Below are 72,089 nucleotides of genomic sequence, written 5' to 3'. Positions count from 1 at the left end.
GCTTCAAATCCTGGAAAAGCATTGACTGTAGATGTTCCTGGTGTTGTAGAAGAAGAAGGAACTAAAGCGCCACAGTTACATACAAAGCAGCCCCTAGCAGAATCCACAATAGAACCTCGATTATCGTCAGTGACTATTGACAAAACTTGCGAGCAGTCCTCAATAGGAATATTTTCAAAAAATTCTGATGAGAATAGTAACACATCAATAACTCAGCACGATATTTCTGACACCTATGGGGAGCATGAAACAATAGCGGATGCTATCAAAACCTTCAAACACAGTCCCGAAGGCAAAAGTTATGACAGGATGACTACGGATGAAAGTTGTACAGAAGGCAAAGATAATATTGAAAGTCATCTGGATGTGTCAAAACCAGATACAAAGCTAGAATTGGGGGGGCAGGTTGCAGAAATAATACCTCAGTTACGTAGAGAGTCGCGCCTAGAAGAACCCTCAATAGAACCTCAATTGTCATCAGTAACTTGTGATGAATCTTGTGAGCGGTCTTCAGTAGGAATATCTTCAACGAATTCTGCTGAGAATAGTAATACTTCAAAAACCCAGAACGATATTTCTGACATTCACGGAGAGCATGGAACAACAATAGATGCTATCAAAAACCTTGAACAAAGTTCTAAAGACAAAAACAATGATAAGATAACTATGGATGAGAGTTGTGCAGAAGGCAAACACATAAATGATAGTCAACTGGACGAGTCAAAGCCAGGTATGAAATTAGATTTGGAAAAGCGAAATGAAAAAGTAACGCTTCAGTTCTGCGAAGAGCCATGTCTAGAAAAACCATCAAGAGAACCTCGATTTTCATCAGTTACTAGTAATAAATCATGCGAGCAGTCTTCAGTAGAAACATCTTTGAGATGTTCTGTGGGGAATAGCAATGCTTCAAATACTCATCACGATATGTCTGATATTTGTGGAGAGCATGAGACAACTGCAGGTGCTGTTAAAACCTCTGAACACAGTTCTGAAGTAAAAAATGATGATAAGATGACTACGGATGAAAATTGTACAGAAGAGAAACACTTAATTGATAATCAAATGGATGAGTCAACGCTATATACGGATTTAGAAGAGCGGAATGAAAAAGTACCGTCTCTGTTCCGTAGAGAGTCGCGCCTAGGAGAACCCGCAATAGAACCTCAATTGTCATCAATGACTATTGATGAATCTTCTGAGAAGTCTTCAGTAGGAGCATCTTCAAGAAATTCTGTTGAGAATAACAGTACTTCAACAACTCAGCACGATATTTCTGACATTCACGGGGAGCATGAAACAACAGTAGATACCAACAAAACCCTTGAACACAGTTCTGAAGACAAAAGTGATGATAAGATGACGGCTGATGAAAGTTGTGCAGAAGGCAATCACTCAATTGATAATCGAATGGATGAGTCAACGCCAGAGACGGAGCACGATTTGGGAGAGCGAGATGAAAAAGTAACACCTCGAGAAGAACCCGCAATAGAACCTCGATTGTCATCAGGTAATATTGATCAATCTCTAGCAGAAATATCTGTAGCAAATTCTGCTGAGTTTAGCAATACTTCAACTACGCAGAACGATGTATCTAAGATTCGCGGAGACCTCAAAATAACAGCAGATACTATCGAATCCTCTGAATACAGTTCGGAAAACGATGATATGACGGCTACGGATGGAAGTAGTACAAATGATAAACAAATGATTGATATTCTACTGGATAAATCAGAGTTGAATTTGGGAAATGATGATGAAAAGTTGATGCCACGTTGTGTTGAAACGGAAAATTTCAGCAATCGCAGTTCCTCGAATAGCAATACACCTGAAAAGCTGGAAGATAATTTCACGGAAATGGGCCCAGCAAAAGGCAACAATGAATCCTTTAAAGTGATAAAACCGGACTCTGAGGTTCAACCGTCAGTTCCGAATATATTGGTTGAAGCAACAATAGATGACAAAGGCACACCAACAAATAATACTAGAGTTGTTTGTACAACTCTGCCGACTTTATGTTACGAAAAGCAGTTAAGTAAGAATCAATCAAAGATGGAAATGAACTCACACCTTCCGGAAAGGGAAGAGCTTGTTCCATCTGAAACAGCAGCTACCCCAGAGCTACAGAATTTTACCGAAGAAAAACCTGTAGATGAAGATCCTGAGCCTAAACACGACATTGCACTTGAGAGTGATCGTGAGATGATGCTTGAACATATTGGTAATCATCATACAACCGAAGTGGACGATGTTTCATTCGAGCTGTCTTCGCAAATGGTGAGATATGAGAACATTTAAAGAGATATATTGTTTTATTTAATCAAAAATTATTTTTCAGTCACACAATACCACGACTACGGTTACTGAGAATTCAAACAGCTGTGCAGAAAAATGTTTGACTTCTGCTGTGTCCACAGAAGTAGCAGGTCTCGATCGTGTCATGGATGACTCTGAGATTGTTGATTTGAAAGCTGGGGAGTCATCAAATGCGACTGAAGCCATAGTTGTGATGGAATCAACTCCTGCTGAGACAACTAACGTCGGTCCTTGTAGTACCAATTTATATTCTGACGATAATAAATCAAATGAAACCAACACCACCGCGGCACAATGTGATGTACAGACCACGGAGGAACACAAGAACCACGAAAAATCCCTTTCGGAGAATATGACTTTTTTGGGCAGTGAACAAAAACCTACCATAGGCAGCACGGAAGTGGATACGATGGATTCGGGAAGCTCGGAAAAGAATGCAGAATCAACCACAGATGCTCGATGTGGGAAAATTTCTGTGGAAAGCTCAGTGGAAGCGGGAGAGCTTACTGATGATGTTAATATCGCTAATTCGAAAGGATCTACAGACAAAGTCATATGCGCTGACCCGTTAATGGGTACTAGCAATTCCGAGTTACCATGTTCGGAATTAGACCGTAAGGTGCCTACAAGATTACTTACTAGACGATCAGTGGCTCATGGGCTGATCAGAAACACAACCGTGAGTGCTTCTCAACAAAACAGGAGAAATACTATCAGCTCATTGCTTCGCAACGAAACACGGTCATCAGAAATCAATAAGAAACAAAAACAATGCAGACTATTTAGAAGTACACTCAACGAGGAAGCACGCACAGAGGAAGAAAACTGCGCAAGGTCTCAAAACGTTGATATTTTAGATGAAATATCAGCTTCAAATCCTGGAAAAGCATTGACTGTAGATGTTCCTGGTGTTGTAGAAGAAGAAGGAACTAAATCTGTTGACAACCGAGTCGAAAATCAAGATGCAGAACAACCGATGAATCTAGATGGAAACTACGACAAACAGATATCAATGTGTGAGGAGAGGGACATTAGCAACGTCCTCGAATCGAATAAACCATCGAGCAGCGGATTGACATTGAAAAAAACTTTTAACGAAGAAGTGATTGAATCGATCATTGAGACAACACATAGTGAAACAGCTTCTTTGTCAATAGCGTGTGACCAATCAATACCCTCTGAAACGATTTCAGATGAATCACCAACAGAAACCACTACTAGAAAATTACATATTCTCCCAGAAAATATTGAATCTAGTTCAAAGTCGGAAGAACTTGTTACCACGACCAACGAGACGGAATATGCTGAAGTGAAGGATATTGATGTACACGCGAAAGCAGGTGTTTCAGAAGAAATAAATGATTCCAAGAATGGTCATAATGATATGATACCAAAATTAACTCGTGACGAACTGAGCGAAAATAGAACCGCTGTTGAATTAGCATGCGATGTTGCCACTTTGACCGAGCAGGACACAATCCCTGTTTCTCCTCGAGACATGAAGCCTATCGGATCAGTAACTGATCACTCTGTTAGTCAGATGGCTGATTCAGTGGATAGTGATACCAAAACACCCAAACAATCGATGAAGAACGATGTTACCAACATTGACCAATTAAGAGAGACTGTGGAGAATGAAGCGAGCTATGCGCCATTGATAACAAAACCAAATGACTCGTTACTTAACTCTGCTGACACTAATTCAGAGAAGGACTGTAAAGCCACCACGAAAGAGGAACATAAACCAGCGGATACTGATAAAAGCACAACTGAACAAAAAGAGCCTCCAGAGAGCTTCTATATTTCGGAAAGTGCGAAAGCCATCACAGCCGAACCAATTGAAAATGCACAAACTGACAGTTCTCCGTCGTCTGAAACACCTCTCGAATCTCGTCAAATGAATGATGTCTCGATGTCGACTTTGAGTGAGTTCGATATACCGGAGAGCATCGAACAACCTCTTCAAAATACTCTGGAAGTGAATGAAATGCCTATTATGGATAAATCATCGCAAAATGCAGATGAGTCTACCACAGAGGGCAAATTTGTGACATCCGTCGATCACACGAATGGCAAAGAAGATAACGATCCGATAAGTATAAATGAAGAGAGCGCATCTGAATCTACTGATGTGAAGCTTGCATTGGGTACTTCTCTCGAAACGAATTACCTTCCTAACTCAGACTTGAACACATCTACTAAAAATGAAAATGATCCTGGAAATGAGGTTTCACCGTCTGAGAACATGTCCACTTCATTGTCAACAGAACAAGTTTCTATGTCAATATTGTGTGAGCATGAGATACCGAAGAACGCTCAAAACATCCGGGAAGAAAGTGAAAAGCCAGTTTCGAGAAAATCATTGCAAGATGCAAATGAATCAACAAATGTGGATTATTCTTCCCAAACGAATAATACGTTGAAAAATATCCAACAATCTGTTCAACCCGACCAGGAAGTAAGCGACGAGCAAACCATGAATGAGTCTACTATAGGAGATGCATCTGTACCATTTTTCGACCACACACATCAGGAGGAAGATTGCAATGAGCTGCACCCAAATGAGGATATCACATCTGCTACCATTGGAAAACATAAAAAAAATGACAGTGGTAATACACCTGAAAAAATGAAATCTTTGGATAGCTCCAATATCTTGGAAAGTGCGAGAAATGACAGAACTGAAAATGACAACTTTCCGTCACTAGAAGATACTTCCGCTTCATTGTCAGCTGGTCATGTTTCCATGCCAGCAATGAGTGAGCCTGTCATATCAAACAACACTCATGATACCCTGGGAGTTAGGAACAAGTCTGTTCCGAATAAGTCACTACAAAATGAGAATGAGTCTTCATGTATAAACAATTCATTAGCTGTAGAGGTTGCATTTAAAGCGTCCACTTATGACATGCATAGCGTGCAAGATAGTAAAGAGAAAAACACGACTGATAACATTGATGTGAGTCTCGAGAATACCGATGAAAGCTCCTCCCAAATAATGAAGCCACATGAAGTTCCACTTTCCTCCGAAACTTCGGAGACACCCAATCATACTCAATTAGATAAAATCGATCCGCCATCGGGAAGCATATCCGCGGCGGAGGACGTTAATGAGTCTCCGACTCTGATAAAAATAGAACAATCATTAAAAAGCCCAAAAAAAATCGGCAAAAAGACAGAAACAGCACATAATATAGATCAAACTTCTGAAATAACGACCCCAGTAAAAGAGTGCGAGAAATCTGACGAATCTTGTACACCTTCTTATGTTCGCAAAAGCCCGGAGCGTCCGATACAAACGAATTCGAACTGCACATCCGTTCAAAAAGAAATAGATTTACTGAACCACATTGCGGAGAGAGTAACTTCTTTGGAACACGAGATAGATGCGTTTAATGAAACAGTTGATATAACCAATAGTTCGCAACCAATTTTTGAAACATCAGCCTCATCATCCACGGACCATGAAGACAATAATACAAAATATGACATGGCTACCACGGAATCGACCGTCGAGTTCAAAACTCCCACTATGGTGCCTTCCAAGCGCAGACTTTACACAAAAACTGATCCTGAGGACATAACTCCTGAATCTCGCAAGTCAATTCCAATGCGTCCTATTAGCAATGACGAGTATATTCACATAATCGAGAACCCCACAAAATCAGCAGGCAGTGAAGATAAGAAGAATCGCTCCGATAGCTCAAAAGATGACAGTATTGAAACCGTACAAGAGAGAAAGGTTAATCCCACTCGGGCATCGAGAAGGAAGATCGTAACGTTGTCAGAGGAAGTTCTGGCAGGCCCTTCGCCAGAACTGAAATTTGTGAAACCAAAGCCCAAGCATGTATCGGAAATCAAGTCTGATGTTGTTTTGAAGATACAATCGGCTGAAAATTCCACCAAAACGGATGTACCCTTGGATCAAGATTTACAAAGTGTGATTGGACGAAGAAAAGTAATGTTCAATGAGCATATTCAGATCAAAGAAATAAACTCACCATCAATAGTTGGTGATATCATTCAGAATGTAGCACGAGGACGCGGTCGTAAAGCGAAACAAACAAAGCCTCTGGCAAGGATTCACAAAAAGGACGTCGAAGACGGGTCATTGGAAGAAGATATGAATAGTGAAGAAAACGCAGTTTCCACCACAACGAACGAACCGACATCGAAACAATCCTCTGATGGAAATCAGAATTCGGCCACAAATTCGGACTCCGGTGAGCAGGACAGTTCACACACGTCTGGTGATGCTAATGAAACTAGCGAACCACCCGCAAAGAGAGCCCGGCAAGGGACACGACGACAAAAGACTGAAAAAGTTGAAACGGTAGTTAGGCAAACACGTACAAGATCCACAAAAGCAAAACTACCGAGCGAAGATAATGCGTCCAATGGTACACCTACTACAGAACACGGCAAAACAGACGATCTACAAGAGGACGTACCAAACAACGACTCCTCGTCGAAGAAAGAAGACGACATCAAAAATTCCACAGTGTTGGATGAGGATGAACCGCTCCTGAAACGCCCACGACGTGGAGCCTCTAAGGTCGATCCAAAGCACAATCCATGTGCCAAGCCAAAAGAGAACTCGCTTGATATAGAAGACATAAAACGCTCTGACTCAGAAAATTCCAAACTTACGGAGCTTCCGACTGATGATTCAGACCAATCACAAAATATGAAGGCAAAATCAGTTCAGAAAAATAAATCCACACGTCGAGGTCGAGCATTGCCCTCGAAAATACAACCCACGAAATCTGATAAACCTCATGATGTTGCAGATGAGGCTCACAAACACACTCATGAGACAATTTGTAACCAAGATGAAGATACAATAGAAACAGCATCTTTCACCACCACAATCGTTAGAAAATGTGAAACTAATAAAATCGAAGATTCATTAAACGAGTCGCATATGGTCAGGCTGATGCTGCCTTCTTCGCACACATCAACACCACTACCCAAATCCCCAGAACCTGTGTTGCTCGCAGCAGCAGGAAAAGGTCGGACGCGTAAACCGCGTAAAATTGTGAACCCCACAATTGTCGCTCTAGTAGAAGAAGCAACGGTCAGAAGATCCCCCCGAGGCAATCGAACACCCGAAATTGTTGAACGGAATGAGAGTGCGAATGTTGGAAAATCGGAAACTCCAAAGACAAGACGTCAAGTAGATAAAAAAGATGAGAGCCTCCAAGTGGAAAATCCGCCAAATGAACTTCCTAATGTAGTTGAAGATTCAAGCGAAAAAGAAACTAAGGTCAAAGCCACGAGGACCCGTAAAAATCAATCCAAACAAACAGCTGAAAAACCAGCTCCCAAACGTGGGAGAGGTAAAGTCAAAACAGAAGAAGCAAGTCTTCCATCGTCAGAAACAATTACTGCGTCGATGGATGAAATAACGGATACTGACGTTTCCAACACAAAAGAGACAAAACCTAAACTGACAAGAACTCGAACAGTCCAAACGAAACCAGCGGATGATGTAGAGGTGCCAAAACGTACAAGGGGGAAAGTCAATACGTCTACAGAGAAAACAAAACATCCATCGTCAGAAGTAATAACTGAATCGATCAAAGAAATGAGTGAAAGTGATGTTTCCAGTACAACAAAAGTGAAATCTACGCGAACTCGAAGAAAACAAACAAAACCAACAGATGAAATACAAGCGCCCAAACGCAGAAGGGGAGAAGCCATTGCGAGTGCAGAAGAATCGAAACCTCCGCCGTCGGAAACAGCTACCGAATCGATCCAAGAAATAGATGAAACTGATGTTTCCAGTACAAAAGAAAAGAAAGGTAAATCTACACGAACTCGTAAGAACCAATTAAAACCAACAGCTGAAATACATGCACCTAAGCGCCGAAAGGGCAAAACTAATGTGAGTACAGAGGAGACAAATCTTGCCTCCACTGAAACAACTACCGAAACAAATAAAGTAAAGATATCTTCACTAACTAACGACAAGTTGGAAAAACCACAAGATTCCGATATCGACAAAGAAAGTAGCCATTCCGATAATCTACCTGCACGCGCCCATCGTGGGTTAAAGAATAAAGAAATTCCGGAGAAAACAACAACCGCTGCTAAGAGAAGTCGTAAAGTCAAGAACACCACCGACACTGAGGAAGAATCTGAAGAGCAGCAACCAGTCAAGAAGAAAAGAGCCACAAGGAAGACGCCAGCAACTAAGAAAGAACTTGCATACACTGAGGAATCACAACCAGTGAACGGGGAGGAGTCTAAAACAGAGGACACGATAGAAACGAAGCAAAGACGACCAACGCGATCGAGGAAATAAGCTAATCGCCATGACAAAAACACAATCAAATGAGGGACCACTTTTTTCGTATATATTAATTTCCTGTTAGTTTCACGAGATGAATAAATATTATTATTTCATTTGCTTATCCATATAATTGTTTTGGACAATATATTTTAGTTGTTTTTTTTTTGCATTTTTAACCCTTTCTCTACGGCAGTGTACTCCGTCGGAGTGCTACCGCTGTACGGAGCATTGTGCCGAAAAGTAGGCACATCACGCTGGTGTAATCGATGTGCAGTATCACTTTCATGTTGTCTAAAGACGACACTCGTACACACAGATCATCCCGCGAATGTCCTCTATAGACGACGCTCGTAGAGAAAGGGTTAAAACATGTAAATTGAATATCACACATTCATTCGAAATTATTTTCCACAAAATTAATTCGTGAATTCTAAAGCCGCAATTCAAATTTTCAATTGAGTTTTCATCTCAGTCAACTGTTCTATATCTCATATTTATATCTCGATTATATCTCTTCTGATGTTATTATCTTTGTGTTGAATAATTTTGTTGTTCCATAATTCCGGCGAATTATCAGGTTTTCAGATTTTCATGTAAATTGGTGGCTTTGATTTTTATCGCCAAATATAAGACCCGTATTTTGTCATTTTTTCATTAGCGACCCATTTCCTTTCCAGGGTGGTCCGAAAAATAATTTTCACCTTTTTTCCAACAATGACAGATTATCGACATGTCAAATTGAAGCCAATGAGCAAGTCTTCGGGCGGTCGCCATCGGATACTCACATTGTTCGAGTAAGCGTAATCAGAGTTCGTCGGGAGACTTGATAAAAACGCGAGGCGTAGAGCGATTGTACGCTACTCGTTACTCGGCCTTATTCTGCGTGGCGTGTGAGGTGAGATGACAATTGTCACTTATGTCACGCGATTCCACCAGGCGTATGCCGTGAGAAATCTCACTTTATTCCCGCTCTCAAATATACGTGACGATTGTCACATGAACTGGGATTTCTAGGTGACAATCGTCGACATGTCTTGAGGTGTCGACAGTGCATGAAAACAAATGAAAAATTGAAGAGGAATAATAAGTGTTTTTTGGGTCGTATAGAATCGATAGTAATGGTATTATATGTATCAATAAATTCAATTTATCTTCAATTTTCACAGTACGAGAGACAAATTGCAAGTAGTTTGGTTTTTTTTGTTGTGAAAGCGGTAGTGAGTCTGTTATTCCTCAATTGGACGAATAAGCACACCGAAATTATTTTCATTTCATGAAATCTATTTATTTTCTCTAAAATGTATTCTATCACATGGATCTTGTGTTTCATCTATCTATCCGCGAGTCATCGTCACCGAACTGCATATCCATTTCAGAAGCCGTGGTATATGCCCGAGCCGGAGCCAGAGCAACAATTTAACACTGAGAGTGCAGAGAGCAGCAGCAACTACGACCAAAACAAACAAAAATGCTAAACTTTACAGGATGCAGTCAACTGTTTCACCAAATCTAAATCAAATACCTGCAAATTCGGCAGAATGTCCTGATACACTAACAACAGGCCAGGTTAAATCAGATCTATAGATACGGTACTGACTGCAGCAAAACAAATATCTGACCTCTCTGAGCGAAACAAATAAAATTCTGGGATGCCAGATGTTTTTTCTCAAATATATGCGATAAAAATCTGAAATATTTGTAAATATGTGCTAATGTCTGACATACTGACCAGCTTCGTTTATCAATATGGAATCAATAATGTTTTGTCACTATTTTAAATAGCCTGCAGCAGGAATAAAAGGTTGTGATAAAAGTTAAATGTCTGCAAATTCGTGAACACATGTGCGAATGTGGCATCTCTGATCAGATTTGGCAACCAGCAGAATGAACGCCTTGTCACTTGCTGTTCATCCTCTCACATACATCAAATGAACCTCTCACGGCATCCGAAACGACTGTAGGAATAGAGTGAGGAGAGTTGCGTGATGGTGATGTGACAATTGTCATCTCACCTCACACGCCGCGTAGAATCAGGCCGACTGTTCCAAACGGATATTAATGGGTTCAAGTAGCAGGCGCAGGAGAACTAAACTCCAGGGCAACGAGCGAGCAGATGAACTTGCCAGGAACGGCTCAAACTCACCATTCTGTGGACTTTCTCGGCCTGATTCTACGCGGCGTGTGATGTGAGGTGACAATTGTCACGTATGTCACGCGATCCCACCAGGCGTATGCCGTGAGAAATCTCACTTGAATGAACTCTCACCGTATTCCCGCTCCCAAATCTACGTGACGATTGTCACATGAATTGGGATTTCTAGGTGACAATCATCGATATGATTTGAGGTGTCGACAGCGCATGAAAACTTATCAAAAATGGAAAGTAAGCATCATTTCTGGTCGTAAATAACCCAATAGTATTGGTATTGTATATATTCCATTTTTATTTAATTTTCACAATACGTGTGACGAATTGCGAGCAGTTTGTATTTCTTGTGAAAGCGGTAGTGAGTATCTCTCGATCGGGCGAATGAGCACTCCGGAAATCTTTCCATTATATGAAATGTATTTATTTTTTCTACAATATATTTATTACATGGGTGTTATGTTTAATCTATCTAGTAGCGAGCCATCAACACCGAACTACATATCCATTCCAGAAGCCGTGGTAAACATCGAAGCCGGAGCCGGAGCAACAATTAAACAGTGAGTACGCAGGAAGCAGCAGCAATTACGATCAAAACAAACGAAAGCGTTAAACTCTGTATGATGCTAACAACCGTTTCCGTCTGCTTGTTGGACGAACTAAATCCTAAACAAATGGTCTGATGATGGTCTGAAATAAAATTCTGGGATGCCAGGTGTTTTTTTCTCCAATTTATGCGATGAAAATCTGAAATATCTGTAAATATGTACTAGCGTCTGCAAAACTGGCCAGTTTCGTTTATCATTTGAAACCAATAATGTTTTGTTACTATTTTAAACAGCCTAAAGCAGGAATAAAAGGTTGTGACAAAAGTTAAATGTTTGCAAATTCTTAGACATATGTGCGAATGCAGCATCTCTGATCTGATTTGGCAACCAGCAGAATGAATACCTTGTCACTTGCTGTTCATCCTCTCACATACATAAAATGAACCTCTCACGGCATCCGATACGACTGTAGGAATAGAGTGAGGAAAGTTGCGTGATGGTGATGTGACAATTGTCATCTCACCTCACACGCCGCGTAGAATCAGGCCGTCTAACTGTGTGTTGAAAAGTGAGCTGCAGAATCGGGAAGACCGGGAAGTGACAGCCAATTGGATGGCTGCAAAACTTAAACAGGCAAAAAAATATATTACGCCGAGTATTGAAATTACTCAACAACTGCTGAGCCCTTAAGAAGGATTTCAGCACATTCACTAGTCTTGTAACAGGACACTGTCAGAGTAAATACCATCTTAATAACATAGGTTTAGCAGAAGATGATATTTGTCGCTTTTGTAATGCCGAAAGCGAAACCTCGGAACATTTGCTCTGTAACTGCGGAGCTCTAACAAGCTTCAACACCTTGATAAAACTATTCTGGAGCCCAAGGAAATTTGGTCTGCGTCGCCGATCACGATTATAAATTCTATCAAACAGATTATTCCTGATTGGCACCTACCTCGCTATAGCTTTCAGTCTACTCCTTCATCAATAAGCAGTAGATAAGCTTGAAGTGTAGTAGAAAAAGGGGTATACCACAATAGTTCAAAATAATGGACGCAGTGGTTCACACCCAACAGAGAAAAAAAAAGCTCCAGGAAAAACAGAGCAAGCGAGTTGTCGAGACGATGTTCTGTACGGCTGAGCAATTCATTCGCTAATGAGGCTCGCGAATCATTGGCACCAGTGGAGGCCACAGTACAAGATCCCCCCTGAGTCAGAAGATCCACAGGTAGATCAACAAATATAACGAATTTTTGTATTACATTTCGACGAGGCGATCATACAACTTCGCATCACAGATTCTTTGTCGCGCCCAAGGATCGCGAAGGGTGGCAAGTACAGAGAAGATCATTAACCCTTTGCGGTCGTTTGTCTGCTCTCAGCCACCATAGCAAGGAATCATACTAAGTGTCTGTCCACATACCACGTGGACAACTTTAGGGGGGGTAGGGGTTACGAAAATGTCCACGCTTGTCCACGGTGAGGGGGGACGGGGTATTGATATTGTCCACGTGGAAACGTTAAGTATTTTTTAAAGTAGAACATTCAAGTTAGAAGTCAAAATTGAATGAGATCTGTTTTGTATTTACACGATTTTTTGAACTTCACGCCCGCCCTGAGTACTCAGTATTCATCAATAAAAATACTGAACTGCCTGAGAGTGCTGCTCGGTCAAACATCCATATTTTTTCATATGACTGAACCTCTTTCCTGAAATGTATATTCTGAAGGTAACGCACATGAACTAGGATCCAATTTATTCCAATCGGTAATAGAGGCCATTAAATCCGCCAGGATAAAGACACCCAATAACACGAAGAATGTTGGATTTTGTGTAGTATTAAAAATCACGACTTAAGTGCGGGTTGAATTCAGCTTTTGCTCTTGATGACAAAACTGTTTGGTTTGTTTTCGAGAACTCCCAAGGATTTCTGAACATTGAAACGAAAAACAAATTCTTCCATGAGTGTACGGGCCGTATCTCTGGAGATCTTTTTCTTGCAATGATATTGTTCTTCATTGATGTCTGGTAATTTTTATAATACGCTTTTTTTTGAGTTGTCTGGAAAGTTCATGCTGCTACTGCTGATTAATTAAAAGAAAAGATTAATCTTTCATGCACATCAATTAGTAGATTCACTACAGATTTCACGGTTGCAATATTTGTACAATCCGATAGGACTTGACTCGATCAGATTAAGGGGGATAGAGACACGAATTTCGGACGTTTGTTCGAGCTCCGAAAAAGTAAAACAAAGAATATTTTTACCATCCATTATATAACTATTTGTTATATCAATAAAACAAAAATTGAACGGAAAATATATATCCATAATAAGAAGCTAATCGAGTGAGGGGGTTCAAAAAAAAATTGTGCCATGGCGTACAAGATTCCAGCACTTCTGGTTCTCTGAAACCAACAAATCGAACAGATTCTGAATCAGTAAAGATGCCACTATCGTATGAACGTCGGACAAGTCAAAAACGTGTTTTTTGATAAAATGGAGGAAATTTGAACAGATTCTGAATCAGTAAAGATGCCACTATCGTATGAACCTCGGACAAGTCAAAAATGTGTTTTTTGATAAAATGGCGGAAATTTGAAGGAAAAAAATGCTGTTAAAAACTTTTTTTTTTAAAGTTTCTTGATTTTTTTAAAATAGTAAAGTTACGAAATTATGATTTTTTATAGGTTCATGCGATGGAAAGATACATACGAATTGTATTCATATAAACATAGATCGGATAAGTAGAACTTGAGATATCGTGTAAACCAGTTTGAAAAACATATTTCGAGAAAAACGCGTTTGAAGTTAATTGTTTTAGCCGTACTAGATAAGATATCGCATCACTAAAATGGCTATAACTTGGTAAATAATGAGATTATCAAAAAGTCTCTTTTATGGTATATTCTTAAATGTCTGAATTAGAGAAATATGAAGAAAAAAAATTGATTTTTTTTTAAATTTTTAGACTAGAATACCCTCTTAAAGAACGCAACATTGTGCTAATTTCAAATCCGACCGGATTCAGGAATAATGGTTTATTTTACCGAAAAATACTTGAAGGGACTTATCTCAATCTGCGATTCGTTTCATAAACGCGACGAAAATTCATATTTGTAGCGAATTGTAAAGGGCAAATCATTTACAAGAATGTTGAGTTAAAAAAAATCTTAGCAAGTGAATGGAACCCCGAAGCAGGTTTTCGCTTGAAGAAAGTTATGGCTGGGTCTGGTAGGACTGGAAGAAAATCTGTATCATGAGCTTCTACCAAGCAACTAGTTTCGATGAATTCCAACAAGTACTGCTAGCAGCTGAACTTATGAAAATCAACGATCCAGAACCAGAGGATGGAATTCTCAAATTGCATGAAGGATGCTGAAATATTCAGGAAAAAACGGTGCATCTATGATCGAAAAGATGTATGCCTACAAAAATATGCTTTAGGTTTTTTCCTTAGAATCGGCATGAATTTTTCAGGACAATATTCAGCATGATTTAACAATTAAGGGTTGTAGGTCAACGGAATCATCGATCACGATGATACTGCAGATGTTTTGTTTTTACTAGGTTCATTATAGCCATCAGGCACTACCGAACCTGTAAAAGCGAAAGTCATTGATGTTAAGACGAGAAAATTCTGTTTTCAAACAAAGTGGTTGATTTCATTGTCCAATTTTTTGAAAACTCAAGCAGCCAGCCAGCTTTAATAAAAATACTCGAGAACAAGCTCACAAAGGGTATTTAAAATGGATATGGAGATAACGTGAATGGAATTCGGAAGAAAATATTGAGCTCCCGGAAAATGTTGAAAAACATCGAAGATTTCAAGACAAATTGTTACCATTGGTAAGGCTATAATTATTATCAATATATATATGGAATAGAAAATAGAAACAAACTTGAAATGAAATTTAAGCGAAAAAATAGAATTTCTTGATTTTTTCCTCAAAATCGGAGGAATGTCCACGTGGACAACAGGGGGAGGGGTATAAGAAATGTCCACGGAGGGGGGGGGGGGTGTCTAAAATCATGCTTTTTCTGTCCACGTGGTATGTGGACAGCCCCTAAGTACTATCAATGAAAAATTCAAAACGATCGGCTGAGCACATGTCAATAATTGGCAACCTTGCCTTTTCGGCTAAAAACCTGGAAAATTTGTGTTGGCATACTATTTATCAAATTCTGCTGCACGGATTTCTCGATATCTTTCCATGTTTCCAAAATTGCGACCTTGAGCTCCTCAATCGTGGTGTACCGTTTTCCCTCAGTGTAGATTCTGCGTACAAGGACCCCCTAAGATTTTCTACAGGATTCAAGTCTGGAGAACGAGCCGGCCAGTCCAAAAAATTACGTTTTTTGGTCCTTAATCCATTGTTTAATTTCCTTTTTATTATGATTAGTAGCATTCGGCCAGGTTCTACGCGACGTGTGATGCAATTCCACCAGGCGTATGCCGTGAGAATTCTCACTTGAATGAACTCTCACCGCATTCCCGCTCTCAAATCTACGTGACGATTGTCACATGAACTGGGATTTCGTCGATATGTCTTGAGGTGTCTGTTGGTATGGGATGAGCGCAATGAATCACCCCTTGTTGAATAGTTATCAAGTGTCACAATTATAATGAAACTAGCAACACTGTATTCTCGATGTATTCATTCTAAAAACTGAAACGGTATCGATTAAACGTGCTTTTTGTTTTTCTCTACGATTGCGTTGTTTCTTTCTCGAAGTGGTTCGAATTGTCTCTCTTCCGAACGCATTCCGCGTGATTCTGCTGTCGTTTCGACCCAACAGTGTCGACAGCGCATAAAAAACAAATGAAAAATGGAAGAGAAATAAGCGTCGTTTTTGGTCTTAAACAATCAATAGTAGAGATGGGCAAACCGTTCATGAACTGTTCAAAAGAACTAGTTCACCAAAAAGAGTGAACGAACGGTCGTTCTTTTTTATGGCATTTCTTGGGTATTTTAAACACAGAGAAGTTTATTTCTGCTACGCACGAAGTGTAGGATTTTATACACACGCTTAATCGTAAGCGTCACACGCCCCGCTGCAGTGAGAACAAGGCCTAAAGGAGCAGAAGAACACTGTCGAGTCCGAGACGAACGGATATCCAGATTAAGCAGACAGAATACTTACACCTGGCGACGAGGATCAATGGTATTTCTTATTTTATTTTCTGAAAATGACCATAATACGTAGGTCGAGTCCGATTGAAGAAGGAGAATTTCGTTTCTTAGGTTTTGTGAAAGTAAATGAAAGAGAATAGCAAAGAAATGCATTCGTAGGTTCATAATAATTTAATTGAGCGGCGACTAGTGACAACTCATTTATATATAGTAGAAGCCTGAATTTGAGTGACAGGTTATGCAGTAGAAACCCGAGATTGAGTGACAAGTCATCGGATAATCGGAGTTCTAATGTAAACGAATCAGGGTTCTGAAGAGAGCTTAAAATCTAGACTCTGGTCAATGTAATATTGTAAAAAAATTAAAATTCTAGTCTGAGAGGGCCTAGAATGATGACCGTGGCTAGGGGGCCCGGAGTATAATTGACATTCTAGTGTTTGAGGGCCTAGAATGATGACCGCGGCTAGGAGGCCCGGCGTATAATTGACATTATAGTTTATGAGAACCTACAATGATGACCGTGGCTAGGAGGCCCGGTGTGAAAAGAAAATAACTTGAATTCTAGTGCGTGAGGACCTAGAATGATAACTGTGGCTAGGGGACCTAGTGTGACGAAAATTTAGTGCGACAGAGCCTAAAATATGACCGTGGATAGGGAGCCCGGTGAATCTTTAAGTGTCTAGTGTGTGTGTGTGTGTGTGTGTGATAGGGCCTGTAATGAAGACTGAGTAGAAGGTCTATTACGAAATTAAGATTCTAAAGCGTGAGTACATAAAATATGATCAGTGGCTGGCATGTAACTATTAGGCCGTAATTATGGTTAATATACATGAAACATTTGACTGGCAGAATGAATGTGTTTTGTTTATAATTCTATTAGTGAACCAAAGAGCTGTCCGATTCCGATGTTCCGCTGTGAACAAATTGAGAGCAGGAAGTTAGCCAAAGAGTGGCAAGAATGCAAATGATCATTAGAATACTACTTCGAATCATACCAAATCATCGATCAGAAATTCATGCGACCCAAGATGCTACATTTTTATGTATTTCGGTTATGGCAACAGTTAATGGAGTGTGGACTTGAGAAATATGCTTCGGAGGTCAAGAGCGGTATTGAAGAGATGATGCTTATAGACGTCATTGTTGTAGAGTGTACATCACAAGAGCTGTAACGCAAAACTCTCGAGAATGACCAATCACTTTCTGACATCGAAACGCTGGGAGCATCCCTGGAAAGCATTCGTTTCCAGGAGAAGATTACTGAAGTAAAATATCGCAACCAGATCGAAGTGTATAAAGTCCAGAAAACGAGCTGAGCGAAAGCAGAATCGTGTCATCAGTGGGTTCTTCACCAAACCAAGCAGAGTTGAAGTGCCGCGTGTGGTTTTCATGGATGTGTCCATCACAAGAGAAAACTTGCCGCAGGTGCCAAGGTATCGGACATTTTGAATAAGTAAGGGGAAGAATTATCCCGATACCTGGCGAGATCCAGTAGCATAGAGATCGGAGATACAGTTTTAGCAAAGCGGATGAGAAATGAGAACAAGCTTAGTTCAGAGTATTCTCCAGAGGAGTTCATCGTTGTTAAGATGAAAGGAATTGATGTAAACATTCGCTCAAGTTTATCTGGAAAAGTATAAAACAGGAGTGCTGCGCATTTGAAGTTTTTATTCAAGGATATAGCTGATCCAGAGGAACTGGGTGAAAAAATCAAGTGAGAATGAACAAGTACCAGCGCCGGATTCAAGCATAAATAAGGAAGCGGTAAACGTGGTAGAGTCAGTGACAGATTGTAGTGAAGAGAATAATGTAACAACAAGATTGAAAAGAAATAGAGTTGAGCCAAGTCGTCTGAAGAACTTTGTTCCATATTGAAATTGAGCGTAGGGTTCAATGATCTTTTGTTGCTCTAAAGAAGGATGGGGGTTTTGGGTTCTATACTGAATAGAATTTACCTGGAATATGAAGAACCGGAATAACCTTCACTTTTGAATTAAATATACCTGATAAAGAAAGAACTTTTATTGGTGGAATGACATCTGGAGAGGGCAGAAGATTGAACCGATTGAACGTTCGTGATTGGGTACGGAGACAACGAGCGGATTAAAGGAGCGGAAGAACACTGCCATAGTAACCACAGTAACCAGTGCCATAGTAACAATGTGGACAAACCAACATCAGCGCATTGGGCAAACCATGATCAGAATTGAGGTCATCGAGATGCATTAATTACATGATTTAGAAGTTTAAATCTGATCCAAATGGTGTGCAAGTATTATGTTTGCAAAATTGGTAAGTGTTATAATCTAGAAATGGTCTGAATACGTACCAAATAATCATCTGGTTGTTGATTGAAAGATAGCTTAATTGAGGGGCGCGTTGACAACAATACATCCAAAATTGATTTTTAGCTCATGTTTTGTCATCCCGATTTATTACATTAAATGAGCGTAAAAATAACAGAAAATGTCATGACTCTCAAATACTGGTAAGCATTTGTATAATATGGGCCCTGTTACGGGGGTTTCGGAGGTTCTATTCAGCACGCGTTTTTATCAATGTATAGCGAGCTCAAAGCTGTATTTATTAAGAGAAACAATAGTTAAACAAGAACTTTACATTATTAGGTTTTACCTACATTTGATCTCCTCGTTTTAAATTCAAAAGCACGACAGGATGATTCAATTATTTAACAATTTGGGAATTCAACTTTATTTTGGGTTCTATCTCTACTCCTTTTTTGTGATTAGCAAAGAATGTGTGGTACGAGAAAAGTTTTCAGAATGACAGTGATGACAGCTAGCTGTCAACGATTGTCTGGGTGCGTCATGGAATGGCACCGTCCGGATGCGCAGGTTCAGATCAAGTCATCAGTGGCGTAGTTTGCTTCCCCTCAACATCCCCCGACCCGTAATGCTGGTCCAGGGTTTCCGAGGGTACAGCGTTACTTCTCAGCTCCACTGTCGACTGCTGGTTGTATGTCAAGAACGGCGACCTTCGTCACCGACCGGCGCAGTATTCCTCCCGTCGTCTTCACCAGAACTTGCCTGGCCCGTCCATCTCGCCCCTTCACTACTGATAGAACCCGTCCTCGCAGCCATCCGTTGCGGACCGATTCGTCGACGAAGATAACTGGATCTCCTTCCTTCGGTCCCTTGGTTTCTTCAAACCATTTGGTGCGTCTGCAGATAGTTGGAAGGTATTCCCGTACCCAGCGTCGCCAAAATTGGTTGACCAGGTTCGTCGTAAGCTTCCAATTAGCCCTGAGGCACTCTGGACGATCTGAAATGGCCTGTGGAGGCTGGGCGGTCCCTTGAGAGCTCAGAAGCAGAAAGTGGTTGGGCGTCAGAGCTTCTTGGGTTTCTAATTCGAGGGAGACGAACGTCAGGGGCCGCGAATTCACTATCCCTTCGGCCTCGATCATCAGGGTGAGGAGTGTCTCGTCGTCTGGGTTCCTGTTTGAGTTTAGTGTAGCGAAGGCGACCTTGACCGATCTAACAAGCCGCTCCCACGATCCTCCCATGTGCGGGGCAGACGGTGGGTTGAAGACCCACTTAGTAACCGCATTAGTAAAGGTTGACGACAGGTGCTGATTCATATCTGCGACTTGCTGCTGGAGTTCACGGCTTGCTCCGATGAAGTTCGTGCCGTTGTCGCTCCTTATCTTCAAGGGTGATCCACGACGCACCAGGAATCGACGGATAGCCATCTTACACGACTCCGTGGACAGGGAATACACGACCTCTAGGTGAACAGCTCTGATGGTGAGGCATGTAAAGAGTGCCACCCATCGTTTGGCAAGCGATCGTCCAACTTTTACGATGATGGGGCCGAAATAATCAAGCCCGACGAAGGTGAATGGTCGAATATAGGGACTGAGCCTTGCCTCCGGGAGCGGACCTTCACGTGGACACGATGGTTTAGCTTTCGTAATTCTACACTGCATACAACGCTTCACCAAACTCCGCACGAGTGCACGAAGACAGGGCACGTAGAATCGCTGGCGAACTTCATTTGTGACCGTTTCGTGGTTTGCATGAAGGTAACGTCGGTGGAACCAGTCGAGTATCAGGTCTGTTATGCGGTGTTTCTTCGGAAGGATCACAGGGTATTTGGTGTCATACGGCACGAAGATTGCCCCAACGATGCGCGTATCGATTCGAAGCACTCCGAATTCGTCGATGAATGGAGATAACTTGAAGATTCGGCTGGTTCGCGCCAGTCTTAACCGGTGTCCGTTCTTCACCTTTGTCAGCACCTCTACTTCTTCATGAAACACGGAGCGCTGAGCTAGTCGCCAGAGAGCATTCTCGGCCCGAGCAAGTTGCTCGTTGCTGAAATGCGAAGTCGTTCGCGGTTCCTTCCGCCGTACTCGACGGCAGTTATCGACGAAGCGAAAGAGGTAGGCGATCGTGTGCTGAAGCCTCTCATACTTGGAGAATCGGCTCGAATCGATGACTCCTTCCTGCGAATCTGTCACGTGAACGAGACAAGGTCTCAGTTCCTCTTCGGTGAGATCAGGATCTGCTTGTTTAGGCCACATCTCCTCCGAACGTTTCAGGAATTCCGGCCCTCTGAACCAGCGACCGTCGGGCTTCAAGTTAGGTTTACTTCTCCACTTTGTACCGTCGTCTGCACTGTTGAGCCCCGATGGTACGTATCTTCACTCCTCGGGATTGGATTTCGCCAGGATCTCACCAATTCTACAGGCAACAAACTGCCTATACCGGCGGTGGTCGGAATGGATCCAGGAAAGGACGGTCGTCGAATCCGTCCAGAATATTCTTCGCTTTATCTGGAGGCTGTGGCTGCTGCACAACGTCTTCATCAGCATGCAGCCGATCAGTACTGCTTGAAGCTCCAGCCTTGGGATGGACAGCGCTTTCAGTGGAGCCACCTTTGCCTTTGCGGATACGAGGGCACTGTGGTATTCACCGTTGATTGAGGCTCGAAGATAGGCAACACATGCATAGGCTGTTTCACTTCCATCTACGAAGATGTGTAGCTGCAGATCATCAATGTCGTCTGACGATATACCTGGGAAATAAGCACGTGGAACTTGAACATCTCCAAGTTCGTTGAACATCCCGGCCCACACACGCTAGCGGTTCAGGATAGGACCCTCCACAATATCGTCCCACCCTGCCTTCGTTCGCCATATGTCCTGGATGATTACCCTTCCGTGGATTAAGAAGTGAGAGAGAAGGCCTAACGGGTCGAACAACGACATCACGCAACGCAGGATATTTCGCTTCGTGGGAGTGATCGCTTCCACGTTGACATCGCTGGAGAACAGGAACATGTCGTTCTTTGCATTCCACTGCATTCCCAATACTCGCTTTACTAGCTCGTGCAGGTCGCTCTCCAAGTCACAGCCGCAGATGTGGAGATTGTAGCTGGGGTACGCAGTTCCCTTTGGTATCGCCCCGTAGATGGCCCAGCCGAGTCTTGTCTTAGCAGCAATCGGCTCACCCAGTTCACCCTCTCTTATTTGCTGCGTAGCGGTAAGGTTGGTGTGCTTTGCACCAATCAAAATACCTGGTGCTTCCGATTCGAAGTCCTGTATTGGCAACTTCTTCAAATGTCTGTAGCGTTCAGCGAGTTCCTTGTAGCGCAGCGTCTGCTTCGGTAGCGCAAGAGATTCGACGGTCCTAACGTCATCGAGTACGTAGTGCTTCTTCGCTCCAGTTCCCGCAATCTCGATTTCCACTTGCATGGAATCTTCTTCGTCGCGGGTAATGTTTCCCGTCCACGTTAGACAAAGGCGCTCCTTCGGTCCTATAGCCTGCAGCGAATCAGCGAGACTCCTGTCCATGAGCGTAACCGACGACCCTTCATCGATGAACGCCAGTGTATTGATGGTCCGTTCCTTGTTGAAGAGCTTAACCGGTAGAATCCGGAACAAGGTTGAGTTTGTAGTACGATGAGCGTTAACGCCTTCGTTCTGATTTTCCGGTGGCGTTGAACTAGCTTGTTGTGGCGTTTGCCTTGACGTTGGTGTAGAACTTGTCGCACTACCGTGCAAAAGTGGATGATGCCTCATTTGGCAACCCTGTACATCACAGCGAGCTTGAGAACGACATGGTTTCCTTCCGTGCTTCCCGAGACATGTTCGACACAGGAAATTGGTGTGGACGACTTTCCAGCGATCCTCCCGGTTCATCTTCTTGAAGGTTTCACATTCCCTCACTTTGTGATCCGGTTTCCCACAGGTTAAGCAGATAACGGACGCGACAGCTTTCGATGACTCCGATCTTGGTTTCGGCGATTCCGTCGAACTTGTCGGAGAGAGATGCGCATTAACGAAACTTTTCACCTTCTCCTCTTTCTTCAGCTTCGTCCCCTTGATATCCACGTTTAGAGACACCTCTGCCGCTGCCGATACCAGGTTCGACATGTACCTGCCGAATACGCGCAAGTCAACCACCAGGAACTGACGTTTGAATGTGACCCACTCCAGCTTCAGATGTACCGGCAGCTTGTCCACTAGCTCCTGCAGAAGCACTGGGTTTGACAGATGTGCAACTTGCGCTGCAGCCTCCAGATGGTCGCAGAAATTCTGTACTGCCATTCCGAAGGCAAAAAGTGACTGCAGGTTCTCCGCTTTCGGTGCAGGAACATCCCGAATCTTCGAAAGCAGCGCGTAGATTATCTGCTCCGGTCGCCCGTACAGAAGCTGCAACGTCTGGATCACCTGCGGTGCCGATGCGGGGAGCAGGAGTCGGCTGCGAACTGCTTCCAGTGCTGCACCTTTCAGGCACCGCTGAAGGCGGCCTAGGTTCTCCACATCGCTATATCCACAGGCCTCTGTGGATGTGTTGAAGGCACTAAAAAACATAGGCCACTCCTCCGGATTTCCACTGAATACTGGGAGTTCTTTCGACATAACATGTCTCGCCGCCATTTGACGAGATGTGGGTGTATTTATTTCACCATTCATTCCCGGCATTTGCTGGTTCAATAAAGGCACTTGATAGTTTGGAAGAGGCACTTGCGAGACGTTTGGATTCATTGCTGGTAGCGAATAATTAACAGGGTACACCTGTGAGTATTGTTGGGGTACACTTGATGAGAGTAAGGGGTGTACGAAGGATTGATTTACATTCATTGGATTCCCTACCAGGTTTATTGGACCTACGCTACTATTCGTGTATTGAGGATATGAAGCTTGACCTACTGACACTATATTTCCTACGCTATTCGTTACCTGGTACGGTTGGCTTACGTTTCTACCCACAAGCGGGTAGCTTCCACATGGTATCACTGAGCTGATAGCTGTTGGTAAACATTGCGTAGGAATGGTGTAGCCGAGCGTCGGGTTGGTCCAGTTGGTTTTCGTCGTTGGCGTCGAAGAATCCAGCTGAAGTGGTCCTCTTCCGGACTGAAACTCGTGAAGGAAGCCCGAAGCTTGACACAGTTCGTGAGACGGATGATCATAATTCGTTTGCGTCGAACATACACCAGCGGACGTTGGTAGTTGATTGGTGGTGCCGGAAGTGGAGGTGGTGGAGGTGAATGACGGAATGGTTGAACTCGGTTGGACGAACTTGTTTCTCTTGGCAGCAGAGAATTGTGGAGTATTTTCGGAGTTAGTCGTAGAAATTGTTGTCGTGTTAGCTGAAGCAATATTTAGCTGATTCGTGCACGCAGTGACCTGATTTAGACGACTCATCCACTCTGTATTGCGGCCAACGTTTGCCGCTGCTCCACTGGTAGTTCCAACGGGTCCGGTTGATCCAACGCCACCGTCAGCAGAACCATTCAGTATGTCGAACTGAATTTTCAACGCCTCCTTCTCCAGTTCCAACTTCTTCCGTTCAAGCTGCTGTGCGAAATCCAGCTCCAATTCCTTCAGCAGATGTGCCTTCTGATCCGCCAGCAGCTTCAAGTTTAGACGGGCCCGTTCGTCGATCGGGTTACTTCCTCCTGCTACATCTCCGTTAGGTCTTGCTACCGGTGTCAATGTGGTTTCACGGTGGCGCGTACCGCAGCAATCTTGGCACTTCCAATGCTCTTCCTTCCTTTGCTCGTCGTATCCCGCACAGCTGTAGTGGATCCACTTCTCACACTGGTCGCACATGACCATGTCTTCGACGTTGTTTGCCTGCTCGCACAACGGGCAGTCGAAGAGGTCACTTTCCGGCATCCTGTGGCACTTATTCCCACTCGATAACCTCAAATCTTTGAGTTTTGTTACGGGGGTTTCGGAGGTTCTATTCAGCACGCGTTTTTATCAATGTATAGCGAGCTCAAAGCTGTATTTATTAAGAGAAACAATAGTTAAACAAGAACTTTACATTATTAGGTTTTACCTACATTTGATCTCCTCGTTTTAAATTCAAAAGCACGACAGGATGATTCAATTATTTAAAAATTTGGGAATTCAACTTTATTTTGGGTTCTATCTCTACTCCTTTTTTGTGATTAGCAAAGAATGTGTGGTACGAGAAAAGTTTTCAGAATGACAGTGATGACAGCTAGCTGTCAACGATTGTCTGGGTGCGTCATGGAATGGCACCGTCCGGATGCGCAGGTTCAGATCAAGTCATCAGTGGCGTAGTTTGCTTCCCCCCAACAGGCCCTATTATTGAAATCGAGGCGATAAGAATTTTGCTCGTTAGCACTATTTTATTATTATAGATACCGAGCAATTCGATACCATCGAGCGAGTGATAGCTATCGATGCAAGTGTCAGAACTTTTCGAGTTGTTTGGTTCGCTTGTTGCATATCTTCAGAGAATTATTTTGTTTTGGTTTGCGTCCCTGATATTTTACTTTGGGAAATATTTCAAAAACGCTTAAATATATACAATTTGAAACACATGTTCGTTTGTTTTTATCAAACGATAGAAACAACGTTAAACTGGAATGTTTGTTAAACTTTGAATGTTTGGAACGTTTGGAATAACCATTCTACCAGTTTGGTCGCCCTGAAATGTTTTTTTTATTGTAGAATCAATTGACGACAATTGCTTGATGATTCATTCTTGTGCGCTCAGAACAATACATGTTCGAGATAAGCGCAGCTGTCATCCTTAGTGGAGAAAGTTTTGCTACTGGCAAGCGAAACCAAATCACATACAAAATTCCAGAACGACATTTACTTTCTTGTGACTAAATAAACGAAATAAACTCTATCTGTTAATCTCCATAACCTCGGAAAGAGTAGCACTGCTTCATTATGATCAAGATTAGCGCAAATGTAATCCTAGTTGAAATCAGTTTTGCGACTGGCACGCGATTCCAAATAAATTGATAACTTAATATAACTTAGGCGTCGTGCACAAATTATGTAACACAAAAATTGCGGGTTTTGGACCCCCTCCACCCCTTTTGTATCAAAAAGTAACGCAAAACAAACCCCTCTCCCCCTCATGTTACGTAACGCTAACATAATCTGCGCACGAAGTCAAAGTCGTTTGAAAAATTTTCAAAATATTTTAGATTTTATAAAAAAATGAAAATATCAACGTAAACTTAACAAATCAGACATCTGCTCAGGCCGGGATCGAAGGTTTTTCGAATGAAATGATTGAAAAAGTACTAAAATCATATTCATCCAATAGAATTTAGAATTTAGTCATAGAATTTAGAAACAGAGATGGAAAATTAATGTTCATATCTGTTGGGATTGGTGCTTTCAAACCATCTAGTGTTTGACTGAGAGAAACAGGAGTTGCTGGTCATTTGAAGCTAGTATTAACAAATCAAAACAAGATTTTATTCGATTTCCGCTCGTCAGTTATTTTCACCTATTTCCTATATAATGATTGGTGTATGCCATTTTCGGCAGATTGGGAGTAGATTCACTGCAAAAAAAATCATGACCGGTTCAGGATCATGGGCGAATCGGACCGCCATTTTTGAAAGCGTTGAATAAAAGAACTTCCAATTTGGCCTCTGTTTTCTCCTTTTTTAATATTCAAGAGCCATACTAACCAGTTGGAAACGTAGTTAAAGAGTTTACATTTCTATGCCGAAATTACCAAAAAACAAAACTTTTATGTGATGAATGACCATTGCAATTTAAGGGATCGGATCAGGGGCAACTTTCCCCTACATATTTGACTAAATTCGACATTCCCACACGTATGACTTTGGATTTCGTAATGATGGGTTCTGTTTCAGATCAGCTCATTTGCACTGTATTCGCATTGAGATGCCTTATCTTGTATGTGGATGTGTGTGCGGAACAATATAATAGATATAATTCGGGATGATCAGGTCGAGTTATATTTGGTCGGGACTAAACAATTTTTTATAAATTCCAACACTAACTACTCCTTGTTGCAATGCAGCAGTTCCTGTCGTTACACTACTTGCAAAAAGTATTGGGATGTTTTTACATGACGAGCAAATCATTCGGCTGAATATCGTAGAAATTTCACTTCATCAATTTGGGAGTTCGCAGGCTTAATATATTCGGCTTTAACAGGATATCCATCGATCACTAGGTTGTTCCACAGATCATCTAACGATTCCGCTGCATACTCAAAAAGTTTCGCTTGCAGTTTCGGATACCCTGTTTTGAGTTTTTCATCCAAGTGAGATCCTTAATTATCATGAGGTAGTATTAAACCTGTTAACTCCCGGCTTTCCGACGTTCAACTCGGTTGAAAACATTGCGTTCTGGAGCATTTGTAACAATATTGCATCAAGCATATTGCGTTCGAAGAACAGCGTACGTTAGACCAATATATCCAACTGCTTCAGCATGACCAAAGTTTAGCTTCTCTTTGCATCTGCGATAACCGATGGAATAAGCTTATGTTTAGCAGCAACGACAAAATAATGATCTAGAAGTTTAACGCGATATTCGAGATGCATTAATCGGTGCCTGCTTACTGGTTGCTATTAAGCCCATCACAACACGTTCTTTATCATCTTGCCTCAGGAAACACACCGCATTCGGCCCCTGAATCGAAGCTAGCTGCTCGAGCATATAGGGGCGCGTGAATTTATTTAGGAATAAAAATTGAATTTTGTTACGTGACGAGCACGGCCATCCCCCCTCCCCCCTATGTCACAAAAAGTAACGAAACATCGACCGCCCCCTCCCCCCCTACACGCGTTACGTAATTTGTGCGAAACGCCTTATTGAATAACTTGGTTTTCCCCAAATAATTTTTTGATGCACAACCTTAATACCTACTTCACCATAGCGTCAGTTCAATGCAGTGATGACAGAAAACAAACAATGTTAACTGCTTGGAAAAAGGCTGAATATTCGCCTCAGCAGAGATTCATTACTAATACCCTAGCGTAAATATTTCCGTTGATTTAGTGATCATTTGTTTGAAGTTCAATCTGAATCCATTCTGAATGAATGAATAAATGAATATTTGGGGAACTTCGAAAACGAGATGCGTCCAATATTGGATACGAAAATATTGTACTGATGGGGAAGAATAATCTTCAGTTACTTTCCTGCTAATTGCACTTGATTGACAAATCACGAAACCAAATGTATTTGGTCGCAGTATTATATGGATAGAAAACATTAAAATAAACGCTTTCGCTTGGATGTAATTTTCAATTCCAAGGGAAACTGGCAGATTATTTTGCAGCAACGATCATTCTTCTCGACAACCAGTGTGTGTGTGGCGGCTGCTCCGATGCATCAAGCGGAACCAATTTTCGATGCTGTTACTCTCTTGGTCGCCTTCACAAAAAAAGTCACAGGAGGGTTGTGTCCGAGATACGACCGCATTCAACGTAGGATTCCGTTGGGACATCTGTTGATTGTGGATAAGTTTGAAGAGTTACATCGTTAAACTCTTTGTTAATGATTTGGTGGCCCTGAAAAGGCCGTTTTGTTTAGTTGTTGAGTATTGTTTGTTCACTCCACCAGTGTTTACCGAGTGATGATGACAGAAGGATGGTAGACAGTCGTTGGATGGTGCGTATCAGATAGATGATACCGAAGTGGAACGAGATATGATGAAAACCACCCTCTGTGATCCAAGACGAGATACCTCCTGAGTTATGTACGGATGAAATAGAGAAAAAAACTCACCTGTTGTATAGGAGAAATATTTTCAAAAATTATAAACTCAAACAACGATTTGGTTGTGTAACAGGAGTTATAATTTTTCTGCAATTACATTTTACAAAGTATTTTACAAAGTATAATTTTGATTAATTTAGACTAACGTTTAGTTTCAATTTTATAAATTTCATATAAGAACGCACGGAAATTTTATAAAACTCTTTGATTCCTCTAACTTCCATTGTTTCGTATCCAATTCCTACTAATTATCTTTTTTCTTCTTCTTTGCTCATCTTCTTCCCTAACGTTCACTCTTACCAAGGTTGTTCTATGCGAGCGTTGTTTATACTGTGGAGCCAAGTTCATAAATACAGGTGCGCGTTGCGTTGGTACGCAACACTCCCCCGGGTACGCCAGGCCACGTGTTGGCTTACTCATCGACGCTCCTCACATCCAAAACAGCTAGCTTGGCTACGGGACGCTCGTAAACTCCATTAGCTGTTTTTATTGTAGCTGACCGTATTCGACCATCCTTGCCAATGCAGGTATCGATGACCAGTCCTTTCGGCCAACAATTTCGAGGATTCTTCGGGTCAACGATCACAACCACATCGCCTAAAGCGATAGGCTTTGTGTCAACAAACCACTTAGTTCTTCGCGTTATCTCCGGCAAATAGTCTGTGACCCAACGACGCCAATACTGGTTAGCGAGAGCTTGTGAAGTGCGCCAACTTTGTCTTAGAAAGGCTCCATCGTTTTCATGCGTAGAAAGTGGTTTCGATCCATTAGAAGAATTCAATAAAAAATGGTTGGGTGTTAATGCTGGTGCTGACTGTTCATCGATCGGTACATGTGTTAATGGCCGAGAATTAATTACGGATTCTACTTCAATCAATAAATTACGGAGAACCTCATCCGATAGTTTGTGTGGGGCGGATTGCCATTAGATTTTTCTTAACGCTTTGAATGAGGCGCTCCCAACTGCCACCCATATGGGGTGCAGAGGGGGGATTGAATAACCACTCTGTCTCTGTGCTCACAAATTCCTTTATTAGGTCTTCATGATTGATGGCTGAGATCGCCTCCTTTAGTTCTCGACTCGCTCCGATGAAATTGGTACCGCGATCGCTGTATATCGTTCGCGGTGTACCAGGCCTCGCAATGAAATTACGAATCGCCATGACACATGAACTCGTGTTTAGTGATGCAACTACCTCAATATGTACTGCACGAATCGAAAGGCAAGTAGCTAACATGCCCCAACGTTTTCTATTCCATAGGCCATATCTCCATAGGCCCGAAGTAATCGATACCCGTATGTGTAAAGGGTGCTGAAAACGCCTCTAATCGTACCGATGGCAAACTTGCCATTATAGGTGGTTGTGGTATCGCTGACTCATTTTTACATCGCTGACATCGTCTGCGAACCATAGAGTAACTAACTCGAATCCGTGGTATATGATATATTTGACGTAGTTCATTTATCACTGTTTCGTGATTCTGGTGATGATAACAGAGATGGTAATGCATGATTATCAGCAGCGTAATATGATGATCACGTGGTAAGATTATAGGATTCTTCGCACTGTCAGTTGCATAGTTACATATATCTATCCTACCACGCATTCTTACTATTCCGTTACTATCCAACCACGGAGACAACTTGTAGAGCGGGCTTGTCTTAGGAATCAATTTTACAGGTTTCGTAGGGATATTTTTCTGCTTCTCCAGTATATTTATCTCTGCGGAAAACTCTTCTCGTTGAGCTAGCCGCAATAAATACAATTGTGCAATTCGTAGTTCTTCCGAGTGTTGCGGACCGATTTTTTTCGGCTGTTTTCGTTGCTGTAGTTTGCAATTATTGAAAAAGCGATAGACGAGGGCTACTACATTGAGCAGTCGTTTCCAACGGGAAAACGAACGTATACAAAGTACAGGTTCTGGCAATTCGTGGTGGGCTACGAAATTGATTCGCAGTTCCTCAATCGTTGGCCGATTTTCACTTTGTTGTGGCCATTCTTTGTCCGAGCACCAAAGAAACTCGGGTCCAATAAACCACCTACTTGTTTCTGATAAATCCGGTCGCTTCTCCCACTTGGTGCCGTCATCAGCAACATTGAGCTTTGTGGGTACCCAACGCCATTCATGCGTTTCAGATATGTCGAGAATTTCACTAATTCGTGCTGCTACAAACGCTTTGTACTTTCGATTGTCTGCAGTTATCCAGCAAAGGACATCTCGAGAATCAGTCCAATAAACTCGTTTCGTGATTGGGAAAGAAAGCGATCTTAGAATGGTTTGACTCAGCCTAGCGCCGAGTACGGCTGCTTGTAGCTCTAGCCTGGGGATTGACTGATACTTCAGGGGTGCAACCCTTGTCTTGGCTGCCGTTAAGGTGCATTCTACAGTGCCATTTTCTTCGAAACGCAGAAATACTGCAGCAGCAAAACCATTTTCGCTTGCATCCACGAATGTGTGCAACTGTACTGTACAATTTGTACTTAAACGAATTAGTTTTCGATAGCATCTCGGAATTCTTAAGTTTTCTAGCATCGGTAAAACTTGTAACCATGCTTTCCATTTTTCGAATAATTTGGTCGAAATCATCTCGTCCCATTGCACGCCTTCTCGCCATATTTCTTGAAGTAGGACTTTCAGGTACATGAGAAAATGACTGATTAGTCCTAGAGGATCGAAGATGGTCATCAGAACCTTGAGTACCTCGCGCTTCGTTGGATGTCGTTGTCCATACAATAGCTCCCGGTCGTAACGATTCCATCCGATCTTATATGTGAATGAATCTGAAGCAGTATTCCAGTATTCTGTTGCTATTTCAGGAGACAGGTCGAGATTTTTCTCTGGTGTAGTTTCTTTTTGTAGTGCTGTTGCTACTCTTTGAGAATTGCAAATCCAGCCCCGAATTTCAAAGCCGCCTTGAGCGTGAATATGTTTGACTTCACGCGCTAGACGAATTGCTTCTTCTTCGGTTTCTACGCTCAACAGCATGTCATCCACGTAGTGCTTGTTTTTAATAATGTTCACAGCTTTCGGGAACTTCTCCGAAAAACGCTCCGCGTTTAAATTTATTACGTGTTGAGCACAGTTTGGGGAGCAACAAGCTCCAAAGGTTATAACACGCATTACGAAAACTCCAATGTTACCATCATTGTTCCACCAGAAAAAAACGTTGGCATTGTTGATCCTCCTCACGAATTAATATTTGGTGAAACATTTCGCATATATCAGCAGTAAGCCCAACTCGATGCTCTCGAAATTGGACTAGAATATCGAACAGCGAACACAGTTGATCAGGTCCTTCCAGAAGAACGGAGTTAAGAGAAACGCCAAACACTGTAGCTGCTGCGTCCCAAACTAAGCGCACCTTATTTGGCTTGTTTGGGTTTGTGACGGGAAACATAGGTAAATACCACGAGCGTTATGTTGGCTGATCTATCTCCGCTTGTGTTAGTTCTCTAATGTAGCCTTTGGATAAATAGTCGGAAATCTTGACATTCAAACTATTCGCAAGGGTTGGATTTTTCTCCAATCGATTTTTGAGACATACAAATCTTCGTAGAGCCATTTCGCCAAAGCGCCAAAGCAGGCCTGTTTAATACCTGTTTCCATGGAACGTTGTGAGACGCTGCAACAGATTTTGAGCTCTGAGGTCAGTCGCAGAAACGTGAACGTTGTCCAACTTGATTACCCCAAGGCTGTCCAGGGCGAAATAATTTTTCAGTGCCTGATTCAGATTATCATCGGATGTTTGACTGCATTGACACGTGTGAAACGTGTAATGGACCATAGCGGAAGCGTCATCCGTTTGCCAACCACCGCAAACCGTCCATCCAAGACGAGTCTTTACTGCAGTCGGTTGACTAATTTGACCTTCATGACTTTTCAGAACAATGTTTACATGAGCGTGTTTCAAACTTATTAAAATTCGAGGTTGTACATTTTTATAGGAGTTGATCGGTAACCCAACTAAGTGAGGATATTGGCGTGAGTCGATGTCTAAAGTTTGATTTGGAAGATTAAGCTCCTGAACTGTTTTTACACCGGCTAAATTGTACTTTTTTGCATCGTGGCGTGACCCAGCTATGTCTAAATTCACTTCCCGCGAATCTGCTTCGTACCTCTGTGTTCCACCGGTCCATCGTAAGCATAGCGGTCTCCTGATACCGTCCAACTCTTATTCATCCGCAATTGCTTGGTCCAGCAGTGTAAGCGAAGAGCCATCGTCTAAGAAGACATATGTTGAAACTGAGCGCGTAGGTCCATGCAGCACTACGGGCAGGTGTCGAAATAACACGGTGTTCAGTTGTGTTCGGTGCACATTACAACCGAAAGTTGGTTGTCTGTTTTCTGGCTGCAGTGATGGACCAGGGACAATTGCTGAAGAAACACCTGCATTCAATCGTTCTTTTTGATCATTGTGTAACAATGCATGGTGTTTGAATTCACATCCATCTTTGCCACATGGTTTCGAGTTGCATCCTCCCTTATGGCGACGAAGGCATCTTCGACAAAGACCAAACTCTCTTACTACTGCCCAACGAGAATCTCGAGTAAACTCTAAAAAACGTCTGCACTTATCTGCAGATTTGCACGAACCTTTGCAAACAAGACACACATGATTTGATGTCTGTTTCGGTTCACTAGGTTTTTCACCACCTGCTTTATTAGTTAGAGATTCTGGAAACGATTCTAGATGGGAGTTGGAATAAGTATTACTCCTTCTAGAATAATTTGTATCATTGCGTGATGATTTAATGTCCTGTGGAAACGATGACAATACCACTGCGCTGGCAGCCTCAGCCAACGAATAAATCCAGTTTCCGAACGTAGCTAGATTGACCTCAGGAAGTTTGTGCCTATAACGCGCCCAGTCAAGCTTGATTGATGGTGGCAGTTTGCTAACAAGATTATGTAAAAGAGATACGTTATACATTTGTTCTTCTAATCCGCATGCGTCAACTGTTGCACAAAAGTTTTGAACGTTTACAGCGAAGTCTACAACGGTCTCAAGTCTGTCTTCTTTTAATGGTGGTAAAAGGTTCAGTTTCGCTATTAGAGAGTGTACTATTGCCTCGGGTTGGCCGAAGAGCATTTTCAACGTTGCTAATACTCCAGGGACGTTAGACGGATGCATTAAACGGCTTTTTACGGCCTCGTACGCTCTCCCTTTTAAGCATTTTTGTAACCGTATCATGTTCTCCTCCAACGTGAAGCCACACATATTAGTGGTTGTGTTGAACGTGGATAGAAATATAGGCCATTCCTCGTGATTGCCCGAAAATGTAGGCAGGTCTTTGGATATAGCCTGTCGTGCGGCTAATTGCCTTCTAGACACAGGAAAAGAATCGTGGAATTCGTACTTATTGCCGGTATTACTTTCATCTGATCTTGCCGGGGGGTTGGGATTTATATCTTGATGCTGTATTTCACAGCCTCCTTCATGTTGAACATTGTTAGGACCTCGTGGATTGTTTGACCTTGAGCCCGCATTGTGTAGTACATCTGCATTAATTTGGGATACTATGCCATCAACCGGGTTACGGACAATCGATTCTGCTCTGTTAGGACACGAACGATCTTGGATCAGATGTTGCTCAAGCTCGCCTTGTTCCAAATGGCACTGAAATAAATTTCCATTCTCTTGATGCCGATTTGTATCTTGAACCCAGTTTTTTATCCGATTCGAAGACGCGTTACTGTTGGTCTCCTTTGCTATTTCCTGCAGTAATTCATACTTCTCATCTAAATATGTATGCCTTTTCTTTGCTTCACGTTCTAGATGGACGCGCATTTTTTCCCCCTCTTGTTGTTCCAAAATTCTCTCCTCTTCAAGCTTTTGAAGTTGTAGTTTTAATAACGTTCGTGACGACCGCTGTGAGTTTATCGATTGGGCTTTAGCGACTTGATTCGAATTTTTCATTACTATGCTGGACGTTTCCTGCTTTGGCTGTTCTTGGTCCACCGTGTCAGTGGGGCCCACTGTTGCTGAATTAAGAACCTTTTCGCGTATCTGGATCTCGTTCGGATTCACCTTTCTTGGTTGCTCTGATTACAAATTCTCATTCTGCGAAACATCTCTTTTGACTAATGGTGCTTGCTGATCTTCACGTGAAAGTGTACCACTCGTTGATCTATACGGTAAGGAAGTTGAAGCTTGTTGCCGGATCCTGATCGCTTCAATACATTTAGGACAACTCCAGCTCTGTTTTTCAACTTCTTTGGTGACCCCAACGCAACTGAAATGATGCCACTTGTCGCAGTCATCGCACTGCACCATTTCGTCATTGTCGAAATTTTTAAAAATTTTACACGCGTGTCCCGGCAATGTTCTATTCGGATCTTCAGGAGCCATGACGTTGGTATCTCCAGCATTTGCTGGATCATTCACCACCCTCGTTTTCGTTTTAGGCACTGCTCCTTTGGACGAATCCTTCACATTCGACTTCGGCATTTTCCGACTCGACGTCACGGTGTTCTTTCCGCGTTACGGATGTAAACAAAAATTATAAGATGTTGTATAGGAGAAATATTTTCCAAAATTTTAAACTCAAACAACGATTTGGTTGTGTAACAGGAGTTATAATTTTTCTGCAATTACATTTTACAAAGTATAATTTTGATTAATTTAGATTCACGTTTAGTTTCAATTTTATAAATTTCATATAAGAACGCACGGAAATTTTATAAAACTCTTTGATTCCTCTAACTTCTATTGTTTCGTATCCAATTGTTTATTCCTACTAATTATCTTTTTTCTTCTTCTTTGCTCATCTTCTTCCCTAACGTTCACTCTTACCAAGGTTGTTCTATGCGAGCGTTGTTTATACCAAGGCGAGTAGAAGTATATCCTAAGGTGGGCCAACTTGCTAAAACCACTCTTCAGCCATCTTGGAAGTCTACTGTGTTTTGTTTGTAAACAAAACACAATACGCTAGTGCCGAAGTTCGCTCCTGATCAGTCTGTCTCTTTCACGCTTCAAGGAAATAATTCCCCTTCTGCTTTCTTCCGTACTGTTTTCATATACCGCTCCCCTAACCAACTTAGTGACGAAACGGCCTCACCTAGTACCATAGACCCGTCTTGGTTTATACTGTGGAGCCAAGTTCATAAATACAGGTGCGCGTTGCATTGGTACGCAACATCACCAATGAGATAATTACCAATACCGAACACAATTATCAATTTTTCTCATCAGTAAAAACATGTTACTTTGATATAGAGAAAACATATTTGAAATGGAAAAGATAAATTTCTTTTACAATTTTTACTTTCTGTGTATATTCAACCCAATGCGGATTTTAATTGGACTAACAACAACTAATACTAAATGTAGAGCATACAGGAAATCACCTTTTTCTAATGTTTGTTCCCTTTTCCAATTTTTCTCGCCGCATAAACTTTCTTTGGGTGAAAATGAACACAACAAAACAGACAACTTAAATCAAACGACCGGTTCTCGAGCGGGAACACACCTTGGTTTTTAATGATCATTGGAATGAATCGTTTCATATTTCATGTCATTTTTAACACAACTGTTATCATATACAATTTTGCACTTACACTTGGTCGGTGTTAAATCAGAGGGGACCAAGCAGCAAAATTAAAAATTTCGAGTTATTGATTGTATTTAACTAAGTATTACGTAAGATGCATACCACACTTATCAGATTTGGAGAATCACGAGTACAGCAGGAATAACGTATCGTTATTGTTTTGAACGCTCAATGAAAGCCCCTTATAGCGCCAAACTTCAAGCTCGTTTATCTCGAAATCAGAAAAATGTCACATGGTCCGGTCTGACTTAACACCGACCACTTGTGCTAAATTTTTCACAATACACGATCGGTCATTGATATGAAATTTCACGAAGCAACCAACATTAAGGTTCCAAATTTAAATTTTATTTCATAGAATTAATCGTATCACTCACCTTACTGGCAATATAAAAATGCCCCCGACTTGCATATATTTGCAATGCCGATTTCCCCCATCCAGCTTGGTTTTGATGACTCTATTAGGAAACACATTTCGGTAGGAACAAAAGCTCCCCCTACTTTCAAGTATTTGCAATGCCGATTTCCCCCAGGTAGCTGGGTTTTGATGTCTCTGATAGGGACCCGCCGCATGTGTCGTCAATTTCGACCAATCAGAAGTGGGTGTTTCCGTTAGGATAGGGGTTGAGGTTTTTCAATTGTTCGATAGTTTAGTTAGTTTCATGACATATATTATTTTCTTCAATATAAAAAATTGTTATGAAGTACCGAAATCGATTGACGCAAAAATTTCATCAATACATCATGAAATGACTGAGCAATCAGCGTTGGAAATTGGACAATTTTCACAATGTGCTCGATTTTCGATTTTCAATTTGTACCCCAATATGTTCCCAAAAGACGTAATCCTACGTCAAAATGTATTTGGTTACAGTATGAATAGTCTGAACAGTATTTTTTGACGTAGGACTACGTCTTTCATTTCTATACCGGGGTGTAAAATCAAAGTTTCGAAAACGAAAACGTTACGCCGGAGACCGAGATTTTGAGCGTTAATAGCTCCTAAACAACTGAGCGAAATGGTATGATAAACACTTCATTCGAAAGATAAAATGTCTACGCGTTATATACTTGTTACTTTTTGATCCAAAAACTTGTTTCAATAGCCTTAAAATTGCTCAGTTATAATTGAACAGCGATTGGAGCATGTTGTCGCTGTTGTGGTGAAGCTCTTCGTTTATCATGAAAGCGCGGATGAACGGTGCCACCCAGAGTCTGTTTGTGCACCTTAGGCCAGAAGGGAATCCATCAGGAGGAGAGTGATGCCACAAACGGTTCCCCGGGAAGAGTTCGGAGCAGCCGCCACACACACACACATATACACGCGCGGAACTCTTTGTTTGGATGCCATTCAGCATCGAGAAAATTCCGGAAAGATTCAATCGTTGCTGAAAAATAATCTGCCAGTTCCTCTGGGAACTGAAAAATACATTCATGCAAAAGAGTTCATTTTAATGTTTTCTATCCATGTAACACTGCGACCAAATATTTTTCAATTAAGTGCTTTTAACAGGTGGTTATCGAGTTAGCATTAACCACTGGTGGGCTTAGAGTGTCGAGGAAAATCTGGAAAGAACTAATCGTTGCTGAAAAATAATCTGCCAGTTCCCCTGGGAATTGAAAAATACATTCATGTGAAAGAGTTTTTTTAATGTTTTCTATCCATGTAACAATGCGACCAAATATTTTTCAATCAAGAGCTATAAACAGGTGGTTATCGAGTTAGCATTAACCACTGATGGGCTTCGAGTATCGAGGAAAATCTGGAACAAACTAATCGTTACTGAAAAACACCCTGCCAATTCCCCTGGGAATTGAGAAATACATTGATGCGAAAGAGTTTATTCTAATGTTTTCTATCCATATAACACTGCAACCAAATACATTTTGTTTTGTGATTTTTCAATCGATCGCAATTAACATGGAAGCTTCTGAAAATTATTCTTCCCCATCAGTAGAAAATTTTCGTATCCAATATTGTATGCGCGCACAACGGAAAATGTTTCGCATCGCGAAAATTATATAATTTTCAATCGATTATTGCTCAGTCGCCGAATGTTTGAAACTCAAAGAAATTGCTATCGTAAACCACACCTTCTCTCGATTCAATCACGCACAAAAAGCATACTTAAGCGATATTCTGGTGGTGAAACGCATTCATTTTTCGTGAGGACATCGACAAGGTAACATCATAATTGAACGAGCTGGACGGCGAGGAATCGAGGGATCGAGGGATCGAGATATTCATTACCTAGCCTGACCTAACCTGAAAGACATGCAGTTTGTTTGGAACTGTGAGGGAGGGCAGAAAAGCCGAGCCATCAGGAGAAAGAGAGATAGTGACCAAGAGAGTATCAGCATCGAAAAACGGTTCTCCGGGAAGACATCGAAGCAGCCGCCACACACACACATACACGCGCGGAATTTTTTTCTCGTTTGGATGCCATTCAGCATCGAAAAAATTCCGGAAAGATCTAATCGCTGCTGAAAAATAATCTGCCAGTTCCCTGGGAATTGAAAAATACATTAATGTGAAAGAGTTTATTTTAATGTTTTCTATCCATGTAAAACTGCGACCAAATATTTTTCAATTAGGTGCTGTTAACAGGAGGTTATCGAGTTAGCATTAACCACTGGTGGGCTTCGAGTATCGAGGAGAATCTGGGAAGATGTTATTGCTGCTGAAAAATAATCTGCCAGTTCCCCTGGGAATTGAAAAATACATTCATGCTAAAGAGTTTATTTTAATGTTTTCTAACATATAACGTTGCGACCAAATACATTTGGTTTTGTGATTTTTCAATCAAGTGCAATTAGCAGGAAAGCTTCTGAAGGTTTTTCTTCCCCAACAGTAGGATATGTTCGTTTCCAATATTGGATGCGCGCGCAACGGAAAATGTTTCGCATCGCGAAAAACATAAATCTCAATCGATTATTGCTCAGTCGCTGAAAGTTTCATGACATATTGGAGAAAAAAAAACAATTTTTTTATTAGAAAATAAAATCTGTTTCCAATATATCACGTTTCCATTATATCACGCGATTTTTTTTTGAACGTGATATAATCGAGACGTTACTGTAGTTTTTTTTCGAAGTCCAAAAATAGTTCTAGAAACATCGTAAAAGTAGCCAGACGATTGATTTATCGAATCAACAATTTAGGAAGCTATATTTTGTACATGCACTACTCAATAAAATACAGTACCGTATTTTCGACCATTTTTGATGGTTCCGTATTTTTATCAATTTGTACCGTATTTTGAGTACAAAGAAAAAAAAATGTTTGTAATACTGTCATGTTGTACTACTATTAGCGATCTTCAAAACATTTAAACATTTATCTGCCACCAATTTGCTGATGATGATTTTTTAATTTAATTATAACTCTTCAAAATAAAAAAGAAGTAGTATTTCGGACTAGTGTGGTGCAAAGTGTTCTAAAAAAATATGGAAATTTATGTCCAAGACAAGACCGCATTTTTAATGCAGGACTACGAAATTATTTCGCTTGTTCACTACTTCGGCTGGAGGACCAGAGAAAAAAGGCTCTCTGTCGCATCACTGAGCGATTGTTTTCAAACAAGATTTTTTTCAAATTGCCATCGTAAACCACACCTTCTTTCTATTCAATCACGGACAAAAAGCATACTTAAGCAATATTCTGGTGGTGAAACGCAATCTGTTAGAGGCGAATGAACTGAAAAGTTTAAAGCCTCTCTAATTCAACATCATCATCATGAAACGCAATCATTTTTCGTGAGGACATCGACAAGACAACATCGTTATTGAACGAGCTGAACGTGCTGGACGAGCTGGACGGCGAGGGATCAAGAGATTCATTACCTGACATGAAACGCATTCAGTTAGTTAGGAACTGTGAGGGAGCGCAGTTAAACCGATCCATCAGAAGAAGAGAAGACGACCGAGAGAGTATCAGCACCGAAAAACGGTTCCGTTTGAGACATCAGAACAGCCGACACACACACACACACATATATATATATACGTGCGGAACTTCTTTCGTTTAAATGCCATCCAGCATCGAGAAGATTCCGGAAGAATATTATCGTTGCTGAAAAATATTCTGCCAGTTCCCCTGGGAATTGATAAATTCATGCGAAAGAGTTTATTTTAATGTTTTCTAACCATATAACACTGCGACCAAATACATTTCGTTTTGTAATTTTTCAATCAAGGGCAATTAGCAGGAAAGCTTCTGAAGATTATTCTTCCTCATCAGTAGGATATTTTCGTATCCAATATTGGATGCATAAAACCTTGTACCTCTAACGTAACGCTCTCGTTTTCGAAGTCCCCCGAATATTCATTTATTCTTCATTCAGAATGGATTCAGATTCAACTTCAAACAAATGATCACTGAATCAACGATAGTCCTACGTCACCATTGCGGTTATACCATATATATAACCCACTTGCTGTTTTTTTGTGACCGATGTGGCTGCTGCTCCGATGTCTCAAGCGGAACCGTTTGTGGCATCACTCTCCTCCTGATGGATTCCCTTCTGGCCTAAGGTGCACAAACAGGTTCGTGGTAACACCGTTCATCAGCACTTTCATGATGAACGAAGTTAGCTTCACCACAACAGCGACAACATGCTCCAATCGCTGTGCAATTATAACTGAGTGGATTTCCGAGCGGCGCTCGCTTATATACCGATTGGTGATTTCAATAGCTTGTTTGAAAGAAATTTTAAGGCCATTGAAACAAGTTGTTGGATCAAAAAGTAACAAGTATATAACGCGTAGACATTTTATCTTCCGAATGAAGTGTTTATCATACCATTTCTTTCAGTTGTTTAAGAGCTATTAAAGCTCAAAATCTCGGTCTCCGGCGTAACGCTTTCGTTTACGAAACTTTGATTTTACACCTCGGTATAGAAATGAAGGACGTAGTCCTACGTTAAAAAAATGATAGATTTCTAATGCTCATAACTCGAGCATTTCTTAGTAGATCGGGAAGATGTTAGGATCAATTGATAGCAAATATTTTTACGCATCTGTCATAATGAATGAAATGCTAATTTTCGTTAGATAAACAATTGAATAATTGTGAAATGTTTAGCGCTACCTAAAAGCCCTGACTGCCACGTATTAATTGTCTCGATTTGTGCCTCTCAGATTATGCCGTCTAAAAGGAGCAACCAGAGTAGCAGCGAAATATGGTTTCCCCAACACAGACTTCAAACACAAGGAGCCTGGGGAAATCGGTATCGCAAATACATGCAAATACATCCTTTGTGCGAACCAAAATATGTTTCCCAAACACTGACTTCTAAACTGAGAAGCATGGGAAAATTGTCATTTCAGACACGGCGAATGAAATTTCAAGCTTAAAGCCTCTATAGTTAAAAAGTAGAAGATGAAGTTGTTGATTCATTACAAAAGCGGGTACGAACACATCGCTTTGGCACAGTTATTCGAAACTGTATTGGAAGTTATGCCTTCATATCTTCTACTCACAGAATCTCCAAGCACACAATGATCATTTGACAATTCACATAATTTGGAAGTCCTGGGCATCATATAACAAACGAAGAAGGACGGTCATTTAACATAATCTATCACAATGCGTGAATTGACCTTACATGGAATTTGTTCAACCTCTTTACTCAGCAAATATGTTGAATTCAATTGAATTCGGAAATTATTTCATTCAATCAATGATTTGATCAATACAAACAAATGATTACTAAGCTAACGGTAGCACCACGTCAACCTTGCGGTTATAATAGATATAACCCACCCATTTTTTTGTTTCCCGAATAGGAATATATATTATTCATTAATAATTCATTCAGATGGAATGTTCAACAGCGTGCTTTATGTGCCACCAGACATCAGGGAAACAGGATTCAGGGAGTGTACAGACATACAATTCGAAATAATTTTAAGTTACAAAATTTTTCATACTGTTTATTGGGTTTTCATAGTCGAAGATAGCCAGAAAGAGATTTTGTTATACTAACATAACATCACAGCGTGAATTGAATTAATCATCATTGGCGTAACTTTTCTTGGGTAAAACGACAGAAACTTTTGCATCTTGGTCGGCTGTTTAAATTATAAATAGTGTAAGAACTGGCACCGAATTTGTATTATAGTTCCGTGTGTTGAAGATTCTCATTAGCCATATCTGTAAATATAGCTTATAATATATTGAACTGTTATAACATAAGTAAAATAGTTATTTACCTTGGGAATGTAAAAGTTGACTATTTTGGTGCTCACTATCATCGACATGAGCTTGTAACCGTTTGATTTCTAGATCATAATCCTTCCATTCCGGCACAATACGTTGCGCCGCAGTCAGCTTAGCTTCCTTAGTTAGAGGATTATTACAGAGATCGATCGTTTTGGCGTGATGCAATAACTCGCTACTGCACCACGTCTCACACCACAGCCACTCCTGGGGCAACGATTTGATGGCTACTTGGTGTATCATATTATTTGGCAAATCCTGATCAAGATTCGATAAGCTGTTAGGATCTTGACTCAACGCTTGGTATTGACCGCGAATTCTATCCCCGGCGGCAATCCTGCGGAAGCGTTTCAAGTCGACAACGTAAAGAGCTGATATGTGATATTTTCGTCCTTGCAAATGGTTTTTCCAATATCCTTGTTTCCAAAAGCGGAAACCTTCCATCTCCTGACGTGAATCACAAAATGGTGTGTAACCGTAGGGTGCTCCTCCGAGGTCAAAATCATAAAGTTCCTTCATGTCAGCTCGCACTATCTGGTCCGCATCAACGAAAATAATTTTTTTGACATCCAACGGGAACAGCACATCTAGGAAAAGAATCTTGTATCCCCAAATTATTCTTTGCTTTTCCGTCTGTTGGTGTAACCAACGCGGCCATTTATATTGTACCAATTCATACTGGAAGTTGTACTCTTTGGCCATGTGGGGCAGAAAGTCTATGAACTGCGGAGACAGATAATTTTTCAGAAACCAAAATTTCACCGGCGTATGTGTGTGTTTCAAGAGAGACAGCATCATAATTCTCAGGAGCCGCTCATACAAGTGACCTGAGGCAACAGAGAAAATATTCAGCACTTCCTGATTTTGGCCATCACTAGATCCAACAATCGAACTGATTGAATTCCAAATACCACTGTTAGCATCTTTATCATCGCTTAATAAGTCGGCATTTGCCTGTCCGGGTTTTTTAGTCACTCTCAGTTTCAAAACGTGAGATTTCAGAGAACTAATGATAACTCTTGTTCCATCCACCGAATGAATCGTATTTGGCCCATCAGCGCTTGTGATGTCGTAAATATCTGCACTTTTACCGTGTCGTAATTTGAGTATCCACGCTCCTGGATTAGCCTTCAGTTGGAAGTATCCCAAATTAGCCATCACAATTGTATCAACAATGATGGGTTGTTCTTCGGTTCCCAGTGTAATTTGCAAACCTCTCGGAGGGGAACCGGTAGAGGTGTCAAAACAGTGCCCTTCGAGTAGAAGATATTCGAGTTCATATTCACTGTGAACGGGACCATTTATTTCCGAAAGCTTTATGTTGTCAAGATCGTAAACCGATCTAACTACTTCGACCAACCAATTCTCGGGCACCTGGAATATGAAACAATGTGAATTAATGGATATATATTAGGTCTACAAACTCAGCAAAATTACATTGAGGCTTTGTGTCAATAGTGAATTGGCCGGAAGTCCTATGAATTTCGCATATGGTCCAGGCGCGTATTTTCCATCAGATGTGAATTGCAACTCGGGTTCAACAACGAATCGATAGAATCTAGAAAAAAAACATATTAGTAATTATGCGCAAAACGAGTAAATAACTAAATTCGATACTTTCGGGTTTGAATGAAATTTTCAGCATGTTTTCCGTGCAGGAAGTATTTTTTGTGACGTATGACGTGTTTCATTTCTGTACAGAGGTGTAAAGTCAAATTTTGGAAAACAAGTGCGTTACATAGGAAGTGCAAGGTTTTGAGCGTTAATACCTTTTAGCTGGCTAAACGAAGTGGTATGATAATCACCCGTTTCCAAAGATAAAATGTCTATGAGTTATATGCTTATTTATCATTGACCCGAAAATATATTGCAATAGCTTAAAAAATGCTTTGGATATAGGCTATCGTATCACACAAATCTGTACATAAGCAGGTGCCCTCTGAAAACCACTTAGTATTGATTGTCAAGTGGCTAGAGAACGGTTTCGCCCGTTCGTCAGTGCACTATGCTCTCCCTCTGCCAATCCCGTTTTTATTTTGCCGCCGGTCTAATCGGAGCCTGAAGTGGAAAACGAAATATTGATGATAATTTGATTCGATTGCGTGTCAATGGTGCCTTTTGGCTATGGATTAGATAGCGGAGATTACGAAATTTTGATAAGTACAGAATATTTCACTATGCAAAAAAAACGCTTTTTTTGATAAAAGCAACAGTACCATAGTTAAATGTTCAAGAAAGCTTCGAGTAGATTAATGCAGATTCTCACATGGGTTTCGTACATCGTTGGCTTTCATACCGTTAGGTGCAGAGAGTTTGTGTACTGAATCGCAGGTAAGGGTTGTTGATTTTTGACGTAGGACTACGTCTTTCATTTCTATACCGGGGTGTAAAATCAAAGTTTCGAAAACGAAAGCGTTACGCTGGAGACCGAGATTTTGAGCGTTAATAGCTCCTAAACAACTGAACAAAATGGTATGATAAACACTTCATTTGAAAGATAAAATTCTATACGCGTTCTATATATAAATTCTAATTATATATAAATTCTATACGCGTTCTATACTTGTTACTTTCTGATCCAAAAACTTGTTTCAATAGTCTTAAAATTGCTTTCTAAACAGGCTATTGAAATCACCAATCGGTATATAAGCGAGCGCCGCTCGGAAATCCACTCGGTTCTAATTGCACAGCGATTGGAGCATGTTGTCGCTGTTGTGGTGAAGCTCTTCGTTTATCATGAAAGCGCGAATGAACGGTGTCACCAAGAGCCTGTTTGTGCACCTTAGGCCAGAAGGGAATCCATCAGGAGGAGAGTGATGCCACAAACGGTTCCCCGGGAAGATCTCGTAGCAGCCGCTACACACACACATACACGCACGGAATTCTTTCCGTTTGGATGCCATTCAGCATCGAGAAAGATCAGGAAAATAATCTGCCAGTTCCTCTGGGAATTTAAAAATACATTCATGTGAAAGAGTTTATTTGAATGTTTTCTATCCATGTAACACTGTGACCAAATACATTTTGTTTTGTGATTTTTCAATCAATCGCAATTAACAGGATAGCTTCTGAAGATTAATCTTCCCCATCAGTAGGATATTTCCGTATCCAATATTGAATGCATAAAACCTTGTGCCTCCAACGTAACGCTCTCGTTTTCGAAGTCCCCCAAATATTCATTCATTCAGAATATATTCAGATTCAACTTCAAACAAATGATCTCTGAATCAACGATAGTCCTACGTCACCCTTGCGGTTATACCATAGATATAACCCACTTCCTGTTTTTTACGTTGATAATGATATATAATGGTTATGGTGGAACAAATATAAAAACGTCTGCGGCAGCAAGATGTCTAGAAGAGATACATACTGACAATAAGGACACAAATCCCGTGATTCATGATACATGATGAAATTTTGTTCTAGTGAGATCAATCACTAGAACAAAATTTCATCATGTATCATGAATCAATCTTCAGTTGCTTCTACAAGGTCACCCATCAATCCTTTTCAGGCTCACCAGCCAGTTTAAAAGAGTTGAAGACGAATAAACTGCATGGTTTAAACCCTCTCAAAAACAAAGAAGAACAAGAAGTAGTTTCCTGTATTGAAACATCCTTCCTTGAGTAGGAAAACTGGAATGTATTTTATTCCCAAATATTTTACTTTACAACTTTCCTACTAGGAGATACTTGAACACATTTACATAATCGTTATATACGCGATCAATGATCGGTTTAGCTGAGAATGGGTAAGGACAGAGAGAGTAAGAGGATTATAGAACGCACATGTTCACCTTGAGCGCGCGTGACGACGACGCGCTGAGTGTGCCTGTCATAAAGTGTGAAATATGAGCAGGACACTTTTTGTTTCTTTTTAGGGTTATCGTTACTGAAGAAAGTCATCGACCATGCTTATGCACGCATTTGCGTTTGTTGCATAAACAGTTCGATTGGGTGGATGAGAACAATTTGGTTCCCAGTAAGTAGTGCCACTAGTGTGGTTCTTTTGAGAAATGCGCTATGTTGCTATGGGTATGATTTACATGTGGCGTGCACATGCTGCAGTATCAATTATAGTTATTGTAAGTGTGTAAGTGGATGAGTATAAACCACTTACAGACTTACAAGAAGAACGTTCGGGTAGATTCTCAAAATATCTATTCATTCATTCATTGAGAATTGATTCTGATGAAACTTCAAACAAATGATTACTAACCCAACGGTAGGTTTATAGGATGTAAAATGTTAATCTAAATAGTGAGCGTGTAACGAAACAGTGAAAGATTTTAGGTTGCAGTTACATTGGATGCAACGTTATACGAAAATGTGGCTGAACACGTACGCAGTCGTGCAAATAAACAACGACATAAAATTGTATTGGTGTGACTGCTTCCTTCCCTGCTTCGAGCGAACAAAACAGTTTATTTTTTCGTCAGTTATCGCATAATCAAATTTTCTTATAAACTCGGATCCAATGTAACCGCAATCTTACCCATCTTATCAAATAAGCCTAATTCCAAAGAAACTGTAATGTGCCAATAATTAAACAGTGGCGTCAAATGAAGCTTTCGAAAGACTTGATATGCACCCCAGGACAATAAGAATCAATCATATTTATTCAATTTATTCATATAAATTCGGTCCAAGCTGCACACTTAAAATCGTGTACCCGGGGGTGGTCGGGTGTAGTTTGATGCGAAATCTATTCAAAAAAATAAGCCGAATTTTTTGAGTAGCGCAACAGTGTTCGGAGATGGAGCCGCCATCTCGGTGTCGAAAAATTCCTATGCTCAGTACGCATCAAGCTGTGCTAATGGGAGGTCGCTATTTCCCTCTTACTTTTCTCACTGTGACTAGTTAAAACATTTGCTGCTTCCGACCTAAACCGGATGGAAAATACCTTTTATGTTATGTAGATCATGTAAGATCTGACAATTCTTCCAGGTCTGAAATTGGACAAATCAGACCAAACAAACATTTAGTTGTTGTGACGCAATTGTTGCAGACCAGCAACTTACGTTAGAGCGTCTACATCCCTATCAACATCCTGGACGATATCAATTAGGTAGATTTACGCCATCTGGCACGTCTTGCTAGTGGTCACAATCGTATGACTATTTAGGGAGACGTATGTGCTGTGTCATTAATGAACATCATAAAATGAACATTCAAACGAACTAAAAATGTCATATGACATCTCGACTTTTTTCGTTTTATTCATTGAATGTTCATCGTTCTGTAATCAAACAACAGTGTTCACGTGGAACGCTCACCGCTTATAACATTCATTTAACACATTCTAAATTGATAGAGGTGAGTTTGATGTTTGCTTTGATTTTAGCAATCCGTGTAAGTACCATCCTTCGTGTATGGATGTGTGAGGAGGTGGATGTATGAGTGCAGCTATGCTTGAAAGCAGAATAAAGAGTGGAAAAGAATGCATATCTTTAGCAGTCGAATGACATTAAAACTACAGTCAAATTAGCCGAAATGTAAGGATGGTTATGACCACGATTGGTACAATGAAAACAGCATATTTTCACCGTTTTTCTGTGTACGTTCGACAGAAAGAGAGGACATTTAAACGTTCAGCTGATGGTCGTGTTTGCGGCTGTGCGTTTATTTCTTATGTGACTGTTCGAACCGAGCAATACATTTTTGGTCACGTTCACAGTACATATTGAGCCGTAACTTTCGCGCAAGGGTCATCAAAAATGTTACAACACCTCTGGCTCGTTCACGGATTGGTACTCGATATACGAAGATCTCTTCGGAAAGAACAAAGCAACAGTTCATTATCTTTTGCAAAAGCTGGGTGCATAGGAGCATGAGCGGTATGTCAGCTATATTCTACCGAAATTTCGAATGACTTGTCTCCTCACGAAAATCGAAGAGAGGATCGACGTGACAATGCAGCAACTTTCAGAGGAGTGCCAGCGACTCTACAACCACAAAGACGGCAGCGCAAAGATAGGGTATCCGTCCATGTACGACCAAGCACAAGCGATTTGGAAATTTGGTGGGAAGTGGTACGAAAACATGATCATAATTCACCGAAATATCCTTCCAGTGACACTAGCAGAAAACCTAATTCGCTTTGTTGGTTTTGCAGGTTGCAGATTTGCAGATACAAGAGCTACAAATATTCCGACTATGGTCAGTTCGGACATCGTGAAGGCTGCTCTACTAGCGCCAAATCCCGAAAAAAGGAAAGAGGAGCAGGGAGCAAGCTGTACCCGCGAAGTGGTTATTTTTTTTATTTGAATTGCAGAGACTTTTAGCTGTATAACATACATTCGTTTCTCTGCACCTTATTACACACTCCAAAGCACTCAACGTTGCGCAATACTTGTAGGTAATTATTTTTTTATGTCCCATTGTCAAGGGGTTGCTACAACAGGTAGGGGCTCTTTTTTGCTAGGAAATTATGAGCCAGTCAGTATGTCCGATGCTTGGAAATTTCAGTTTGCCAGGTATCGGCTGGACACAATGTGCTTCGAGTTATCTAGATCCTGTTTATTCACAATCTACTATGAATCGCTTAAATGAGCGTCTTTTAGATGGTATTAGTACCGCCGGATTGTGTCAGATGAATGAGATCCTTAATGATAACCACCGCACGCTCGACCTAGTTCGGAAATCGTTCACAGCACAGTTATAACCCAAGCACCCGCTCCTCTAGTGAAGCTATGTCCTCATCACCCACCCCTTCTGGTCTCTATATCTGCTACTCTTGTTTATCCTGTTTCTCATCTTGTTTCTATTCGTACCGCAGAGTCAACCTTCTATGATTATCGGAAAGCTGATTTATCACCAATGAACCGTTTTTTCTTTAGCGTCGATTGGAATGAATTTTGGATGAAGGTGATATTGACATAGCCACGTCTTCCATGTCCAATGTGTTGCTTTACGCAATTGGACAATTTGTTCCTGAGAAGAAAGCCAGTAAATTGCTCAACCCTCCATGAACAAATCAGACCTTCAAACGTTTGAAATCCATGAAAAGATTCTGTCTAAGGAAACTTTCAGAACGATGATTTATGAAGGGGTTGTTATTCTACTGCAAACATAAATTACAAGCGTCTGAATGAAACTTCATACGCCGCGTATCTCAACCGCATCCAAAACAAATCTTGATAATTTATTTATATTTATCTATTTATTTGCCAACAGATACAATAATTATCCCAATGACATGAAAATTACGACACTACATATATTAATTAAAAACTCTACGGAAACAACTCTTATTTCTACAACGTGCAACATTAAAGTCAAACACATCGTAGTATCTGTCGAAGACACGGCACATCTTTCGCATGGGCTCGTTAAATCCATAATTTGTTCGCGAGGGATGGACGCATAAGAAAACATATGAGCATAAATTACGGCGGCGGATGTCTATGTTAAGACAACTTAACAGCGAAGTACAGTCGATGTTACCTTGAAGCAGGTCCCCAATGAAGCATGCCACCGTGATGTTACGTCTCGCCTCAAGTGATTCCAAGTGTATTAACATGCAACGAATTTTCTAGCTGGGCAAGCTGTGGACGTCATTCCAAGGAAGATGCCTCAGAGCGAAACGGATAAACTTTCGTTGGATTGCTTCGAAAAGAGTCTGGTATACCTACAGTGAAGTCACACGACAACATTGAAGCGAAAACGATAGAAGATATTTGCGAACTATTCGGAATCAATTCAGTGGTGTTTTTGTTAGCGATAGTCTCAGCAATGATCAGGTCTCTGCAACTGTTAGACGAAGTGTACCCTGCCTGGCATATATGGGAGCCTACTCCGTAATAAACATCAAGTCTGCAGAAGAGACTTGCTGTAAACTGATGAAATCAACAAATACTGGACCCGACAATATCCCATCAGTAATTTTGAAGATGTGCTCAAACAGTCTCTCGTTACCGTTGAGCATCTTATTTCGCCGTTCCGTCCTTAGTGGCATTTTTCCGAATGCATGAAAAATTATTTCATCTTCACTGTTTTCAAAAAAGGTTACAAAAAGAAAGTTAAGAATTATAGAGGAATCGCATGCCTATGTGCTATGCGATTCCTCTATAATAAAAAGCTTGGAGCTTTTCGAGGTTATTATGTTGGACTATATTTCTCATGATTGCAATAATTACATCGCCGAGGAACAACATGACTTCATGCCCAAGCGACCAACTGCAGCAAATCTTGGGGTATACACATTCATAGCTTGTTCACTTGAAAGGAGACAGCAGATTGACGCAATATACGCTGAGTATCTTCAACAAAAGTTGGATATTTTCGCCGATTGGTGTGTAAATAACAGAATGACTCTAAATCCATCGAAGTGTTCTGCGATATCGTTTTCCCACAAGCCCTCTTTGATAATCTTCGTTTATGAGCTACATGGCGTAGTATTGAAATTTGAAATTTTATGCATTTGCTTATAATTTCCAACAACTTTTCCAAATACATCATCATGGTTCATTTTTTGACTCAAGCGTAACTTTTGAAAAGGGCGTATCGATTTGAGTAAGAGAAATCTTTGATAATTTATATATCAAAAAATATGAGTCGCACTGAAATAGTGTATTAGAAAGATATTGTTGGCTTAATTTGGAAAAAATATACACTGAGAACAAAAATTAGTACTCTTTTTTTATTTACAAAATAAAATTTTAATTTGTGATATAAAAAAATGTATTTTTTATATTTTTTTCAATTTTTTCATATAAAATAGAAGTCATGTAGAAAATTTAAAGAATGGGCCCAAGATGGTAAAACTATTTTTGACGATATTTGTGGAACATCGATATTTTAGGAATTTTCGAAACTTCGAATTTTTGTATGTTAGCAATCATTCATAGCCACAATTTATGAATTCTGATGTGATTTAAAACAAAAAAGGTTATTATCAATCTCCTTCTAAATGCAACCATTCTCGAGATATTTAAAAAAATATTTCTAATTTATAATCTTTTTTATAGTAGATAATCTCTTTTAATATGTTTGTCGTGTTACACCGTAATGTTCATGAAATTTTATGAATTTTCATATAATTTCCAACAATTTTTTTGATTGATTGAAGTTTGTACTAGGATAAAAATGATTTTTTAGTTTCGCTACGTTATGTATTAACTCACATGTCTTCGAATGTTTCGTAACGTAACTCCTAAACATATGTCTTTACCATGACGATGTACACTAATGTACACTAATATTGGCCGGTATCCTTGCCCATAAATGATCTCCATCGCGGATGATTGTTTCGTCGTTCGTTGTACGAGAATTCGGGACGTACAAGGAAGGACAAATCTATTCCCTGAATGGCTACATGGGAGCTGCATCTGATCTCGAGACGCACAAGGGTGGAAACCCTCGTTCTTCGATTAATCTGTTAACTAATTGTTCTTCAACACTCCGTTGCTTTGGGTATTAAGAGATTACTACTGATCTGCTGATAATAGCAGGTAGAATCGAGGCCTCTATTCCGGTGACCATCGTCTGTATCTACCTGCCGTGTGGTAGGATCCCGGAATTAAGACAGAAGCTACTTAAGGCGCTAAAAGGTTTGGAGGATCCCAAAATCATTTAGGGGACTTCAACGCTAACCACCGCAACTTGGAAATGCTAACATCAGACGTTAGTATGAACATCATCGCCGATCTCTTGGAAGTGTTGGAACTCTCGGTCCTTAGCAACGGCACGGACACCTTCTGTCGAGGTACCAACAAGACGGCCATCGATGTCAACTTGATGGACAGTTGTACTGGTGTTCTGGAATTCATGAATGAGAACCAATCCTCTGGCAATCTTGGAGCTGGATCAACGCATTGAATGGGAAGAGGAAACCCCATTTTGCAAGTAGATGGTACTCCTTTCAGTGAGCCGACAGATACAGCAAACGCGCTCGGTGAATATTTTCGAGATATATGTATGAAATAAAATAGTCGAGTACAGCATACTAAAAGATGGGCAAAACAGTTCACTTTGATGAACGGTTCAGAACAACATAGAATGTTAGCTGGAACCCAACATCAATAGACAGCTATTTATTGATATCGTTGGATTAGTATTTTAGAAATTTAGTGGGGAAAGATAAGCTGCTTCTTCTTTAAAAATCACAAACTGTATGTGAAAACATGTTTATCGGTCGGCCGACAAAAGCTAATGTAATAATTTGATGCACATATTTTCTGTTTGGACAACACATGAGTTCCATGTAAGAACATTTTTCATAATGTTCATTCAGAGAAAAAAATCCGCAGCGACCTTCACTAACAATCAATCGTACAAACAATTACGATAACACGTACACGCAATAGTCCAAACAATGGATTGAAAGCAACGAAAAACCTTTTTTCTCAATATGCCCTCACTAGAAGATTTTATGTTTACCAGTCCAAACAATGGATTGAAAGCAACGAAAAGCCTTTTTTCTCAATATGCCCTCACTAGAAGATTTTATGTTTACCTTTCAATTGAGTGTACATCAACAAAATAAACCCTGCGTTACATAACAATTCTATTTTTCTTACAAGCATTCTCGTTCTATTTATCCATTCCGTCCAGCGCATACCAGTTCAGCTGCACTCGCTCGTTCGCAAACAATTTGCCCGCAAACACTTCGTTCTCAAACAGTTCACTCTCAATCAGTTCTTTCCCATAAAGTTCACTCGCAAACAGTTCGTTCAGAAACATTCACTCTCCATCAGTTCTCTCTCAAACAGTTCACTCACAAACCGTTCTTTCGGAATCAGTTCGTTCACAAACCGTTCGCTCGTAATCAGTTCGTGGGGAGAACTACCGTTCTTTGAAAAAGAACGACCGTTCGTTCACTCTTTTCGGCGAATTAGTTCTTTCGTACCGTTCGTGAACGGTTTGCCCATCTCTACAGCATACGTGTCGCATGACATTCTCGCTTTGCACCTGTGGTTATTAAATCAATCGAAAGAATGTCATAGTAAATTGAAGCAAGATAAATAGAAGCCTTCGGAATACTGTCGCAAGACAGTATATTTGATACGCTTGTATGCCACAAGATAGAACAATTTTCGAATTTTCGATGATATAGTTCTCTCTCGCATGTTTGCGCCATATTTTGTGCACTTTTCGAATCGTCAATTGTATTACTGGAAATATTTGGGAATATCGTCCCTTGTCATTTTAATATGATGGAACCTGGTTTAATTTCAAATGTACTTGGGTAGCTCTACTAGTTCCCAGGTGGGAGCCTATCTTATAAAGCTTTACCGAACAAATATTTTCTCTTCTCGAAGCAAACGCAACTAAATTGGTACAAAAATGGGTTGAAAAAGGAGTTTTGAGTGAGATCATTAAGAAATACATGAGCTTTTTTGAAAAATAAATTTTGAGTTGTAATGGTCAATTGATCTGTGAAAACACATTATTTCGTGCATTGAGAACATGTTGAAAGTTTCACTTAACTTGGAGAGGATTTTGTTTCAAAGCTTTTCTTGTTTCTCCTTGCTTTAACTTTACTTACGTTTTAACGGGCATGTCGCTATGTTTATCTACCGCACACAGTATCAACTTCATGTTGCAATTGATGACATTACGCAGCAGAATGAGCAGCGACGACAATTTCTGTGCTCCGCGCGAAGCTGGGTCGAGCACTGCCACAACCTCAAAGAACGGCTGGTTGCTCAATTTCGGGGGAAGTTTCACAACAGTGTGGTTTTCCTGAAGATCCGTCGGTATTGTGAAACGTGACTTTGATTGCTGTCGTGGGACGAGAATGGATATCAGTTTAAGTATTGTATCGCCTGATATTTCTATCGCATCTCCATCGTCTGTGGCTTCCTTCAGCGCATGCCTAATTTTGTCTGTATACTGGAGATTCATGAACTTTTCCAGCAATCCGAAATCATCGGAATCAAAGTACTCATCAGTTTCTAGTGGACCGATAATACGACTGTTTGCCACCAGTCCACTTATCGAGGCTTTCATTTTCAATACACGTTGGCAGTATACTCGAATCATTTTCAGATGCATTCGAGCTGCCGGCAGAAAACCTAGAACGGAATCGGGTACTTCGAATGAATCTCCACTTGCTTTCCGCTCAAGCAAATCAATAACGAACTCAGTGGCTTTCTCGGTGTCTAATGTATTTATTGCAGCCCAAACGAGCGCATTCAAATCCTTCTCCAGGTTAGATCTGGCAGCATCAGTACCCTCCGCGTTTGGTAGGAAAGCCACTCGTGACCCACTGGTTGATTTCTGTGTAGGAAAAATTATAATCAATTACTGACAATGGGCCTGATCACGAACATCACTTCACGGTGAAAACGAAAAGAATTGTATGCGATTTGTATGCATTTCATTCCGTTTTCACCGTGAAGTGATGTTCATGATCAGGCCCAATGTGTATAGTCTCTGCATACCATAAAACGTAACGCGTTCCTCAGAAGATTGAATCCATTTGATTGGTTTAAATCAGCCACAATCCACACGGAATGAAAATGTAATCGATTTCCTACAAATTTTTCCAAGGTTGATTTCCCTCCAAGATATTTCAGATTGTCCAACAAGGTAGCAGTCAAATCCGAATTGGAAAGTTGCGCCAGCGTTGATACATCTTCGAGATCTTTGTGTGGATTTCCAGAAATGTCCAAGAAAATGGGATCCTCTGACGAGAGTATTCGCTGATTCAACCGTGGCATCACATGCGGTTGCTTCATTAGGAAATCAATCACCGGTTCTCCATCACTCAAATCACCTTTGTAAACGGCTTTTTGAATGGTTGGCGTTTGTTGCATGATTTCCGTCAGAATTGTTTCCTCGAAATCATCAGAGTTCAACGTACTTTGGGGAAGAAGTACTCCATTCAACAAGGCCTGGGGTGTTGATTTGAGCCCCAAACGCTCAACAAATTCCTCCGATAATTGGCGACCGTAGTCGAAGTCTGAGTCGTGTCCGAGGATCTCCTCTATTTCATCCGATTTTAGGTTGGAGAATGATTTTTTCAATTGCTTTCGGACATCCTCCAAATTAAAGGAGCGTTTGGGCGTGGCAGCGAAGAGCTGTAATGTGTAATCGATATAGGCTAATATTTTCATCATGGTAACAGAAAAAATACAACACTTACATACGTGAGGAATCCCAACGCCTCAATTGAGCCCCTTTTCTGGTGAACGTAGTTAAACGCACACACGATGGCACGACGATCATTTTCGTTGCCCAGTTTCGATCTCGTGTCAAACAAAAGACCCACACGAACCGGAGCAGAATGTACAACGAAACTTTCAGCTAGTTTTACGATATCTCGGCCCGCATTTTCGCTCGAGATGGGATCGATAACCAGAATAAGATTGAACAAATTCTTCCGGATGTTCCTCAGCATGCCAGGAAATGTGGGTCGTAACAAATCCATTACACTGCCAGGCCATCGTTTGTATTGAGCGTCACTTTCCAGATCATTAATCCAAGTTATCGCCGAATCACGTATGTCGATCGCAAATTCTTTAGCTGTCGATGACAGATCTAGTGCGAGAAGTGGCGTTGCAGTCTTCCCACGGATGTTTATTCGATTGAGGCCCTCTAGGACGCGCATTTCGGTTCTGAGTGTATCAAGCAGCGTGATCGTATCAATCGTTTCTGCATCGAAGAACAGTCCATTCAAGAAAAGTGCAGAATCTGGCGGTTGTAAGTTTAAGCTACGGCCAAGAACCTCTATGTTATGTCTCATCTCTTCCCTGAAGTCATCCGAAACGGTTTGAGATAGCAGAGATTTTGCTTGGGTGGGAAAATTTTGACTAACGAACTGAAGAATCTGGAGAGCTTCATCACCTTGAATAGCTGCAATACGCTGTGCAGCTTGAAGTCCCAACTCCTGAAATTCCCACGCTTTCAAAGGATCTATTTCTTCGTGTTTCTCCAACAAGGCATTCCGGAATCGATTCAGAAAATGTGAGAGATGTGGATAGCGTTCTTTCAGCGTGACAAAATTAAAACCTTCAACCTCCGCTTCTAGTGAATCTTCATTTTCCACAGTTCCGCGTTCTTGTTGTCTCGGGGAATCATCTTGACTTTTATATTCTGTGGACTTCAGATGCAGCTCTACTCCATAACCGGATAATCGCATTTTCCTCCGTAAAGTTTTTCTCACAAAATGTCTGAAAACGTATTTCACTTTGCCTTCATCGACTTCCTTCTTGAGTATATCGTGCAAGGTTTTGAATTGAGTTGAACCTATTTCAGCGTAAAGAATAGCCGTAAGGGAATTATTTTCCGATCCCGGGTAGACATGGTCAATATTGTAGGTTTTCTCCTTCTTAGAATCCTCTTGGGTGCTCTTTAGTATACTTTTCAGATCACTATCATCGCAAGCAAGCTTCCCACCAGTGCTTACGAATGCGGGTGTATCACAGTCCCCTTGCTCGAGTACTTCCCTGGCAATTTGGAGATGCGCTTCTACTTTCGGGGAAAAGCTGTGCAGGGAGAGGGAAAGCTTCAACAGATTTGTTTGTCCAATACCAAGTAATATTTCGGCTATCTCCAAGGATCTATTGTAACGTTTTTCTTCGGTTTCTGTAATAAAACCGTAATGCAGTCGAAATCAACCGATAGATCAGACATTTTTGAAACTTACCTAGACTATACAGGCAACTCGGAATTTTGTTAATTAAATCGATATAATCCCAGAACAAGTTTTGGTTTTCTTCATTGATGAATTCGGCTATTTCCAGCTGGGGCGGAGTTATATCCCACTTAGCAGAAAGCTGAGTCGTAACCGGAAAACTTTTTGGTTCACTATACACCACTGCTGTCCATAAAACCAGCCCGAACGGTAGGTAATACAAATGCTTCATGCTGAATGCCGAAACTTATTGAAAATCAATCGTAGCCTGGGTAGTTACGATTGTGTAACCTCAAACATCGGTGGGCCAATTCAAAGCACTGGTTAATATCTCAATTCACTAATATTGAATAAACGATAAAGTCGTTTGAGTCTCTATGTGGAATATTCTATTCAACACTACACTAAATTGATCCATATAGCAAGAATCTCGTAAGAATGTTTTGACACATCATCGACCAATGAATGGAAAGCACGTAAGAAAGTCAAACTTTGGCGAGTCTATCAACAAATGCAACTGTTACATGCCGGCAGTCAACAAGGTAGCGATGTTTTTGGAAAAACACAATCAACGGTTCTAATATGACGTAATAACAACCATTCTTTCATTCCACCTCTACTGCTCATCAAGGAAAATAACAATTATAGCGAATTCGTTTTTAAAACTCAGTCAGTGCCAAACTGACTCTGTAATAAAAAAAAACGTTTTCAGTTTCACGAATGCGGTGGTTTGTTGGTGTGCGTTATATATATATATAGCGAATTCGTTTTTGTTCAGTTTCAACCCCAGTGCCGCACTAACTACTGTCAAAACGTTTTTTTATTCACTCAGTTTCGCACAAGTTCGCCCCGAAAGCTGTTAGTTTCGCACTGAGATGTTTCACGGGTTGGCACTCGGGTTCACCAATACATCTATACTGAACTGTCAAGTTCCGAGTATTGTTTTGGAAAATCTAAAAATAAAGACTATGAAAATGGAAAATCTGCTTTTGTATTATTGGAATCGTAATCCAATTCCGATTCTGGTTTTGAAGAGTATATTCGAGTAGACGACATTAAGCTACGTGTGCTTTCATTAGGAGGCGAAAATAATGATGGATATTCAGATGGAATAAACCTGCTTTCAAAATCAAAATTATGAGTGAAATTTTTTTTTAACGTATCGAATATTTATTTTATGTGATGAAATAAAAGGTTTTTTTTCCGATATCGCAGAAACGTATTGAACGAAAACTGTGTCTAATGGTGATTTTATATTATAATAGTAACTGTTTGTGGAACAAACAGGAAATGCATCGACAAATGGTTAAGTGAGTGTCAGAACTACATGTGTTAGGTAATCAAAAAATATGAAGTAGAAATTTTCATTCAAACTTTTAGGTACTTTCGTATTAGCGTCACCGGAGCCGAAATACAATAGATAGCATTTTTATTGTTCGCACTGGCATTCAAATATTATTTGTATTGTTGTTGCCTTGTTGTATGAAGTGTTTTGTCATTTTTTAGTGCTACGAAAATGCGTATTTGGGATACTTAAGTATAAACGCCACTGGAGCACATTTTTCATTATGAATTGGTTTTTCCTAATTAAATTTATTCTGAGGTCAACGTAATGGGGACGTAGTCCCCAGCAATCGAGGATAAGGAACAGAGGCGGCCCCAAACCGCCGAGGTGACGCAATTCTAATCGTCCGCCGACCCGCCGTCGGAAGCGGGTGGCCTTTCGCAAACAAACCTGTATTCCATCGATTCCCCGGTTAGTTTGATACATAGGAGACGATCCTTTAGTTAGGTCCGACCGAGCGTTAACGAGCCAATGAGTGCCAATGTGTACAATAAAATTGCTATCTATTGTATTTCGCCTCCGGTGACGCTAATACGAAAGTACCAACTTTTATATTTTTACACTGCACTTGGCCCTTCTAATCTGATAGAGAAAAAATTACCTCCCAAGCACTAATATCGCAACCAAGGCGCTTATATCAATGTATAACAGGTGAAGCAACATCATCACTTCAATAAGGAGAGGATTACGGTTTGTGGAGCGGGGGTTGTTTGTTTTGTTATTGCTAGGATACGCCATTTTTGCATTTCCACATGCGAGAGTAGTGGAAATGAGAATGAAATTCTACAAAATCATCCCTTCTTTTTCACATAAATTCGCGAAAGCCGAACATAGTAGGCATCGTTCGAAAAAGCGTCGTAGCAGTTTGTAGAGAGCCGCCGGCAGCGTTCTGATGCTGTTTGTAAACAATACCGACAGCAATTCCAATATGGCTGAAAGTGCATTTCATATGATTGTTTCACCTGGTTTATATAGAGGCGCCTTGATCGCAACCAGACGTCGAAACTGTAAATTTGCCATCGCAAATATAAACAATTCAGACTATATAACGCACACCAACAAACCGCCACATTCGTGAACCTGAAAACGTTTTTTTATTACAGAGTGAGTGTGGAACTAACTACACTGGAGAAATAGTTTAGTAAAAGCAGCTACCAAATCTTTAGTAGCAAAAACATTGGTAAAATATACACATTTTTTGTAAATATTACTAAAATTGCGTAAAAAAGATGTCAGACGCAATGAATGTTCCTACCAGGAATTCGTATATTTTACTTCATACCATTAGTAAGTTTGTTTTTATTGTCATACTTAACAACTGTGATGTGCGCACTTAGCAATCCCCATTTGTCTTCTAGAGACGAAGCGATTCGGAGGTAAACACTTTGTTTTTATTGAATTCAATTATGTATTCATCTCCCCCGAGAATTTGTTTTCATATTTTCGGCGGGGAAAATATCACAAGAAATTTTTATCCATATTAACATTTTTGACCTAATACCATTTTTTTCTTTTTTAGTTGGCCTTAAAATTATATGCAGTACAATCATTCATCATTGTTGCGATCAACAAACGAGCACTACTCTTTAGAGCAATTTTATTTGTAATTGCTTAAAGCTAAAATTATTTGAAACATAAATATTGGTTGCGGTAAATTCACTTGATTCACTTACATTTTATAGTGCAATTAGACAGCTTTTTTATCCGTCGATTAATCGATCGATCAATCCTGTATGCTTTAGCATCTAGTTTTAATTAGAATCCTGTTCTGTAGAAATTCAGTTATTTTAATTTAGGTTATCCAATTGTAGGAATTATTTCAATGGTTTTCTAACCTACCCGAAGTTCAAATTCCTTATTCGGAGTTCAATTCACTGTTTTAGCTAGATATTATTTAATTTAAGCTGTAGTTTAAGAATAGGATATAAGTAGTTACTTAATTTAATTCACATAGTCACATAAGCTACTTACAAGTATAGATTTAAGGTAAATTAAGGCACAATTTCAAATTTGCATAATATCTCTATAAAAACAATATATTTTTCCCGTGGGCAGATGATCAATTGATGTATTGCTCTATTGTTGTTGCATTGGTTCGCTTCATCAACGATAGCGAACCTACCGTTGATGGAGCGAACCAATCTTCGATAAGTCGGTTACAGTGAAGGCGCTGTGGGCCGGGTTTCCGGTGCTGTGATCGTGCGAACATTCCCCTCCCCGTGAGAATGAATTGAACCATCAATCTCACCAAGTCTATCTACATCCAGCACTGCCAGCTTTGAGACAGGTCTCCGAAACAGTCCACTAGATGTTTGAACCAACGCCTGCCGGATTCGTCCATCGCTGCCCGGAGTCACTTCTACAATTCGTCCACGTATCCACCCATTTCGTCTACTGTCGTCGATCACAATGACCAAGTCTCCGGGTTGGACAGGCTTCATCTCTTCAACCCATTTAGTGCGTTTGGTGAGTGTGGGTAAGTATTCCCGAACCCATCGCCTCCAGAAATGGTCGATACGTTTCTGGACCAGGTTCCAGGATGCATTAAGCTCATTAGCAGAGTCTTCTAACTTTGTTAGCAGAGTCTTCTAACTTTGTTATTGGCTGCACTACTCCAGATGAGCTTCCCAAGATGAAGTGGTTTGGAGTGAGTGCTTCTCGCTCTGCTGAGTCCAGTGGTAGGTACGTGAGCGGGCGCGAGTTGACAATTCCTTCAGCCTCTATCAATACAGTTTGTAATCCTTCGTCGTCGAGTTTGTCATCTTGGGGAATGCTTTTCATGGCGTTCTTGATGGAACGTACTATGCGCTCCCACGATCCCCCCATATGGGGACAGGAAGGCGGAATGAAGAACCATTTTGTCTCGGTGTTGGTGAACGTCGTAGCTGCATCCTGCTCGATCCGCTCGATTTGGTCTTGCAGAATTCGTTCCGCTCCGGTAAAGTTCCGACCATTGTCGGAGTATATTTCTTTCGGTGACCCTCTGCGACAGATGAAGCGACGTATACAGGCGATACAGCTCTTCGTCGATAAATCATATGCAACCTCAACGTGTACTGCACGAATTGTGAGACACGTAATCAGACACACCCACCGTTTTGCTGCGGATCTGTTTACTTTCACCAGGATTGGCCCAAAGTAGTCGATGCCGATATAAGTAAATGGGCGAACTCCAGGCGACAAGCGTGCTTCCGGAAGAGGACCCATCCTTGGAGTTGAAGGCTTAGCTCTCATCACCTTGCACCGTTGACACCGCTTCTCGATGTCTCGAACTACTGTGCGCAGATGTGCAATGTAGAATCGCTGGCGGATTTCGTTGACCACCGTTTCGGAGTTTCCATGGAGAAGCTTCCTATGGAAATTATCGACGATAAGGTTGGTGACGTGGTGTTTTCTCGGTAGTATCACTGGGAACTTCACATCTTCCGCTACCCCTTGTGCCGCAGAAATGCGACTGTCGACTCGGAGAACTCCCTCATCATCAAGCATCGGTGTAAGCATCCGAAGAGGGCTTGACTTCTCTAAGATCAGTCGTTCACAGATCGGTACTGTCTTATTTTTAGTAAGAATAGTCAACTCATCTGGGTAAACCTCAGACTGAATCAGTTTCCAAAGCAATATCTCGGCTGCCTTCAATTCCTCGTGAGTCAACGATGTGCTACATTTTGTGCCTTTCTGATTGCGAATAGTTCCAAACCTTATTACATATGCTGTTGCGTGCAGCAATCGGTTCCAGTTGGAGAAACGTTCGTATACTATCGGAGTACGCAGGATGAGCACTTCTTGATGCAGATGACATGCTCGCAATTCTTCATCAGTGGTTGCGAGCGATCTCTTCGGCATAGGCCACTCCTCCTCTGGCAGTTGCAGAAATGTCGGGCCATTGAACCAGCGGCCTGATGCGCTGAGGCACGGTCCACTACCCCACTTGGTAGCCTCATCTGAGACGTTAAGTTTGCTCGGAACGTATCTCCAATCGTTTACGTTTGACGATGAAAGAATTTCTCCAACGCGACAGGCTACGAAAGGGCGATATCTTCGATGTTCTGACCGGATCCAAGCCAGAGTCACTTCGGAGTCCGACCAGTAGATGACGCGGTTGATTCGGATGGAATGATTAGAACGCACAAATACCAGCAACCGGGTTCCCAATACCGCGGCCATCAGCTCCAACCGAGGAATGGAGACATATCGAAGAGGAGCCACCTTCGTTTTGGCTGACACTAGAGCGCATTTCGCTGTTCCATAACGATTGGTAGTTCGAAAGTACACCACCGCTGCATACGCCGCTTCACTTGCGTCGACGAACACATGGGCCTCCAACGAACGGTACAGCTCAGTGCTCGCGTTCTCGAAGTAACACCTTGGAATCCGAACTTCGTTGACTTCATCCAACAGGCTAATCCATTTCGTCCACGATTCGTGGACGCTTTCGTCGACAAAGTCATCCCATTTGATGCCGCTACGCCAAATATTCTGCATCATTATTTTCCCGTGTACCAGCACACACGCCAGCAGGCCCAACGGGTCAAAAAGGCTCATTATACATTTCAGCACCTGACGTTTCGTCGGTCTCGTTCCCGTTCCGATCAGTGCCGCAATTTCCTCCCTGAAGATCGCAGATAAAAGTACATTGTCCTCTTCGGTATGCCATAGCATCCCTAACACGCGCTCCGATTGCGACCTCAATGACAAGTCTTTCGTTGCTTGGTTCGGAGATTGCCCCAAGTGGTCCAGAACTGCCTTTCGGTTTGATGACCAATTCCGGATTTCAAATCCTCCTTGCGCATGGACCCATTTCACCTCGCTGGATACCTTCTTCGCCTCCTCGTTCGTCTCGAAGCTGTCAAGGTAATCATCGACGTAGTGCCTGCTACGAATGGCAGAGGCTGCCCTCGGGAACTTGCCTGCAAACTCTTCCGCATTCCGATTCTTAACGAATTGGGCTGATGCAGGAGAGCTGCTCGCTCCGAACGTTAGTACGTCCATTATATAAATACTAGGTTCGACGTTGGTGTTGTTGCGGAATAAAAATCTCTGAGAGGATCGGTCTTGCTTGATAACTCTCGTCTGGTGGAACATCTCTTTGATGTCTCCACTCACTGCCACCGGGTACTGACGGAAATGAAATTGAACCGAAATCAGTGATACGAGAAGGTCAGGACCGGACAATAGTAAGGAGTTCAAAGAAATTCCATCGACCTTCGCTGCGGCGTCCCATATTAGCCGCACCTTCTCCGGTTTCTTCGGATTGCAAACCACCCCTAACGGAAGATACCAGGTTCGTCTCGGGTCTGCGTCGGCTAGCTCGTCCGCCGTTGCTAGATGTGCAAACCCCTTATCCTTGTATTCCTGTACTTGTCGGTGGATGTTTTCTTTGAGAACGAGGTCTTTATCCATGCGTCTCTCGAGACACTGTAGACGGCGTAGGGCCATCGGAAAGCTATCGGGGAGCTCTACATAATCCGTCCTCCAAAGCAGGCCCGTTTCAAAACGGTTACCTATTCTTCGCGTCGTCCCCTCCATGATTTGTCGTGCTCTTACATCTGTGGTGGATTCCACAATTTCCACATTGCTCACCCCACAGTCCTCCACATTGAAGTAATCTTTGACCAGTCGTTCCAGCTTTTCTTCGGCTTGGCATTCACATACGTGGTAGTTAAGTTCTTCGTAGTCTTGCTTCGTTGTCTTGGCATTCAGACTACCATAGACACACCATCCTAGGCGAGTTTTGGTCGCTATGATTCCGCTTTCACCTTTTTTGATTTTCAACGGCACCGCCAATTGCAGGTTTCGGAGTCCGATTAGTAGTTTTGGTGTTGCATTCTCGTAGCTACGAACCGGAAGTCCTTTCAGGTGCGGATGATCCTCTAGAACCTTCTCGAAGCACAGCGTTTGCGATGGTAAATTCAAACTTTCCACTGTGCGTACGTTCACCAGGTGGAATCGATTGTTTCGATCTATTTCGGACACCTCAAGCGAAACTATCTGTGACTCATCTTCGGTTCTCGTCATGTTAGCGGTCCATTTAAGGCAAAGCGGGACGTTGGGACCTTCCACCCCAAGTTCTTCAACCAAGCTACGCTCGGCAAGCGTTGCAGAGAAAACATCGTCCAAGAAGGCAAACGCTGTGACAGACTTTGAATTTCCATGAATCGTTATGGGAATAATGCGAAAGAGAATGGATTGTTCGTGATGGTGATGTGCGTGATCATCTACACGAGAGGTTCCCGGAGTCTTCTTGGCCACTGTTTCCACTTTGTTGTGTAGCAATCGATGATGCCGATATTGACAACCGTCGATCCCACATTAACTCGAATTGTGACATGTTCGCCGTCCGTGCGGATTGAGACAAGTTCGACAAACCTTCAGCGACTGGATACTTTTCCATCGATCGTCCACCGGTAGATGTTGGAATTTCGTACAATCTTTCAATCGATGACCAGCTTTCCCACAGAACAAGCAAACTTTACCCTGACCCGCTCTTTCTTTCGCGGCACTACCTGATGCTGAGTTTTCGACGTGGGCATGGACAAAACTTTTGTCTTTGATTCGAGATTTCTCATGCTTCGCTGAGTATTCCCCGCCAGTAATAACGATGACTTTGCTGACCGATTCGACGATCGCTGACATGAAGTTGCTGAAGTTTTGCAAACTCGCATGAGGAATGAATGAAAGATGCTGCGCCCACTGTAGCTTTACGTTGGCTGGTAATTTTTCAACCAGTTCTTGGAGCAGCGCTGGGTTCACCAGATGCGCTTGCTGTCCTGCTGCAATAAGATGTTGTGTCAAGTTTCTGACGGACATCCCGAAATCTATCAACGAGTCAAGCCTCTCAGATTTGGGAGCAGGTGTTTCACGCACGGTTTGAATTAATTTATTTATAATAATCTCGGGCCGACCATACAAGGTTCGGAGTGTATTTATCACTTCCGGAACAGAATCAGGCGACAGAAGGTAATATCGCACTGATTTTAGAGCGCTACCTTTCAGGCAACGTTGCAAACGAGCCAGGTTCTCTACGTTGCTAAACCCGCAAGCGGCTGTGGAGTTACTAAAACTACTGAAGAATATCGGCCACTCCTCTGGATCGCCCGTGAACTCGGGTAGATCACGTGGCATAACCTGTCTTGCAGCTAATTGTTCCGGGGATGGTCGATGAAGTACTTCGTTTGCTGGCGCAGCAGCTCGATTCGAGTGCGCAGGATAGTTGGGCGGCTGCTCGAATGGTAGCGGTGCACTCGCAGAAGTATCACGAATATTCACGGGCGTCTCGTGCGCTAACGGCTGCTCACGTGAAACCGTTACATGTGGGAAGAAACTCGATGACACGTTATGAGAACGTGATTGTTCGTTAGAAAATGACGCGAGTTGGATTGACGAGCGCGCTTGATGAGTACGCTGCTGCTCGATTGGGACCGGCACAGGTGGAGGATTCGAGCGCGCATGACTGATACGCGGCTGCTCGGTTGGGACCGGTTTACTGATAGGATATTGTTCCGATGGTACCATCATTGGTACGGTTGTAGTGGGAGGGACCCTGTCGCAGGTATTTCGATCAACGAAGTGATTTGTCTTCGGAATAGCACCCTTAGATGTAGTCAGAGTAGGGTGTGAGAGTGGAGTGGATTGTTTTCGCTCTTGTAATTGTATTCGAAAGCTTTGCAGTTGCGTCTCAAGCATCTTGATCTGCTCAAGTGTCGGTTCTGACTGCTGCTGACACTGTTCCAGCTGTTGTTGTAGCAATTGAAGCCCTGACATCATGCCAGGATCAAATGACACTGCGTTGTCTGTTTGCTGGAAATTTGCGGGATTGTTGTTACACGACAGCGTGGGCTGTGAAACTCCAGTAAGCGCTGCTACAGGATCGGAGGATGGTACGACTAGTAGGTGTTTTGCGGGTGCGTGCTGATCAACCCATGCAGAGACCTGCTTCTTTCGAGACTCAATCTCGTTCACGCGGCTTCTTACACTTCGGTTGTCTTCTTCTTCCGCTAACGACTCTTCCAGATCGAATTTCTCCTGCGTGTGCTTCTTCTGAAGTTCCAGTTGCTTCTTCTCCAATTCAAGTTGCTTCCGTTCTATTTCTTGCTTTTCCGCTAGTCGCTTCACCTGGAGATTCGCTCTGCGACTTGACGTGAGTGATCGTACCGATGTTGCTATTGTTGGTACGGGAAGACATCCCGAGCATGTCCATTCTTTGTGCTCCACCGAATCTGTGACCCCAGCGCAGGTATAATGCCACCACGAACTACATTTATCGCAGGCGACAAGGTTCTCCGCTGAATCTGGTCGCTCACATGCGACGCAGCTGTGCTCTGGTCGGGGATTTGGGGTACCATCCAATCGATTCCCGTCCATTTCGTTATAAAATCTTTAAGTTTGTTGCGATCAACAAACGAGCACTACTCTTTAGAGCAATTTCATTTGTAATTGCTTAAAGCTAAAATTATTTGAAACATAAATATTGGTTGCGGTAAATTCACTTGATTCACTTACATTTTATAGTGCAATTAGACAGCTTTTTTATCCGTCGATTAATCGATCGATCAATCCTGTATGCTTTAGCATCTAGTTTTAATTAGAATCCTGTTCTGTAGAAATTCAGTTATTTTAATTTAGGTTATCCAATTGTAGGAATTATTTCAATGGTTTTCTAACCTACCCGAAGTTCAAATTCCTTATTCGGAGTTCAATTCACTGTTTTAGCTAGATATAATTTAATTTAAGCTGTAGTATAAGAATAGGATATAAGTAGTTACTTAATTTAATTCACATAGTCACATAAGCTACTTACAAGTATAGATTTAAGGTAAATTAAGGCACAATTTCAAATTTGCATAATATCTCTATAAAAACAATATATTTTTCCCGTGGGCAGATGATCAATTGATGTATTGCTCTATTGTTGTTGCATTGGTTCGCTTCATCAACGATAGCGAACCTACCGTTGATGGAGCGAACCAATCTTCGATAAGTCGGTTACAGTGAAGGCGCTGTGGGCCGGGTTGCCGGTGCTGTGATCGTGCGAACAATCATAAACAAATCGGAGATAAGTATTCGTTTATTTACATCATTACATTAGTCTTCTCGGTCGGGAAACTATTTTCATATTCCCTCCAAGGATAAACATCAGTTATATTCTATACATTACAACACTATTGACTTTCTTCCTTGTCTTTACAGCTGGCATGATCCCAGACTTGTATTACTTGTTTACCAAAAACCATCCAAGCTATGGGATTGAAGGTAACGGCGAGTTTGTCGCTAAAATTGGAATCTTTCTTCAACACATCATCGACCGTAAAAAAATTAAGGTGAACATACATAATTTATTGCATATTTAATATCATTAACATATGTATTTCATGTACGAGAGAACAAAATACGGATGAAACGTGCTAATTCTACCGTCACTCTGCTAATCAGCTGCTAATCAGCTAATGCAAATCAGAGCTATGCAGCAGGAAGAGGAACGGGAACTTGCTCGGGAACTTGCTTTGGAAATGCTCATCAAATTGAGGTGGTTGAAGCTGCGAATAAAATTTGCCTCTTGTACGCAGTTTATAGAATGATTCCAACGAGAATTATTGATGTTGTTTATAGAATAAGTTATTAGTATAATGTATTCTAAGTATGTAGAATTAAACGCAATCAAATACAATTTTTAAAATTAAAAATAATCATTAAAAAATATTGTCATTATCCCTGATGATTACCTCTCACAAATATGAAGCAAAATTTTCACTGTTATTGCACCAATGTTGGACCAACAATTTGTAGTTTGTTTGACATATGTGCCTACTATTTTTTTTTGTAACATGTACCAATGATTAGTAGGGTAGAAAATGACTAGAGAATTGATAACATGTACCAAAAAATTCGTCATATTTACTAAATTTTCCTCTCAGTGTAAGTTTAAAAACGAATTCGCTATTAAAAATAAAAAAACTGGCATCTTTGAGAGAATATCAATAAACATGTCATTTTTAGGATAGATTTGTGTTTGAATTTCGGTATTTTGCCCCAAATGCTTCCACGATGAAGAATCCGAACCGGAAAATCGAGAACGCTTGCGTTATCGTTCTTGGAGATATTGGCAGAAGTCCTCGAATGCAGTACCACGTAAAAAGCCTCTCGGAAACGCGATTTTTTGTTGACGTCATTGGTTACGTGGAATCCAAACCGCTAGATGAATTGACTTGCAATCCGAATGTGAGAATTCATCCCTTGTATCTGTTTCCAGAGTTTAATTTGCCGAGATTGTTGAAATATATATTCAAAACAATATGGCAAGCACTATCCTTGATAATCGCGCTTATGAGCATCAAAAAGCCCCAGTTTATATTGTGTCAGAACCCACCGGCTATACCGACCTTAATAGTGTGCTACATGTATTGTTTCTTGTTTCGTTCAACAATGATCGTTGACTGGCATAATTATACACATACGATTCTGGCCATTAATACCGCTCCAGGACATCCCATTGTTAAAATCACCAAATCAATCGAATCTTATTTTGGGCGTAAAGCAGCGGATAATTTTTGCGTAACGAAGGCAATGCAGAGGGATCTTCTGAACAATTGGAATATCCGGTAAGAACTAAATAGTAGTCCATTGTGGTCCAGGCTTGATTGAACCAAGATTATAGCTGATTTACCATTCTAATTCGTTTTAAGATAGGTGCCTCATAGGAGACATATATGTTTCATGATATTTTTAACAAGCTAGTAATAATTTCAATCCAAATTTCGGTTAATTGTCAACCAGCTGAGTACAGTTGCCTTTTCTATATCAACTGTATAATATTCCTATAATATTTCTAATAATCTATCTTGGACAATGAAAATATATAACTATAGCATTGTAGGTTTATCCAATCTTTAACACTTTTAGTGCAAATGTTTTATATGATCGACCACCCACGCAATTCCATCCAATAACTATTGCACAAAAACATGAATTGTTCTTGAAACTTTCTTCGACAATTAAAGAATTCAGCGGCGATGATTCAAATGGTCATCTAGAAGATGATACACAGGAAATCACAGCGTTCACTGCTAAAACAACAAGCGGTGAAATAAAATACATCCCAGATCGACCAGCGTTGGTGTTATCTAGTACAAGCTGGACCGAGGATGAGGATTTCGAAATTCTAATACACGCACTAGATCTTTACGAACAGGAAGCGGTCAACGACGCAAAACACTATCCAAAGCTGATCTGCGTGATAACGGGAAAGGGTCCGTTGAAGGAACATTATGGACGTATCATTGAACTGAAATCATGGACCAAAGTGAAGGTTATTACACCCTGGTTGGAGAACACAGATTATCCCAAAATACTGGCTGCTGGCGATCTCGGAGTGTGCCTTCATTACAGTTCAAGTGGTTTGGATCTTCCTATGAAGGTAGTCGATATGTTTGGATGTGGTTTGCCTGTGTGCGCTATGGATTTCAATTGGTACGTAATTTAGGTAAATTAGTAGTTGCAAAATATTAGTTAGTACACGAAATATAACTGTATTAATGGTAGGCTAAAAATTATTCAACTAACAAAACAGAATACCCCATTTGAAGAAGCTATTTTCACATATATTACATAGTTTCTATTACATCGAATGTTTTTTTTTGCAGCATCAACGAACTTGTTCAGCATGGCCAAAATGGATATGTTTTTAAAACACACAAGGAATTGAGTGAGCTGCTATGCAGTTGGATGTATCGATTTCCGTCTAATCCAGCGTTGATCAATCAAAAAGGAATAATCGAACGAAATCTCAAAGAATTTCAACAATTGCGTTGGTCGGAGAACTGGAAGAAAGAAGTTGAACCTGTTTTGGAACGATTATGAAATTTAATATAAAAAGTTCATATTAGATAAAAAAAAATGTTGCCTAAACTTTTGATTATTTTGAATTGTTATTTATAGAAAAAATTGTAATCAATCTTTAATGCTTGCGGAATAAGATAAATATTATCATGAACAGTATGAATTCGGATAGACCATAATATTTTTATTAAAGTGCAATGAAATACATTTTGACTGCCTAACATTTTCCTTAAGTAAAATCAATCCATAGATAGAGCTGATTGCTTATTTCCGGATTCCAAATGAACTACATATTAGCGAGTTCCCGACAGGTCTTCAAAAGAAAAATATGATTGTCTGTTTTGTACCTCAAGGTCATTCGAAATGTATTCTCTGGTACCGTCATTATCCGCATATTATCAAAATGCTTGATGTATGTCTTCATAATTGATTCCATATAGGGGAAATGCGGTAAAAATGAACAGGGTTGGTAACCATTGCTCAAACTTCGATAAATTAATTAAGAACCAATTGATAAATAAAACAGAAATTTCTCTCACGGTAGCCATTCAGATGTAATTTCGCGCGCATCGTATTTAAGGAATTTTCCGTGAAATTTAAATTATTCGACCTAATATCTTCGACAAATCATCAGTTATGACGACTGTTCACATATTCAATGAGAGATGAACAGATATTTTGTTTGATTTCAACGATTAATTCGTATTCGAAATTACTTTGTTGTTTGGGGCAAAATTAGCCACCACCGGATAACGACTTACAATGTTATGTTTTCTAAAGCTGATATACCTTATCACATGTTGATCTTCAAGGGGTTCCTATTGTTGCTTTTACCCTGAGAAAATATGCCACCCCAACCAAAATCAAACCTCAATATGTGAAGCGTATGAGAAAATTCTAATAACTACTCTAGCTGAATAGGGCCAAATTATTTTATACATATACCTACTTTCTCAATAATGATTCAAACAAATTTGGTCATGAAACAACGTATAAATCTAACCTATTTAGCATAATATATACAAGTGTTCAATTTATTCGCACGCTAAAAAAAATGTTCGATTTTACATTGTTTTTTCTTTTAATGAGAAATGTACTATTTTAATTTTTTATAATCAAAACCGTTTGATATCGTGAACAACAATTAGTTAAGCTTTAATATTCTTTGAAGAACGGAGATTGTAGTGGTATGTGGACGCAGTAAACAGGCATATTCTTTAGGGTGTTCATTTTAACCGCTTTTCCCCTATACAGACATTGCTGTCCACGATATGCACATCTAGGTTCCCAGAATAAATCGCAGAAAATCATAAAACAACCGCTCAGAAAAAGTGTAGTAGGCTAGAAATATTTTGGCGCGGGAAAAACACCATGGCTATGAGACCGTCTGTGATACTGTGTGTTGTGGACAACCCTATTTTGCCGCGCTCGGATACGTTATTCATCCGACGCAGCTCAGACCGCAGGGCTCGCGTGCGACAGCATGACTGTCACTGAGCGATGCTGGAGATGCGCATATATGTGTTTTTAATGTGGTTGTCACTTGTTGTTGTTTACATTGTTATTGTTGTGGAGAGTCATTGTTTATCGTCCATAGTGAAATGTATCGTTTAGTCATGTCGTGAATAAAGTTTGTTTTTATTTATTGTACCGTGCGCGTTTCATTAACCCTGTCGTGATATTGTCCCAGTGCAAGTCCAGGGTCCCGCGGTACAAAAGTGGCGACGAGTAATCGCGAGTGTGTGTTGTTTTTCACCGTCGGAAAAACACACTGAACATTTCGCCCCCCGCGCGTAAGAAAAGAAAGTGGAGTGAAAGTGCGATGGCGAGCAACGACGACGGACAGAATAGTTGGAAGTACACGAAATCAGATTGGGTGACGACCCTATGAAAAAATTGACAATGCAAATTTCCGCTGATAATAGCGAGACCCGAAATTCCAAACGAAGTGGTTTCACACGCTCGAGTGCTTGGGTCAGCGATTAAGACCCTCCTCGATGCAATAAAATGCGCCACAATGTAGGGAACATTACGAGTTCCAAGAAAACGCGACAATTAAAAACAAGTATAATGTTCGGCAGCGATAAGATCGAGAATACCATATCGATGC

The 72,089-nt window shown here is 41.0% G+C and overlaps 6 protein-coding genes across 6 annotated transcripts in view; 2 read left to right on the top strand and 4 right to left on the bottom strand.

Annotated features, from left to right (window-relative positions):
• The window catches only part of LOC129776363 (uncharacterized), a 20,229-nt gene extending 11,491 nt beyond the window's left edge, over nucleotides 1-8,738 (top strand). Inside the window, exons 10-11 of the mRNA XM_055781953.1 lie at nucleotides 1-2,274; nucleotides 2,336-8,738. The exon at nucleotides 1-2,274 is cut by the window's left edge and continues 1,761 nt beyond it. Coding sequence (XP_055637928.1) covers nucleotides 1-2,274; nucleotides 2,336-8,620 — 8,559 coding nt within the window. The 3' untranslated portion in view covers nucleotides 8,621-8,738. The remainder of the gene's footprint in view (nucleotides 2,275-2,335) is intronic.
• A 10,645-nt stretch (nucleotides 8,739-19,383) lies between these two features.
• LOC129773954 (uncharacterized) lies at nucleotides 19,384-20,982 on the bottom strand. Its single transcript, XM_055777632.1, has one exon. It carries the CDS (start codon nucleotides 20,980-20,982, stop codon nucleotides 19,384-19,386), a length of 1,599 nt encoding a protein of 532 aa, XP_055633607.1.
• A 120-nt stretch (nucleotides 20,983-21,102) lies between these two features.
• On the bottom strand, nucleotides 21,103-21,525 carry LOC129773953 (uncharacterized). The gene has a single exon (XM_055777631.1). It carries the CDS (start codon nucleotides 21,523-21,525, stop codon nucleotides 21,103-21,105), a length of 423 nt encoding a protein of 140 aa, XP_055633606.1.
• Nucleotides 21,526-41,905: 20,380 nt separating this feature from the next.
• On the bottom strand, nucleotides 41,906-57,541 carry LOC129778012 (UDP-glucose:glycoprotein glucosyltransferase). Its single transcript, XM_055784642.1, has 7 exons — nucleotides 56,815-57,541; nucleotides 55,312-56,753; nucleotides 54,608-55,246; nucleotides 53,710-54,443; nucleotides 43,657-43,777; nucleotides 42,213-43,593; nucleotides 41,906-42,153 (listed from the first exon to the last, which is right to left on the bottom strand). Exons 1-7 carry the CDS (start codon nucleotides 57,032-57,034, stop codon nucleotides 42,116-42,118), a joined length of 4,575 nt encoding a protein of 1,524 aa, XP_055640617.1. The 5' UTR covers nucleotides 57,035-57,541; the 3' UTR covers nucleotides 41,906-42,115.
• Nucleotides 57,542-60,700: 3,159 nt separating this feature from the next.
• Nucleotides 60,701-66,508, bottom strand: LOC129773952 (uncharacterized). Its single transcript, XM_055777630.1, has 2 exons — nucleotides 64,514-66,508; nucleotides 60,701-64,285 (listed from the first exon to the last, which is right to left on the bottom strand). Exons 1-2 carry the CDS (start codon nucleotides 66,506-66,508, stop codon nucleotides 60,701-60,703), a joined length of 5,580 nt encoding a protein of 1,859 aa, XP_055633605.1.
• Nucleotides 66,509-68,125: 1,617 nt separating this feature from the next.
• On the top strand, nucleotides 68,126-70,186 carry LOC129776990 (chitobiosyldiphosphodolichol beta-mannosyltransferase). Its single transcript, XM_055782999.1, has 3 exons — nucleotides 68,126-68,742; nucleotides 69,044-69,610; nucleotides 69,784-70,186. Exons 1-3 carry the CDS (start codon nucleotides 68,189-68,191, stop codon nucleotides 69,998-70,000), a joined length of 1,338 nt encoding a protein of 445 aa, XP_055638974.1. The 5' UTR covers nucleotides 68,126-68,188; the 3' UTR covers nucleotides 70,001-70,186.
• The last annotated feature ends 1,903 nt before the right edge of the window (nucleotides 70,187-72,089 follow it).

Source organism: Toxorhynchites rutilus, chromosome 3 (genome assembly GCF_029784135.1).
Source record: "Toxorhynchites rutilus septentrionalis strain SRP chromosome 3, ASM2978413v1, whole genome shotgun sequence".
NCBI lineage: Eukaryota > Metazoa > Arthropoda > Insecta > Diptera > Culicidae > Toxorhynchites > Toxorhynchites rutilus.
The sequence above is the reverse complement of the archived record's forward strand: the minus strand, read 5'-3'. Positions and strand labels throughout refer to the sequence as shown.

Excerpts from the sequence above, each read along its gene's own strand:
- LOC129773954 (XM_055777632.1), bottom strand. The coding sequence starts at position 20,982 with ATGTGGCCTAAACAAGCAGATCCTGATCTCACCGAAGAGGAACTGAGA.
- LOC129773953 (XM_055777631.1), bottom strand. The coding sequence starts at position 21,525 with ATGTTCAACGAACTTGGAGATGTTCAAGTTCCACGTGCTTATTTCCCA.
- LOC129778012 (XM_055784642.1), bottom strand. The coding sequence starts at position 57,034 with ATGAAGCATTTGTATTACCTACCGTTCGGGCTGGTTTTATGGACAGCA. Across the intron at positions 55,247-55,311 it reads CGTTGGGATTCCTCACGTAT|CTCTTCGCTGCCACGCCCAA; the intron begins GTAAGTGTTGTA and ends TACACATTACAG. Across the intron at positions 43,594-43,656 it reads TATTGACACAAAGCCTCAAT|GTGCCCGAGAATTGGTTGGT; the intron begins GTAATTTTGCTG and ends TTCATATTCCAG.
- LOC129773952 (XM_055777630.1), bottom strand. The coding sequence starts at position 66,508 with ATGGACGGGAATCGATTGGATGGTACCCCAAATCCCCGACCAGAGCAC. Across the intron at positions 64,286-64,513 it reads AAAGTATCCAGTCGCTGAAG|TCTGTCACAGCGTTTGCCTT; the intron begins GTTTGTCGAACT and ends GGAAATTCAAAG.
- LOC129776990 (XM_055782999.1), top strand. The coding sequence starts at position 68,189 with ATGAAGAATCCGAACCGGAAAATCGAGAACGCTTGCGTTATCGTTCTT. Across the intron at positions 68,743-69,043 it reads CTGAACAATTGGAATATCCG|TGCAAATGTTTTATATGATC; the intron begins GTAAGAACTAAA and ends TAACACTTTTAG. Across the intron at positions 69,611-69,783 it reads TGCGCTATGGATTTCAATTG|CATCAACGAACTTGTTCAGC; the intron begins GTACGTAATTTA and ends TTTTTTTTGCAG.